The following is a 72089-nucleotide window of genomic DNA, read 5'->3' as shown; positions in this document are numbered from 1 at the left end:
AGGGAAGTGCTACTGTGTAGATCATGACTTGCATGTATTAGCTCCAAACATCTGGAAAATCTAATAAACTCCAAGTCTAGGGATTTTTACCTGCAAAACAGATAATAAAATCAACTTCCTGGGATTGCTAAGTGTTACACAGTGTAGCTATGAAAAGCTATCATTTAGTAAGTATTTTATAGATTTTAGCTGGTAGAAATTATAGAATCAACCAAATTCTTTAGAAAAATAGTTGGGTATTATTATTTGCACACTTGCTCCTTCCACAAGCAACATTTTAAGCAAGATGATTACTCTCATCTTACAATATTTCCCATGCTAGCCTGGAACTCCTGGGTTCAGGGGATATTCCTGCCTCAGCCTCCCCAGCTGCTAGAGCTAAGAATGAATTTCTAAATCTATAGTTTATTGGTGTAACGTGGGATCTAGGGAGTGAATTTGGAGTAGCAAATCACTGGAATAACCTGTGATCTTGCCTATAAGTGCAACATTAAAATCACAGAATTTCAGGATTTAATGAGATTTTGGATGCCTTTTCTGTCAACACTCAATCAGCCACTTTAGATAAAGGGAAAATGAGACCCAGTGATCTAAAAGGAATTCTCTAAGTTAGGCAATATTAAAAACAAGACTAAAAGCTAGATCAGGCCTCTTGGTTCACAGGTTGATAGCCTTTAATGGTAGACTTCATGATAAAGAGGGGAAGAGGAAGTAGAATGGAAGAGAAGAAGCAGGGAAAGAGTGACCCAGTACCACTGCTGAAGAAGAAATGCTGCATGTATGAAGTCTGTTCTACACCTCATTCTGACAAGGGCCACCTCAACCTCCCGCACAGGCACTCAAGCTTTGGATGTACCTCAGAATGCCACACTATTTACATGTAGTGTTTTTTTTTAATTTTAGTTCTTAGCTGACAGAGACATGTTTCTTCATGACACTTCTCAAACAAAACTTGCTTTTGCTGTTTCTCTGACTTCATTCTTCTCTATCCTCCTCCTTCTCTGTACGCCTTTCACCTCCGTGGCCATCTTTCCTTTTGATTGTCACATGGGATCTTTTTTCCCCCTTTCTCTCTACATCTCTTGCTCTCCTCTCATGGCCCCATATCTTGATTAATACTCTACTCCTAGTTTCACGAACTCAAGTCTCATGTATCCCAGGCTGGCCCAGAATTTGCTATACAGACAAGAACTGGCTTTACACTCCTAATCCTTCTGCCTTAGCCTCTCAAGTTCTGGAATTACATGTGTGTCCCACCCTGCATGGCTGTTGTTTTTTCATTAAATTCAGTAGCTTCACCTTAAGCAATTGCTGTCCTAATTGGCAGTTGCAACTCCGAAGCTACCAGTAGTGGCGCTGGCTGTAGCCAGGTGGAAATTCTATTCCCTCAGTCACTGGCTCTGTCATGGCTGCTAAAGGGAACTTTATCTAGATCTCTATCTCTCTATAGAACTCAGGATTCAAAGGTTGAGGTGAAATTCTTCTCACTCAGAGAGGCTGAATAGCAAATAGCTAACTTTCCCTCCTAGCTCGTGTCTGCCCCCCAAAACAGGGTGTCCTTCTGCTCAGCCCCCAATTAAGAACTCTAGTTACACATGGTTCCTCCCTACCACTTCCTGTCAGCTAGTTGCTGACTCGGCCTCCTGACCACAGATTAAGTTTATTTAATCAAACAAATGTAACATGTCTTTGTATCATTAAACAAATATTCCACAGCATAAATGAATGTAATACGTTTTATATTAATATTCCACAATATTTCCCCCTTTTTGTCTAAGTAAAAAGAAATGGTTTTAACTTAAACATAGTAAGACTATATATAATAAGAACAATTACCAAGTAAGGATTACATTCACAATGTCTAGTTCATTTGTGTGGCAAATTTAAATTTTATTTTAAAATTTATTATTATAGTACATAATCTATTCTATCTTAGTGAATCCAAAGTTTTTTTTTTTTACCTAATTCACTTTCTATCATAACTAAGAAAAACTGCAACTATAGCTATCTTGTCTTCAAAAACCTAGAAGGATATAATATTACCTGAGTAAACAGGAAGTGCATTGCAAGCACCTTCCAAGACTCTAGAAATGACAGAGGCACCTGACCGCCTGGACAGTCACCCAAAGTTCCTTTGCAACATTGGGGCATCCATCTTCAGCCTACAGGCCTAGAGTATCTGGCAGACTTTCCAGTGAAGCAGGAAATGTGAAGAACCGTTCTGCCTTGTATTGGCAAAGTTCATCAGTTACTTTCCTCTGTGTCCTGCAGAATGTCTGGCAGGCTCTTCCATGAAGCAGGAACCCTGAAGGACCACCCTACCTTGTTTTGGCAAAGTTCAGTAGTCACTTTCCTGTGGGTCTGCATGTCCACTTTATATAGCATATTGTCAAGCAGTCAAGACAAAAGCAGTTTCTTGCCCAAATGGCTAACATTGCCACAAGGAAAGCAAACTCCTATGTAGTTTCTTGGATGTCCATCATCCTTATATGAAGTATTTGAAGACCATTTATCTGTCTAAAATATATCTCTGTATAATCTTGAAAACATGCCTAACATATTTACAAATTTGATTGTTATTGATGACTAACTATTAACCTATGTTTTTTGATTATCCTAAATAGTTTATAATAATAGCTTTCAAAAACTAGAACTTTACCTTATATTTTTAAATGAATTGCATAAGTACAATATCTTAAGCAAGAGTAGAAACATATATACAGTGTAAAAAATAACCTTAAATTTGTATCAATATGGAAAAATCCTTTAAACAAGAGTAGAAACATATATCCAGTGTGTTATAACAAAAATGACCTTAAATTTGTATCAATATACAAAAGTCCTTTAAACAAGAGTAGAAACATATGCAATATGTTATAACAGAAATGACTTTAAATTTGTATCAATATACAAAAGTCCACATCAATACAAAATATTTGAGATTAATAGTTGTTTTTTAGTTTAAAGTAGATTCAATAATATACCCTTTTATTTAAAGTAGATTCAATAATTTACCCTTTAATCTTATTATTCCTATATCCCCCCTCTCTGTTTTTGAATTAGATCCCTGAATCTAATCTCCTTTGTATAGTTTCCTCCCTTACCAATACCAGTAACAATTAATAAACAACCCCCTCAAATGATGACAAACATCAGTAACCCACCAAATGACCAAATACCCTTCACTCTACCTCTTGGGAATGTGGGTGTCATGTTCTTAAAATTACTTCCTGCTGTCTGGGGCAATGATATCTATAGGAAATCTTAAGAAAATTCACTAAGGGCTCAGTAAGAACTAACTCTGTTGACACCTTGATCTTAGACTCCTAGCCTAAAGAACTGTGGGAAAATAATTTTCTGTTGTTTAAGCCATCCAGTTTGAGATATTTTGTTAAGGCAGCTCTTGCAAACTAATGTGCAAGGTATTTAATTTATTTTATGTATGGAACTGGACACTTATCTACACTTATTCTTTTTATTGATTAAAGCTATCCTGCCCCACTTGTGTCCTTCTTTTGTGAACATTATTATTATTCTAGTAGAACATTATTATTATTCTAGTAGTAGTAGTAGTAGTAGTAGTAGTAGTAGTAGTAGTAGTAGTAGTAGTAGCAGCAGCAGCAGCAGCAGCAGTAGCAGTAGTAGTAGTAGTAGTGAAGGAATAGGAGGAAAGGAAGAAGTTGGAAAGAGGAGTCAACAGAGGACTAATCCCTCCCCAGGAGATGAGATGAGCTAATTGTTCAACAAATGGAGAGGAAACATAAAGGCACATTATCACTATTGTGACTGAGATTTTTCTTGGGCTTACAGAAGCTTTGTTTTGCTCACAAAGATTTCAGTGCTGGACTACATGTTTCTCCCATGTTTAAGTATTTTCATCACCCTATCTTTATAACTGCTGAATTGAATTATGTGATGGCTATGCACTTTATGCTGACTTTGCAAATGGAAGGAAAAAACTGAGCATGTATTTGCAAAAAATCCAAATCAAATTTTGTACATAATAAATCCCATCAACTGCAGTATGGAAAGATGTTTTTTTTTCTGTAATCTATAATGATATGCCACATCTAATACTAAAACTTGTCACTTTTGTACACTCAGCTTCACCCTGCCATTGTGAAAGTGGACCACCATCTGACAGCTCCATTTTACTTCAAGCAGTCTTCACTTCAGATTTACCTCAAGAAGACTCATGTTTCAGAATCAAGTCAAGACAGGTCTAGTTTTTCAGATGTTGATGTCTATTTTAACTTATTTATTGCTTTGTTATTTCCCTTTTCCACAAAGACAATGTTGGAAAAAAAAAGGAAAGACTATGTACTCAACTAGGTACTTGCTGTTCGGCATGAAAATAATTTACAAATTGGATGCTCTTTTTTTATTGTCTGAGAATTTTCTACATGTATACCATGTGTTTTATCAAAATCCACCTCTACTCCTCCCCTATAACTCTTCCCATTACCCCAACCACCATTTCTCCTTCCCAATTTCATGTATTCTTTTTAAAATCCACTGAATGCATTTAGTGCTGCCAGAATGTACTTGGGTGTAGAACTGTCTACTGGGACATGGGAAGCCTACCAGGGGCTGTTTCCATGAAGAAAATGGACTCCCTGCCATTAGCCATCAGCTGCCAGTATATCCTCAACTATGAGTGGATTTTGTGAGCCTCCTCCCACATTCATGCTGCAAATGTGACTGTTTTGATCTTGTCCAGGTCTTGTGCATTCAGTTACTGTCCTTATGAGTTCTTAGGTGCAATGACAGCATATTTAGAACACCTTGCTTCATCTCATTCTTCCCAGACTTCTGACTACAACAATCTTCCTACTCCCTCTTTTGTGATAGTCCTTAAGCCTTACAGGAAGGGGTGTGATACAGGTTTCCCATTTAGGGCTGAGTACTCTACCGTCTCTTACTCTCTGCACTCAGCATTAGAATATCCTTTTTAAACATAAAGTATCTTCATGCAAACACACTTGAGTCTCTGAGGAAAAAAAAAACAATCTATAGATATTCATTCCTGTTTAACAGTATTCTGGAAAGTAATACTGGGGACCTGCAGGAGCAAGGTGGATTTACATGATGGTATGGATAATTGTATGTTTTTTAAGGTTTTAAATTAGCATTCACACTTTGTTGCCAAATCATTTCTTCATAACTGATAACTCTTCAAAGACTGATTATATAATTATGAAGTTTTTTTTTCTCTTCACATAGGAAAAAAATCTTCTGGGATAAGTCTCTTAAGGCCAAAATATTATATTTCTGGCTTTTTATTGGAGACCATTTAAATTAAATCACAGCTGAAAAAACAGTGTGTGAAATATCGTCTTGTGATTTCAAATACCCAGAGTTCATTAGAACAGCAAAACACTGGCTGATAATTTATCCGAAATTGAACAAGGTTGTACCTAATAGATGAAGAAAAGCAAATTTAATCTGCAGTTTAATTAAAGAGCAAAAGGTTATGATGATCATATGAATCATATATTTTCATGAGAAAAGGGTGCATAGAAATCTAGGGCTTAATATTTTTGCAATTTTAACTTTTGGAATTTTTAGGAGACAGTAAGGAGTTGCCATTTCTATGAGGCCTGAATGCCAGAAAATTCTGTGCTCCACACATTCTATGAGATGGTTTTAGTTTCTTTATACACTGGAAATCATCACAAATCTTTTTTTTCTCACATAAATATTAATAGGGTTTGGTTTAGCAAGTGTGTGTGGGTCCACAGAAGCTCCCTAGTAAGACCTTACTCAAGGTCAGAGAATCTGAGCTTGCTTTACCCAGCAGGGCTGCATAATGGGATGATTTGGCCAGGGGTGTGGTTACCAGGTGTTTTGAAGGGTCTACACTTGACTGTATGTTGTGCTTTGATCTTGAAAGGGGGAAGTCTTTTGCCTTTCCCCTTGGTAGTGTATAAAAATCCCACTAGAGTAAAGCTCTGGACAGTTGGGTATTGATCCAGGGCCCTCCTGAAGATATCCCGTATCTCTGTCTTTCTTGTCATCTCTGTATATATTTCTATCTAATATTTCCTCATTCCTCTCTCCTCCTCCCAAGAACCCTTTGACAGGTGGGAGCTGGACTCCCACACAAGTGGATTTACCAATAACAAACTTTAGTTATTTTGGGCTTTCTTTTTGACACACTGAAGACTGAACTGAGGGCCTTGCCCATGCCAAACAAGTGTCCTACCACTGAGTTACAGCTCGGGCCCAGCTTTCTAATATTAGACAAACATTTTAAAAACAGACACAATGATTGAAAATAAACAGCTGTGTGCAAACCTAATAAAGTGATCTTATCTCCACAGCTTCATTCTATTCTCTAGAATTTAGGGGCCTGTAATTAGGAGGCTGAAAAAAAAGTTCTGCTTCTTAGAACATTAATTCTATTTGCTCAAACAGAAATAATGCATACTATTTAGGAGTTAAAATTTTAAAAAATCTATACTTTTTCTTATCACAGGCTTAAAAGCCCACCAAATATCCCTAGGGTATATACAGGCCAGCACTGCAAAACAAATTCTTTATTTAATTATGGGCTGAGTGCATTCTGATGAGAGACAGACAATTTAATGGTACTGTCAATATTCCTTGTTATCAAGAAAAGCACAGTTTCGTTGATTTTAATAGAAGTTTTATCAAGATTTAATATCCAAGGATCTCTATTTGTAAATTCTCTGCTATCTCTTATAGATATACCATTTGGTTATTTAATGTGGCCACAATCTCCTCCAATGAAGAAGATAGGGGTATATTGATAGATGTTGACAGGTTGATAGCTGTAGAGCTGTATATATGACTCATGACAAATTGCTTTGTTCAGTTCGTGAATGTGTGCAGAGATATATGAAAATAAATCAATTCTCTCTGACAAAGAATTGTCAAAGGCTCAAGACAAAAATATTGTGCTTGTTATTTTGCAATCTTCATCTGACTTCTAGAGCTCCATGTAGCTTTCTTCTGTGTAATATACTCACAGTTCTTTACGAAGCCTTTGTGAGACTGTACCAATTAATTTTCACTATGTAACAAATGACTCAAAAATTAAGTTGGTAAAAAAAGTTAGATTAGGATTTTGTGGCTTGGAGATTCGGGGTGGAATCAGCTAAAGATGCTCTTCTGCTAGTCCTGGGTAGAATTACTCATGTATCTAAGGCAAGGATCAGTAAACTTGCTCTGTTCAGGGCCAGCTAGGGAATAGTCTAGGATTTTTGAGCTACACAGTCTCTGTTACAACTACTCAGATTTTTCTAACAGTTATAGATGGTACTAAACAAATGACCTTGTCTGTCTCTCAATAAAATTTTATTTACAAAAACAGGCAGCTGTCCAGAGAGCTACATCAATGCCTGGGTTATGGTCCAAAACAAACTTTCTTACAAAGAACACACACACACACACACACACACACACACACACACACACACACACACACACAAACTAACCATGAAGACCCCAGCCTTTGGTTATTTAACTTTGTTGGGTCATTTATTCTGCCACACAGCACAAATGGATATTCCACACATGATATCTTTATCAAAATGATAATTGAAATTTGATCATTGATATATTCTTTCATTTCTGAAAAATCCCAAATTTTAAAACATTTTGTATTTATTATCAATAAATCCCAGTGAGTCATGGATCAGAGGAAATACATTGATTAAAGAGTGCTATTGAGATAATTGATGAAATTAGTTTGCTTTGAGCATGAAGTGTGTAATTTTAGCTTGATTATGTAAGAGTAGGGACTCATCCGAATGAAAGGACATTATAATACCATCTACCTTCAAGTGGTTCAGTAATGAATATATATGTACACATATTTATATCAAGACAAAGTTAATGGAACAAAAATTAAAAATTGGGCAATCTATATGAGCAGCATTTGGACATTCTTTGTATTTTTCCTGAAGTTCTTTTGTACTCAGAAATTATTTAAAAATTTTAAGCTGTAAAAATATGGTTGGAATTACATTGAAATGTCTTTTTAAAGAGTTATATCACTTTGCCTCCCATTCTGTCTTTGGAATGATCTTTCTGGACAATTTTTTCTGCTAAAACAGAATTTAAGAAATGGTACCATGGCTCTTTCTTTTTCCTCGTCATCCCCCTAGAATGAGAACCTGACCTGACAGATGCAGTTCCCATTCCCAAGTCTTTGCCTTGTAACCAGGCAGTTATACACACACACACACACACACACACACACACACACACACACACACACACACACACACACACACAAGTATACAGCACCATAAACACCACACATCTGTTCTAAGTATGACATCTGGGGTGAGGAACCCTTGCCAGCTTCCACATGCACAGAGTCATCCGTAGGAATGGACATAGACTTAAGTTTCTTTCCTGCATTAAAACAAAAAACAAAAAGCAAAAATCCGTGATTGTGACACAACCTGTCACTCAAGGTACTGACAGAAAAGGGGGAAAGGTGGGTAGTAAAACATTTTTTACTCTTCTGTCAAGACTGTGTGACTGATAGAAAAACATTTTTTACTCTTCTGTCAAGACTGTGTGACTGATAGAGCATCAGGATATCACATTATAGAAAAAGAAGAAGTAGGACTTAAAATCCTGGTGCAGAAAGGGTTTTATAATGTGATGTGTTCTTCCCTGGCCCCCTTTTCATAGCCAGATTTAAAAAAAAAAAAAAAAACGATGTTCCACTTCATTAGTTCTTTCTTAAGTGAGTGAATAGCTTTCCCTGCAGACTGTCTCACATGGTGAATAGTTCCATCACACAATCTGGTGACACAATTGGACATTATAAACCAGGATCCCCACCTGAGCCAGACACAACGCAAATCCGAATGGCAAGGGTTGTTGTGTGTTTTTTGTGTGTTGATTTGTGATGTGGATTGCATGATCCCTCCCGAGAGGGGTCATTCAGCATTATCAAAACCTAGTTAGGGCAACCAAAGTGCCAGAACTTTTATTTGTGATGAGATGCCTCTAGATTTGTTTGTGAATGTGTTCTCCGGGCGTGACACAAAGGATTAAAAGATAGCTAGCTCCTTGAGGTCTAATCTACCTCCTTGATTCTGAGCACCAGGCACACTCAGACTCTTTGTTACAGTAGACCATTAGCACCATCTAAAGGCAGCATACCAAATGACTTGCAGGAGTGCATACTACTCAAAACAGTCTTCGCTGTGATTATAGGATTCTTTGGAGGAACAGGACTCTGAAAACTATTCCTTGCCTGAAATACAGCAGAAGGCTGCCGTGCTATGCTCTGTGCCTGAGATGGTTCTACTCCTGGCAAAAGTGAATGTTATCTGTAATGCTTTCCTGTAATGCTTGCTTTTTAAAAGAGGTCAAACAATGGACTTTGTATATCAATAGCTGTGCTGGCCTGATTTCTTGTGCAGGTGCCCTATTATTTTTCAGCTTGGGAAATTCACTCTGCCAGTGGGTCTAGCCAGAAACTGACCATTAATAGTGGGGCAGGCACCCAAAAGCCATTACCCCGGGTCTGAGAGTTTCGGGCTCCAGTTTGAACTGCTTTGCTGTGTGCTAGGTTTGTGACCGGAACCTCTCAGAGCTTTTCATCTGGAGTACAAGGTCATTTAGTGGAATGTCACTAGGGTCTCCTCCTGTTCTGACATCAGTGTGGTCTGGGAAGGTGATCTACCTCTTACTTCTAGTCCATGTCCTTGCAGAGAATGGCGTGAAACACTCCAGGCCAGTCTCTGTGAAATTCCTAAGCCTGGCCAAGTTTCACCCAAATCCTTTGGAGTCAAAGCCAAGGAAATTTTGACTTAAAATTTCCTTGGGAAGTTTACAGGGGCCCGAGTGGTTCTGTATGGTCCCTGAAGTTCTGGAATTTGGAGTGCTCCCAAGGACCATTTAGAAATAAGACTCATCTTATGAAAGACTTCAATGGTAGGAGATTTTAAAACAAATTGATCCTGACCCAAACCCTTCTCCCAGTGTAGACATCTATTGAAATGTACTCTGTTTGAGGGTCAAATCAGGGGAAACAGAAACGGAAGGTCATTGGAGCAGAAAAGAAAAATGAATATACAGAGAAAGATCTATGCCCAAAGCTGCCTTCTGCCCCTTACTAGTCCTTAGCCTCTGGACAAATTATGCCATTTCTCTTAAGCCCTGTATTCTGTGTCTGTATATGTGGTTAGCAAGAGAGTTATTGAGAAGATTAAATTCAATATCATTTCTACTGTATGTAGTACCATACTTGATGCAGAGTAAAAATGCTGTGAGTGAGGTCGTAGGCTTCTTACCTTAAAACCAGAGTCTCCTGCTTGAGATTAAAGGCTCTTATTTATGAGCACAGGGTGTCCAGATTGATTCCAAATCTCAGGCATAGACAACAGGATGGCCAGATTCCTCTGACAGGGAGACCAGGGTCTCACCTCTATCTTTCCAAATGTCCTCCCTACTCACTGCTTCCTGTCATGGACCCTGCAGGATCCTGACTTCATTTTCAGCACCTGGGGGGTTTTGCTATCAGGGTACTTGCAGTTTTCCTTTGATGCCCTACTGCTAAGTAACTCAATTATGGATGAGCACTCAACCTAAAAGCCTGTCTCTCTCTCTTTTTTTTCTTCCTCAAACACCGTGGCATGTTTCCAGGTCTTCAGTGGACAAAAACAAAGGGATGACTGCTCCACCTACTGCTGGGATGCCCCTAGCCCATGCTCCTCCCTTTCCTTGCTTGGGCCCTTTGAAAAGGAAAAGGGGAGGAAGACTAAAGTGGGAGGAGCAAAAAGACAAATGCGACACTTTTTCCGTTAAAAAAAAAAATACTGAAGGTGCTGAGGATGACGAAGACCCTAGTTCCCATCCTCAGCACTAAAAAATACTCTTTTCTCAGAATGAGTGATACATTCACTGTCAGGAATTCTACCCTACTAACATAATAAACTTAACGATGTTCTGACATTGGTTTAAGGCAATACTGATACATATAGGTACACTTTTGTAGTTTTGGTGGTTGAACCTCAGGCCTCATGCATAGCAGGCAAGTAGCTCACCACTAAGTTACATCCCAGGCCACTTTTTGCTTTTTGTTTTCAGACACAGTGTTACTAAGTTGTCCAGGCAGGTCTCGTACTTGATTGTCCTGTCTCAGTCTCCCAAACAGCTAGGATTTTAGGCCTGTGCCACTGGACCCTGCTTTAAAGTATTATTTTAATTAAATTACTAGATTACAATCATTTTTAAAAATCTTCTTTTGGGGTATAAATTAATTAAGACAGTGCCCAGTTATTGTGCTGGGGATGCAAGCAATGTTCACAGAGCTGGTGAAAAGCTGAAGAGCAGCTGGTGTTGCCTAGCAACTGCCACTTGCAGTCCCCCTGCCTCAGGAAGAAGGAATATATCAGGCTGGCATAATGATGTTTCAGGATAGGAACTTGATTACTCTCATTTTTAATCACGCATACAACACATCTTTCATGCAGCTCTTTACCTTATTTATTTAGTTTTGTTCTTTTCTGCAATGCTGGTGTGGGGGTCGGTTAATGCAGGCCCTCACACATCCTGAGTCTGTGCTTTCCCATTGAGCTACAGCCTGGTCCCATGCACAACACTTGGAATAAAAAAGACATTTGGAGAAGTTCAAACAGTAAAAAATATAATAATTTTAGTGGTGAAAATAAAACAGGAACAGAGTCTCTTTTTTTAAAGTACTATTAACTTGAGAACAGATATTAATGGAGGCATGTGTTGTGTGTGTGCACACGTGTGTGTGTGTGTGTGTGTGTGTGTGTGTGTGTGTGTGTGTGTGTGTGTGTGCGCGCGCAAGAAGATATCTTTGAAATCTGGTCTAAAGTAATTTTAATAGGAAGTCTAAGTGATTCACTTGGGATAACAGTTTTTTAGTGGTAGTGCCAGGTACAGTAGGTTTCTGACTGTGTGAAGACTCCTAGGCATTAACAATGATCTCTGAAATTCTAAAGAATTATTTTATTGGCAAGGGCTATGGCAAATTATGGTTCATCCATAATTTGCTGGCCTGTGCCTTTTGCTCTTGATCTTTATCTTGTCTACCTTACCTGCTCCTTTTCCCCCAATGATTTCAGTGTATCCATGAAATCTCACAAATGTAGCTAGTGACAGTTCCTATGCTCTGATTGTAAAATACATATCAGACTTCAGAGAGTTGGTATAAAAATATACAATGTTTCATTACTATGTTTCATATTGATTACAAATTGAACTGTTAATATTTGAGATGAACTATGTGTTAACATTAATATTAATTTTGCTTGCTTGTTTTTTGTTGTTTGTTTTTGCGCTTGGTTTTTGTTTGTTTGTTTGTTTTAGTTTTTGAGGCAGATCTTTTTTGTATAGCCCAAGATGGCCAGGAGCTCACTATGTATCCTAAGCTTCAGCCACCTCAGTGCTGAGATTGCAACACTGTATCATCACACCTTCCTTTGTTTTCACTTTATGTATCATATTTTTAAGAATTTCATACAATATACTTTGATCATATTTACCTTCCTCCAGCTCCTCTCACAACCACCCTTTCTCCCCTCCCCACCCAACTTCAAGTCTCCTTTCTCCTCCTCTTCTTTTTTGTTCCCATTGATTCCAGTTTATGTAGCCCAACTAGTCTTAGAAGTGAGGCCTTCCCTGGCATGTAGTCTACCTATCAGGGATCATGTCATTGAAGAAAATTGACTCTCTCTCTAGGCAGCTATCAAAAGCCAATAGCTCCCCAGCTAGTAATGAAATTTCATGCCCACTTTCTCCCCCCTAGGCTGAGAGTTTGTCTGGCTTAGGTTTGTGCATTTCTTGTGCATGCTGTCATAATCACTGTAAGTTCATTTGTGCAACTGCCTGGTTGTCTCTGGGAAACACTGTTTCCTTGATGCTATCGACCACCCTTGCTCTTACATTTATTCCATCCCTCCTCTTTCACAACGACCCCTGAGCCCTTTTAATCATGTCAGGTATGACTTCATCTCATGTAGCAGTCCTTAAATCCAATCAGAAAGTAGTTATTTATTCTCATGATATTCCTGCCATTATTGTATGAGATAGATCCCTCAACTCCAAATGAATCAAGGACCTCAACACACAAGACCTGATCTCCTGAATCTGACAGAAAAGAAAGTAAGGGAATGCCCTTGAACTTTATAGGCACAAGAAAGAACTTTCTGAACAGAACCCTGGTAGTACAAGTGTTAAGACCTTGTTTTTATTTATAAAAATAAGACAACTAAGAAAATTATATATGTAGCGCATTATATATTTCTAATAAGCAGCGGTGACTTATATAATATTAAAGTGTATTTTTTCTATTTTAATTTTATACTCAACAGTTTCTATAAATGGAAGACTTGCTGTAAAAGTTTCTAGCTTTGGAAAAATGACTAATGTTTGGGAGAAATGGGCATTAAGGAAACAGATACATGGCTAAGAGGTACTAATGCATGGCAATTTGTAATTGGGCTGTTTTTTAGAACATGCTTAAGTGATACCAATCAAAAGCTATACTATTTTGAAAAAAAAACTGACCAGAAATGAATAGAAAGGTCACATGTATAAATGTGTGGCATTTACTATAATCCTCCCTGCCTTGGAATGGAACACATCCTCTCTGACTTTCTGTAGTCTTAAACCTAAAATTGGTTCTAGGAGTGTGGTTCATGGATAGAACACCTTCCTAGGATGTGCAAGGAATGTGATGTGTATTCCATCCCCAGCACTTTGAAAAAAAAAACAGAATAAAATGAATTTTTCTTTTATGAAGTTCTGCCATTAAATCATTTGCAAAACAAACTTCTGAATAGGCTCACTAACTCCCATCTTTAAGAGAACTCATTAAGGGGTGAGGGCAACTTTGGAGAATAGTTGGATAATGGGAAGAAATTAAGGTCATGAACTTATTTAATAATAAGAACATTTCCCAGAAGAAGAATTGAGAAATTTGCATATTTCATTGTTTGAGTTGTGGTTCCGCATGCAGGTGGGCACATAAAATGATCTCGGACATTTTCTGTCATTGTATGACTGTAACTTGAAGATAGAGTACACAAGATAAAAATAGTCTATGAAAGAACAATCAGCTCTAATTTTTCCTTTCAGTTCAATAGAGTAAGAGAATAAGAAGTTTAAGAAATAATACAATAAAAAACTTAATATATAATAAATTTTTGCTGGAAAAATTCACTAATAATAACATTCAGCTTGACCAAAGCTGTAATTGAGAAACAATAGCTTATTAAAAATGTGAGTACATGAATAGTAATCATTGCTAATGTTTATTCAGGAGTGTTCACTGGGTGTCAAGTATGGTTTTAGGTCCTACAATGATGTATTGGCATCTTTAATCCTCAGAATAATGTCAGAAAACTTATTCATATTTTCTTCATCTCTGTCTTAAAGATGTGGAAGACAACACACACCAAGGACTAGGAACTTGCTCTAGGCCATGTGATTAACAGCAGATCAGAGGCAAGCTGGGCCTTTACACTCTTCATATTCAATGACGACCACTTTGAGCTGAGAGGTGAATGGACAAAGAAGCAGAGAAATTCATACTATATTGGTTCCCAAGACAGTAACATTCATTTAAGTGTTCATTTAATTGTCCATCTTGATTCTTGCAAAAGAATCGACAGCATAGTGATGTCAGCACATGTTAGAAGGTCAAAAGACAGAGGATCTAAAACCTTATAGAAATGAGCAGTGGACTATATGCTTTCTGTTTTTGCTCAAACTGGAGTCTATACTGGGGTCCTGCTTTTTCATAGTTTCTCCCAACAATGGCTGTCTAAAGAGTCATGAAGTGTAGTTGTAGATTCTAATAAGGGAAAGAGAAGGAAATGCCCCCAACAAAAAGGAGGGGAAATCGAATATAACAGGACTAAGGGGGAAGGGAGAACACATACTTAAAGTACATAAAATACTGAAGACAATACATCTCTAAAAAATTGGTTATTTGAAACCACAAATAGGGTTTGTGAGCTCTCATATGAGGATAGAACTTCTCACTTTAAATTTATTTTGAGAACACATATGCATGCACAGACACCTTATCTACACTTTGGGGTAATGATGAGCATATTATTTCTGGTGATCATTTTGAATAGAATGAACACTTCTGAGATTCAGTTCAGTTCCCAGCAGTCATATCTTGTGGCTCACAATCCCCTGTAACTACAGCTCCAGGGCATCTGATATCTTCTTCTGGTCCCTATGGGCAATTGCACCCACATTCGCAGACACATATGCATACATATAATTTTAAACTTTTTAAAGAATAGAAAGACTGTGACTTTCTTACCTCAATACCTCCAGCATTTAGAATTCTTGCTGACATAGGTATTGGCACACACTTTTAAATCTTGCATTTAAAGGATACCAGAAGACTGTGTTTTTTAGACAAGGTCTTGCTACGTAGCCCTGGCTAGCTTTGAACTTGTTATGTGGTTCATATTAGCCTCCAACTCAAAATCCTCCCACCTCAATCTTCCAAGTCCTGGGATTATGTGTGGGGCACAACACTCAGCTCAAAATACTGATTTGAATATTATGAGTCACCAAATGAGACTAGATCCAGGCCTTTGTTAGGTATTGGTTGTAAACTTATTCCTTTCCAAGAGCATACCCTTAGGTAAAGTGTCTCTGAAGATGAGGAAGCCCCTGAGAAGTTGACAAATGAGGTGACAAACCTTTCTTTGAAGGTTAACCTAGCTAGTGCATTTCCATGTTTACTATAGTTATTCAATTTCAAATGTTCTGTTTCCCACCTAGAAAGATGAAATTGATATTTGAGGATACAGAATGATCTTAGAAAGAAATTTCAAATCATATGTAGGCAGTTGCTCTCAAGTAAACACACTGAGGCTTATATTAATGATAAGTGCTCGACCAATAGCTCAGGCCTGTTACTAACTAGCTCTTACATTTTAAGTTTACCCATATTCCTTATTTACACTCTGCCATGTGGCAGTACCTTTATTAACATGGCATGTTCATCTCCTGCTCATTCTGCATCTGGCTGGCAGCTCCAGCTCTGCCCTTCTTCCTCCCAGTATTCTCCTAGTCTGGCTCTCTTCCCTAACCTTATTCTGTTCAGTTATTGGCCAGTCAGCTTCTTTATTAAACCAACCACAGTGACTATATTCACACAGTATAAAAGAATATTCCATGGCAATCATATTTGCCATGGGATAAAAGAAAATACCTGAGCTCTTGTATACTTACAATAGAGTAGACTAAACATTTTATTCATGTAATGTCACTTAGAGAAAGACAGGGGACTCTAACATAGACATTTTGTCATGTGATGTTATCTTTTTATGAAATGCCCTCTTTCACTAAGTATGGCTGGGTATCTGCTTGTAGTATGGACACAGGCATTATTAAACAAAAAGCTCTTCTTCAGGTGTTTCCATACGGTTGCATGCAAAATTCTTCCAAAGCCCAAGGCGCTCCACTGTTCTAATCCTAAAAGGAGCATGTGTGTCTGTCCACCAGGATGCATTTTACTCTGGAACCAGGAAGGGGACACCGGTGGCAGGATATGCTTCCTTCTCTGACCTAATTCTTCAGCATCTTCATGTCTTCTGGAGCCAACACACTTGGCCTTTTGTAGTAGGAAGTTCACATGCTCAAAGGTCATGTCTCAATGGGGAAGTAACCTGAGGAAGTAACCAAAAGCAAATTCACATTTTAATCCCTCCTAGATCATAGTGAAGAAATATACTTACTCTAACAGTCCCCTGGCCCAAATGCACACACAGCCTGCTCTATCTAACGATAAATAATGTACTGGGTGGATTAGTAAGCACTTGAGTTTAAGAGAACTTAAATGATCATTCATCAGAACAAAGAAAGGTTGGTTTGTCCTTCATTCTAAACTTCTGGAGAATGTTAAAGAGTTTACTCTACATATAAGACATAAGAAATAGGTCTGGGAAGCCAGGATGTGAGGAAAATCATGTAAGTTCATAAGGCCATTTCTTTTCCATTGTAGCAGCAGCTTATTATTAAGTGCTCATAAATGGTGAGAATTGGATCAATTTACAGGAATCCTTTCCTCCACTATTATTACTTAACATATAGATTTCAAAGATGTAAGCTGCAAAAATTGTAACACATTTTAATTTCCTTTTCTCATGCATAGTAAATGGAGAAGGGAAGCAAGCATTCCTTGGGCATTCCAGGAATAATGTTTCCAAGTCATCAAATGTTTTCATTTGGTTCTTTCTCCATCCTTAGGGGTAAACACTAAAACAGAGCTAAATATGTTTAATTTTTTTAAAGATTTAGTACAAATTCCATAGTAACTCAATATCCAATAACATCTTAATTCTCTGGGTTCCCAGGGCTATTTTAAAGTCTTTAGGGGAAAATATAATTCTTTTTTTTCCCTGTCTTTCTAAGCTTTGGCACGTTGCCATTAAACTTCACCCAGTCTCCCCATACTCTTCCAGATTCTCCATGCTCCTCAGCATACAAAATCCTAACAGGAGCAGGGCGCTGTTGCCTCTGAAGGGAAGGGAAGCACCTGTGGCTGTGGTGAGCATGAAGTGTGGTCTCCAGGTCCAAATCCAAGTCCCTGGACTTTGGCAACATCTTTTTGTCCATATAATTAAAGAGGATGCTGGCTTCTTATTAAAGGCCCTCAAATGCTCTAAGTTTCTGGTTATTATGCAGAAAGATTTAATGGTAGATCATGAAATGGGACATTAATTGGCCCTTTTCCATAGCATCTGGATGTTTTAGAAGATATGAATTATTTAAAACCTTCCTGCTACTGTCATACATACTTAAGAAGCAAATAAAGACTGGACTTTGAGGGTTTGTATTATAGACTCTCCAAGGCAAATGACATTTCAAAGCCAAGAAAAGACATTTTAAGGTTGGAAGTATCATTTCTACTTAAAAATTATTTATTTTATTTTTATTTGTCTGTCTGTGTGTTTGTGTATGCATGGATACCCATGGAAACGAGAAGGGGAATTGAATCCCTCGGACTTTGAGTTACAGACACTTGTAAGCCACCTGATGTGTGTACTGAGATCCAAAGGCTAGTCCTCGGAAAGAGCAGTAATCGCTGAGCCTTCTTTCCAGGCCTCTTTATACTTTGATTAGCAACATGAAAGAAATCCATAAGTCTGGCCAACAAGGAATCCTTTCATTATCTGGTAGAAATTATAACCATTTAGCTGGGTGTAGTGGTGAACCCTGGAGGCTGAGACAGGTTCAGAATTCCAGGCCAGCCTGGGAAACATATCAAGACCCTATCTCAAACAAAGGGGGGCGTTGTATAGCCACATACATATCAATGTTAAATTTAGTCCTTAATGTGACAGTTTTTCTCTTCATGTAATGGTCCAAATTGCCAATTTAAATTTGCTTTCAGGATGAGGACATCTTCCAATTCAGTGAACTGGCTGGCTCCATCACCACGAAGGTTAAAATCAAGTTCAAGGATTTTTTAAAAATTCTGTTTCAAAGCCATGAATACAAATTTAACACTGCTGGCTCTCGTAAAATTGTGTGGAAGTAGTACCAGAGAGAGTAGAAAACCATCATCTCTGCAGGAAAAATAATTCACGGGTTAGCTGTGTTAACAGTGGGGAGTGCTGTCATTTCTGGTTAGTCAGGACAGTGTGATATCAAGGTTGCCCTGGAAACTGAATTTTCATGTTGGAGTTCACCATTGAGGTTCCTGTAGTGTACATAATGCTATGCCAGTGTCACACTTCCTGCAGTGCTGAGGAAGATCACAGTAGTATCATTAGGGTTGGGGCGCAGACCGTCAATGGCACAGAAACGGTTGTTGTGAACTCTGTCCTGCTGGCTCTGTTGACCTGACTTATGGATACTTATTCTTTTCTGAGAAAAATGAAGAGATTAAAAGGGATGTGTCATCTCTATTTCACACCATAGTACCCAAGGAAGCCATAACACATCAGATTTTGCACTAAAATTTGAGACCAACAGCCAAGTCCACCCCCACAGTATATTGATTTTTTTTCTTAAGTTTCTATCACACATTCTGGAAATCAATTTCCTTTTGATTGTTTTTACTTCTTCATATCCTTGAAAATGTCCAAACAGTAGCTACATGGATCATATATACACATCACAGAAGAATATTAAAGAAGAGAGGAATAAGAGGAGGAGGAAGAAAAAAATAACAATACTTATACAGCCAAAATTTTGAAGGTACTCTATTTTTATTTCAAATGGGGAGAATTCAAAAATTTGAGCCTCAATGACCAAAAATATATTGGAACAAAATTTTCAGAGGATAAGCCAGGCCACCGCTATGGCAACAAGACTTACATAGATAGGTGGATATTAGAGAATGATGCTCAAGACGTGGCTGAAGCTGTTGCACCCCCACAAATAGATTTCTACTTGCTTGACTAATTCTCAGTTATAAGTATGGCACAGTTTCCATGCCACTAGTAATTTATGCCTTCTCCAGAGTCAGCAGAGTATCCATCTGTGTGTGTGTATGTGTGTGTATGTGTGTGTGTGTGTGTGTGTGTGTGTGTGTGTGTGTGTCTTTGAAAGCCTACTACTTCCTCATAAAAGTTTTGCTTCATTACCTGCAAAAGCCTTCAGTTTATAAATTCCTTATGCAATATTTATAACTTCAAGGTCATTTAATGAATGACTGACTATAGCTGTCAGGAGTTCCACAGTCACATCATAGAACCCGTGTGTTAGTTATTTTAGTATCAGCTAGCTGTGAGTAAACCTCACTAAACATATCCATGGACTTGGTGTCCGGAACTTGAAACCGGTAACCTTTCAAGGCAAATCTTAGACCAAAACAACAAAGTGAAACAACTGAGGATCTCCTAAGAAAAGTTGGGCAAATAAGAAAAGTTGGGCAAATTTTTCCCTAATATGCACCAAATAGGGACAGCCTGATCCACTCTTGCACAGGGCCCCACATTTTCCCACTAATAAAGAGTTGTCCGAAACCCAAACCACATTCGGAGCCAACAGGGGAAATGCCTGAATCTGAAAAGTAACCAAAAGAAATTCTTTCAGGGAAAGGAGACGGGAATGGAAAACGAGTTCCCAGAGTCACTTTCTGTTGAAAGCACTTTGAGTCTTTAGGACTAGAATATGCACAATCCTGTGGGACTCGCTCCATCTTTCTCTGCCTTAACTCTTTTCTTGCCAGTCCTTCTCTGGCTGGTTGAACTGCTCCTGTGCTTGTCCCAGCCAGAAAGCCACTCAGCAGCAAGCCTCAGGAGCTGCATTCCTCGCAGTGACAGGAGAGGATGTACCGGTAAGTGGCGGTGAGTCGCATGCCCCCTGAGCAGCGCAGACGCAAAGCCTTCAGCTTGGAGGTCTGAGGTCGACAGCAGTGACAGGATGAACGGAAAGGTTGCTTGAGGACAGTGCTGAAGGACACCAATGGCTCAGAGCGTGATGCCTGGCTGCAGTGCCCCTCACATCTGGCCAGGAGCACCATCTGGAAAAATAAGGGGAGGTGGTTACTCTGTGTAGTTGTCAAAACCTCAGGTTACCACAGAATCCTTTGAAAGACCCCAACACTCCTTGCCGATTCCTGCTGGGTCAGACCAGTGGCTGCAACTCTGGTTACACATCAGAATCTATTGGTAAACCTAAAATATGTGTTTAAGGCATTGTGGCTCAGCAGTAGAGGACTTGTTTAGCATGGACAAGGCTCTAGGTTAAATCCACAGTACCTGGAGATTGGTAGGAAGCCATTCAACACTACCTCATCTGAAACTATTTTGAATCAAACTCCTTTAACAGGGCCCCCAGGCTTTCATGATTTTTAAGATTCTTTAGGTGACTATGAAGTACAGTGAGGGCTTAGAATCAGTCAACAAGATGTACCACTATGGTATGAATAAAAAGATCCAGAAACAGACCTAGTGATAAACTTCAGGTGGTAGAGTGCTTGCCTAGTGCAACCACATGTCTGGGTTCATTCTCTAGGACTATATAAACTGTGATGGTGACACACCCCTATAATCTCAGCACTTAGTAGAGGCAGAAGGATCCAGAGTTTAAGGTCATCCTCACCTACATAGTGTGTTCAAAACTAGCTTGGGTTACCACCTCGCCTTCAAAACCAAAACAAAATAAACATCTGCGTACAAAATGAGTTGCTCCTGATGGATGGAGGTCTACCCAAATGTATTGCAATTTTACCAACAACAAGCTGAAAGTCACCTCAGATTGAAATCTAGGAGCAAGCAGAGATTGATGGGATAGGGGTCCAGTGGGAAATAGCTAAAGAGAAGAAATATGGGCTCTGTAGAAGAAAAAGGAATAAACTAAGTGTTGCTTTGGAAGAAATATTCTAGGTGCAACTTAGAAGAAAGTGAAATAGAGACGGGTACATTCGCAGGCCTGAGAGTATACACCTGGGCTTATTATACCTTAAAGAGGTACCAGTCATTTACACAATTTACGTCAGCATCTTCAGAGTTATTTAGAGCAAATTCACCCTGACTCTCTCCATTTCCAAAGGTTTGGGCTTCTGTGTCAGAGCTTTCGTGTTCTTTATAGCAATACTCTATTACGCCTCTAATTAAGGGGCTGGAGAGATGATTCTGTGGTTAAGACCACTTGCTGGTCTTAAAGAGGACCTGGATTTGTTCCCAGAACCTACATCACATGGTTCACAACAGCTTGTAACTCCAGTTCCAGGGAGGTCCAACACCTGGTCTTCTTAGACACCTGCATCTATCTATGTGGTACACATATAGATAAACAGGCACACACATACACATAAAATAAAAATAGATTAATCTAAAAATGAAAGAATCTGCTAAAAAGTATTAAAATTATCCTCAGAAAACATACATACCAAACATTTTGCATACAGCTTAAGGAGATGGGCAAAAAGCTCCTTTGATTATTATTTTTTTAAGACTAGAGGTAAGGAACTCAGGGGGATATTTCCAAAGTAATACCTTTCCCCTAAAAAGGAAGCCTGGAGGTTCCCTATGGGAGCCTATGTGTATTCACACTGGAAAGCACTTTAGGTGTGGGCATATTCCTAAACACACTGAGCATAAGGAAGAGATTCCCAAACATGTCAGTTTAAGATCATAGTTCAAGAAGGAAAGATGCTGAACACATCCCTTGGCATGCCCAGGTCAAAGCCATCAATTGCATGTTCAAGGAGATAAAGTGATGAGCAAGAACTCTTCTGGCCATGGTTAGTTTGAATTATAACAGTGGGCAGGTGGACTCACTTGCTCTGTTTTCCCAAAAAGTTTGAGCTAAGCCCAAAGAAAAGATATTTTGAATGTATGTTAAGACAGGAGTTAGCTCCACAAAGATAAAGGGCAGCTCACATCATTCAAAGATCCTGGAATCCTAGGGGTGGAAGGCATGAGTGAGGTGGGGCAAGGCAGCTTGATTCCTGGTGACATATAACCTTATAATATTTTGCTAATTAGCATTTAATATTAAATACTCACTAGAGATGATCTCTGACATCATCCTATGGGGCAAAATTAAACATCCGAGGATAAAGGGATAATGGCTGGCACATCTTTCCAAAATCAGGCAAAGATAACTCCTGATAGTTAAAGATTACTAACATCATTAGTTAGTCAGCACCTACCATGGCTGTCCCAGATGTCAAATACTTTCAGTCTTTTAAGTGTTCTCATCATCCACTCTTGCTCCAGTCAAAGTCATGCTTAACTATTTAAGAGTCCATGGAACTGCCCTCAGTTCTTCTGCCTCCTGCCTCTGTGCATGTTTTTACTCTCCCAGGAAAGTCATTTTCACTTGGTTCTGTCTAATGAAATCCTTCCTATATCTTGTCTGTGTGCCTCCTCCTCCAAATGCTGAGACAATTAAGATTTTGATGTTCTCAGTACACACACACCAGAGAGAGAGAGAGAGAGAGAGAGAGAGAGAGAGAGAGAGAGAGAGAGAGAGAGAGAGAGAGAGGAGAGAGCAAATCCACCTTTATAATGAGAACTTAACATGCCTGGAAACATTCCTTTCTACTATTTTAACCTTCTAAATAATGTTTTATGACTTTGAGATGGGTATGTCTTTCTTCCAGATGACCTCAGTATATATACCAGGAACAAGACCCATCCACACCTTCTCTCACCAGCAAGATCAAGACGTGACTGTTCAGCTCATTTCTAGGAACCCAGGTCAATATTCAAAGGGTCTGTGCCAGGCTGAGGTCAACAACAAAATGACACCCAGGGGAACAAAGTAGCATAGGGGTGGTGAGATTTGCTGTCTGTTACTGTCACACAAGCCATAAATCAAACAGATATGAAGAGGCATTTGCATGCAGAACATTTCCTTTTCCTATATCCTGTTGAAGCATTATGAGGTGAGGGGTAAAAATTTCTTTGTCTTCTTCCCATTTTATTTTTGTCTCTAGCAACTTTCAGGATGTCTACACATACTAGGCATCAATAAAAAATTTGTTCTTATTTTAAAAATCAAGCCACATCTCTCAAGTGATCAATTGTGTTATAAACTCTATATCTTAACTCCCACATTTTTTCCTATGAGCTTCTTGGGCAGCAACAGAAGATGACTTGGGGATTCTAACAGTTCTTTCCCAATCCTGCAGCTTGGTCCTTGACACAGGAAACCTTCTCTCTGGGAATTTTTACAGCCTTTGTCTCCTTCTTTCCTCATAACCTACTGTCTCATCTTGCCCATAGTAGCTGCCCTTCACCCCACCCTTAGAAGCCGATTCTACTCCCTTACCTTGGACCACCATCTCCTACTTCTCAACAACTTGGACTTCGAATATCCATGGAGCCGGTTCGTGTTGCCAAGCCAGGTTCCTGAAAACCCAAGCCTGGTCAGGAGTCAGAACTCATCCCTGCACCTCCTCCACTCACCTGAGTCTGCTCCTGTTTTAGCCTCGCTCTTAGCACCCAACACAGAGGCTTAGGTTTACTTTGCTCTTCTGCTCTTCCCCACCCCTCCCATGTCCAGCAGAGCCATAGGGAGGTTCACTTTCCTAATCCTTTAAGGCTGCAGGGATCCCAGCAGTTACTGAAGTCTTAGTAGTGACTGAAATAGAAAAGTGGCTTGACACACCTGTCTAGCTTACAACTTCATCATCAGGATCATAACAGCATTTATTAAATGTCTGTTATATGGCAAGCACTATGCTAGCTGATTTACAAATGTGGCCATACATGTCCATGCCCTTGGCCAAACAACTCCTTTTGCAGAGGAGGAAACGGAGGCACAAAACAATAATTTGGCTTTCCTGAAATCACCCATTTGGAAAGCTGTGAATAGAGAACTGGAAACCAGATCTCTGCTGCCTTGAGACCTGGGGTGCCTTAGTGTCCTTCAACATTTTCCAGACAGCCCATTGCCTCCAGCTGCAGACCTTCAGCTTGTTTGCTTTACGGGCCTTTATGAAGAATTTTAGGGAAATGTGATTTCTTGGGAAGAGGGAAAATGAACCTGACACTCCCAGGGCCTTTTGGACCCATCACTAACAAAGTCACCAGGTATAATCTAAACAGTGACCACTCTGCCTTTCTTGGCAGGTCAGTCTTTTCTGTCTGAGTCTATCTTAGTTCTTCCCTGAATTGCTAGAAGAGTGACAGGAACCTAAAACTGGCCAAATACAAGTTGAGGGCCATAGTGAACAAAGCATCCCACTAAAGGTGTCCAGAAAAGAAAGCTTTATCTACTATTTCTTATTTTTCTAGGAAAAATTGCAAGATATGAATCATTAATATATATATATATATATATATATATATATATATATATATATATATATATATAGAGAGAGAGAGAGAGAGAGAGAGAGAGAGAGAGAGAGAGAAGTGACTGACACAGGTTAGGTGTTCAAGCCAGTGCCTTCCCTTCCTTGGGCCACATGTAGATTCTGTAGGCCAGACACACTGTATCTATCTAAGTCAAGAGCATTATCTGGTAGGCAAAGAGTGGTCATATGTCCAGAAAATAGTGGCCTTAAAAATATTTGTAGAGATATAAAATCTGCCCCAGTCCCTTCTTTCCAGACATAGGCTAAATGTTTTTATGCCAAGTCTCTGAAGGAAAAAGCTTCATCAGATGAGATTCATTAGAGGGAATATCAGTCTGAGTTTGTAAAAGTTAAGAACTATAGAATATTTCCAAATGAAAATCATTTTCTTCCTCAATGCATAAAGAAAATTTAATCCAGAAATGGTCTGGTAGCTGAAACTCTGCCAGGCGTATTTTTGTGGCCAAGGAAGGAAGGTTAATAATTACAAGCAGCATTTACATAAAACCATTGCTGTATTTGGGGTCATTTGGGATGTTTGAAAACAGATTGTTCCCATGAAATGACAAACATTTCTTCTATTACCACAGTTTTACACTGCTGTTCACTGTGGCATTCTGGAAGAAGCCAAGGGGAACACTCAGCTAAAAGCTGCTTCTCAGAGTCCTGCTCAAATCCTGTGAGTTTGAGTTAACGGCATTTCTTCCTTGACTCTTGCCCTCTTAGGTTACCATGCTAAGACAGTCTTCCATTATTTTGTCTAGTCTTTCTAGATTATCTTCAATTTTTCTTTTGGTTTTGGAGATGGAACCAAGGGCCCCACACATGCTAGGCAAGTGCTCTACCGTTGAATTCCACCCCAGCCCACTTTCAATTTTTTATAGATGCTATTATTTTCTATAATCCTTCCTTTCACCACAATGACACTTTCTTAAATTTGAATTATTTTTCTCTCTCTCTTTTTTAAAGAAACATGATTATAAAGGACAGCTCAACAAAGGAAGAAATCATCCATGAACTAACAAACACGAAATATCAGTGCTGTCTCTTCTGAAGCAATTTCTGAGCAATTGTGGCTATAAAAATGTTTCTCATCTCTTTTCCTCACAGTTTTTTTAAGTTATCGTTGCTGTTTTTTGTGCCTCTATGGTGCTGAAATGACCTCTAAGTAAGTGTGTCCCCTCAACCCCAACCTGCTCCATCAGCTCCCACTCTCTCTCAGTTTTCAAGAAGAAATCTTAGCAAACTGTATGCTCGCCACCTAATTGTTTCTCTTCAGTTTTGTTCCTCAAGTATAAACAAGATCCAGGATATTTTCTCAAGTGGAAAAAAAAATCTCTATTTCTTTTGCTACAGTCCGAGGTCTTATTAATATAATGGTGAAATTGATTTAACTCAAATTTTGATCCCCTCAAACTGAAATAAGGAATCTTCCTTGGGCTACAACTACATAAGTTATGGAAAATGTAAAAGCAGACATGCTTTGAAATGGAGGGTGGAGAGATTGATTTCTATGACCTTAATTCTAGTGGTTTATATTATTTTGAAAATTCTTAATTATACGGGTAATTTTAAAAATACTTAACATATGAGAATGTTTAAATGGGTTTTGTTGTTGTTGTTTTAGTCTCAGGACTAAAGTGAAATTCCTTTGAGGTTGAGCTAAACAAAGTCTTATTTACTAAGTGTGGACACATTTAGTGCATGTGACTGGAGCAATGATAGTCATGAGAACTTTCATTTGGAATCCATTCCATCCTACACTGTGCCTCCCTTCTGGGTGGTCTATGTGGCAGCCACTCTTGGTGGTCTTTCAGTGTGGTATGACTTTGCACACCTCTTCTCAGCACTGAGACATAGATGACCTGTGTAAGAAGCACTCCACCCACCGCAATAAGAAAAAACTGCTAAGCAAACGAAAAATGATAAACAATCGAATTGTCGTCCTCAGTTCTGGAGTCATTTTAACATAAATGTGGCACATGGAGGAAGGTTTAGACCACACAACTGGTTCTTGGGTAGTTCAGAAAACTGTCTGAAGAGCCTCCAAGAATGTGTTCCGCTGTTAAATTATATTCAACTTCTTCCCCTTCTTTTTGTTGTTGATGCAGGTAGAAGGAATTATGGTAACTTGGAGGCTCCATTTTTCTTGCTTCTTTTTGCACATGTGTGTGAGATGTGTGATGAGTGTGTGCATGTTTCTGCACATGTGTGTATGTGTACGGAGGTGATTATGGTGGTCAGAGATTGATGGATGGTTTGGTCTTCAGTTGCTCCCTTACTTTTAAAGACACAATCTCTCATTGAACCTGGAGCTCATTTGCTGGACTAGCCAGCCTGCCCCATTGGTTCTCCTGTCTTTGCTTCCTCAGCCTTGGGATTAGAGATGTGTACCCCCATGCCAGGCTCTTCTACATGGGTGCTGGGGATCCTAACTGAGGGCCTCACTTTACCCACTGAGCCCCATTCCCAGCCCCTGTTTTTCTTTATTGAAAATGAATATTTTTGCTCATAAATTTCCCAGTCAGGGACACAAGAAACCCCAACAACAGGATAAGCATGCACATGTTCCATAGACAGACATAGAAATGCAAAGCATACTGGGAAAACCCGTCACAGAGCTACAGTTTGGGCTCTGGCTCCATCACCTGACAAGAAAATACAGCTTCTCTTCTGAAAATGAGGGGAGGGATATCCTCTTAATGACTTTGGAGTGACCTTGACCTTACCTTTGAGCTACACTTGTACAATGGGTGACTGATAGAATCGACATAATGGTGTCTCATGCAGCGTTGAGAGTCCATCAGGAAGGAGCTGTCTGTTTTGGTGTCTGTATCTCCCATTATGGCCAGCAGGGAGAGCATAGAAATGGATGCAGCTAGTACATGACTTCTCATTGTTGTAAGGGGAAACTTCTCCAGAAGAACAGCAGAGGGAGACAGAGGACAACAGATTGGAAATGCTGTCACCACCTAGGATCCAGTTCCTTTCGAGGCCAGGGCAGGATGGGGCTGTCGCTTTCTGGTTGTCATTGTCCTTTGTATGCTGGAGTTCTGTGTTGCTCCTTTCACTTGTAACCAATTGCCACAGTATCTGCCGCACAGCTGGAATGAGAGCAGAAATTATTTTCCCCAGAAATATTTCCCCAGAAATATGGATGCAACACAAGAGATATGAAGTCAAACATTTCCATGTCATTTGGGGTGAAGAGTATTGGTTTCTGGAGCCTCATTAGTTAATGCTGTCATCCATTTCATACCCCCTGACCTTAGTGTTTCTGCTACATATTTATGACCATTTGGAAATGGACATGACGGTTGAGTGGAAGCATATGTTGACTTTAATTGATAGAGTCTATGTGCCTAAGAGCAAGAATAGTTTGAGCCCATGATATAGATTAAAAATACATGGTTCTGACCACAGCATAACTAAATTGGGTGGTCTCATCTTTGTCCTTGGCTGGCAGGGCAGGAGGGTTTATTCAGATTCTCTCAAAGCTTTGGTATCAACATCAGCTTACAGGGCTAGGGAGGAGGAAGGTCAGTGCTAATGAACACAGGCCATGGCCCGAGGGAGTACATTTTCCATTCTATACCCACCCACCTAATTTTCCATTGCTGTACTCTGGGCTCATCCTGTTTTTGTTTTAAGTCCTTGCCACCCAGCATCAGTGGCCAACTGCATCTGAAACCCACATTATGATCACTGGTCTCCAGCGTGGCTAAGGCAATACATGTGTATTTCCCAATGGAGTCACACATTTCTGCACAACCTTTGTAGCTTAAGCCCACAGCGTAATTTGAAAAATGGTCATTGGAGCAGAGACTTACCATTAAAGTGAGACTATGTTGGACTGATTTTCCTAAAATTTGCTTTGTTCTTTTAGCCATACCTCCTGGTAAGGGACTGGAGTTCAGCAATCTACTAAAATTACCTCACTGATGCTTTTCATTATACAAGAAGACACAGAATATCAAAAATATTTTCAAACATTTGAGGAAATTGAGAGAACCTGACTGTACATACCAAACCAAAGGAATGGAGTAATTAAAGCTTCAGAAAAACTTTCAAAGATATTTTAGATCAAAGTTTGATTGTTTGTTCAGAGTGCAAGCATGTTCTTCATGAACAGTCTGAATAAGCAGTGTAAAGTGTTGATGTGATCAAGATAAGAAGTTCAAGGTGCTATGAGTCAATTCATTTGATGCAATAGAGTGTGGGCTCAGACCCACTTAACTGCAATTAGACAACTTGCAAGTGTGAGGTGGGGCATTCTGAGTGGAAAGGGGTGTGGCAACAGGACCATCTCAGAGCAGGGCAAAGGCTAAGAGCCTGTGTCTCTAGGAAGTTTAATAAATTGCAGGAAGGACATGGACCAATGAGAGGAACCACCTGGAGTAAGTCATGGCCCAACCATTAATCAGCTGTGGCATCTTGCACAGCTCACTTAAATTCTTCCAGTCCGTTTCCTCACCTATAGGATAGAAGTATCAAGAGCAACAGCGTATACGTGGTTCCCTCCTTCTCTAAAATGCCAGCATTGAATAGCAATGGATTTGGCTACCACCATTTCAATATGCCAAGGATAATCCTAAAGATGGGAAGAGCCTGCGGATAGCTTTGCACCGCTTTCCATTTTGTGCATGTTCATGGGGACCTCTCTTTAAAATGGATCAAACCTATGCTCAAATATTTCAAGGGGCCAAGGCTGCAGAAAAATGTTTTTTTCTTACTGAAAATAGATTTTTTTCATACAACATATTCTGATTGCAATCTCCCCTCCCCCAACTCCTCCCAGATCTTGGCCACCTTCTCACCCACCCCAAACCACACCCTTTCTTGTTCTCATTAGAAAACAAACAAGCACCTAAAAAATAATGATGAAATAAAAACAAACAAAGCAGAATAGAACAAAACAAACAAATGAGGGGAAAGAGCCAAAGAAAATGCACAAGAACGCAGACATACACATTTGCATACACAGAGATCTCATTAAAAACACAAACCTGGAAATCTAATGGAAAAAAAAGCTCAAAGCATTGTGAGACAAAACAAACTTCAAAAAATGCCATTGAGTTCATTTTGTGCTGGCCATCTACTGCTGGGGCCTGCAATTAAGTGTGGTTTGTATACCCAGTGAGACTCCTTTGGAGAAAATGCATTCTTTATTTGAGGAGGTTATCAATTGTAGATAGCTTCTGGGTTAGAGATGTGGGCTGTGTCTATGTGCCAGTGCTGAGCACCAGGGAACCACCTGTGCTGGGGACAGATAGGAACTTTCATATGAGTGCTGGGGGTCTATACTCACTGGGGTGCTCACGTTTGAGCAGCAGATACTCTACTGACTGAAGCATATATCCTCAGCCCTGAGAACTGGTTTGTTTTCTTGAAGTGATGAACTGAACCCAAAAGTAGTTAAAAAGGACAAAAGAGGACTGGAGAGATGGCTCAGCAGTTAGAAACACTGACTACTCTTCCCAAGGACCCAGGTTCCACTTTGGGCACCCATGGGGTGGGGGGGTTCACAACCTTCTGTAACTCCAGTCTCAGTGAATCTGATGCTCTCTTCTGCCCTCCTTGGGCACCAGGCACACAAGTGATGCACAGACACACAATCAGGCAAAACACCCAGACACATAAAATAAAAAAATAGAAAAATTAAAAATGATAGAAAAATAACAAAGGAAATGTGGCTTTACCTCTAGTAGGAAGATTTTTGCTTTCAGTGCATTCATAATAGTCATGGCATTTTTTGTTTAGTTTTTCTATTAACACTGAACTAATGTTACAAGCAATGATAATAAACAGAATTCATCAAACCTTCAAAATGCAAGGGTAAGATCTTTACAGTGGAACACTGATATTTGGTTTATTATTATTATTATTATTATTATTATTATTATTATTATTATTGGTAGAAGTCTTTTAGATTTATTTATTTTTAGTTTATTTTATGTATATGAATATTTTGCCTACATGCACATACGTACATTAAGTGCATGCCCCATGCATGAGAAGATCAGAAGACATCATCAAATGCTTTAGAACTGAAGTTATTTATTAGGGAGAGCCATGATGTGGGTGCTGGGATTGGAATCCAGGTCCTCTGCAAGAACAAGTGTTCTTAATAACTGAATCATCTCTCCAGCTCTACAATTTGTTTTTTTTTTGTTTGTTTGTTTGTTTTGATACAGACTCTCACTGTGTAGACCTCTTGAGATCTCAAGGTATCCTGAAATTGCAGGCCTGTACCACAATACAGGCTGAGATTCCTGTTGCATTTTGTTTTGCTTTAACTGTGCAAATGAGCCAGCACTGCTGTGCTGAAGAAGAGTTTATGAAAATAAAGCTCAAAAACTAAGAACCACTGAGTCAAGACCTGGTGTACACAGACCAGGATCTTCAGTGTGAGCAGGGACTTTCAAAGAGGAACATGGGGAATTAAGAAAATTTGTACCACCACAAGATTCCTTTTCTGCCAGACTAGGATATCTCGGCTTTAAGGGAGCTTCTCAAATTTTCTTGAAACTAAATTAATTCATTTGTCCCTTTTATTTTAAACTATATGTAACAAACTCAAATGGTGATTATCAGGATTTAGGACCTCAGCCAGCCAAGCCATGATGAGTAGAACAACAGAACTACAGTAGTCCCGTGTCTTCTTCGTGTTACGTGCTTTGGTGCAGTCTCTGAGACCTGACTTTGGCCAGAGGACAGATTTGGCCCGTGTTCTCCTGACTGCAGTGCAGAGCCTTTGCAGCAGGAGAAGCACGTAGGCCAGCACGGCTGCCTTCGGAGCTACCTTCCCAAAGCTCCCAGTGGAAAAGAACAACTGGTGCCCAGATTCCCACCTGTCAGCCTCGTTGAAATAGCAGAGCAGCCTCTGGGTGAGAGATGGTGCTGTGCCACGGAGCAGCTCACTCTTGGGGTGACCTTCCGCCTGGCAGAGAGCAAAGCACTGCCTTTGCACAAGTGACTCCAGCCGCAGGCTAAGACAAAGGTCATGTGCCAAGAGCAGCCTTGGTTTTGCCCTACTTCTGAGGCAAAGGAGGGCAGTGTTTCCATATCTATGTTCCTCCTGAGCTGCTTTCAGTACCAAAATAGGCAGGTGTTCTTTTCCTGGTTTCTTTCAACAAACATTTATTTATTCAACATACATATTCATTCACTGAGCACCTACCATGGGCCTCCTTTTACTCTAGAAGATAAAATGGAAGGGTTAGGGGGTCAAGGGTGTGGCTCACAAGCCAAGTCCCAGGGTTAAATTCCCAGCACCAAAAGCATGTAAAAAAAGATAAAGATCGGAGAAAAAAATAGGTGCACTGCATTTATAAGTAAAGAAATGTTTTCTTTTATGAGTTGTTTTGTAAGTAAAGAGCTGTTGTTTTCCTGTTTACTTTTGGGGTCCCCTTGATATATCCCATTTACTAACTAATTGACATCCAGCATGCACAGCATCATCTCTGAGAAGATTTAGTGAAGCAAATAAAATATAATGACTTGGAAATGGACTCAGTGTATCACACAGAAATATTTATTATTTATTGTATTTTTTTTTTTTGAGACCAGGTCTCTATATGTAGCCCTGGCTGTCCTGGAACTCTCTCTGTAGACCAAGCTGGCCTTGAGCTCACAAAGATCCACCTGCATCGGCTTCCAGGGCACTGGGGTTAAAAGTGTGAAACACCACTCCCAGTTATTTGTTGTAATTAAAAAAAATCTTCTGAGTCAGGAATAAGGTAAAGACTGCAATACAGGGAAGCATAGAAATTATTTTTAAAAAGGAGAATTAAAACTGTAAAGATGGAAGAAAGCTTGCTACTAGATAATACTTCATACAAGGATTGGAAAAACAAATTCTGAGTCTTATTCAAGGTGCAAAGTGCTAAGGAGCCACTTCCCAGGAACCCAAAGAACTCCAATAGGATCTAGCCAATGAGATGCCCTGGAGAATAATTCAGTCACTTCTTCCCAAGACCCTTCATTTATAAAGTGTAAACGGCATGTTTATAAATGGCTTAAGATTATTTCTATCTGGCTGCACAGGAGAAGCAGCCAAAAAGCCAAGCCTGGGCTGACCCTGAAGCAGTGGTACTTGATGGAAAAGATGCAAAGTCCCCGGGAATCTCTAAGGATGTAGCCATAAGGTCAATGGGGAAAGAGTGTGGCTCTTGCTCCCTTCATCTCAGCGTGTCTGTTCTATAGTAGGAGGCAGTGGCCACCTCCATAGTGCTACCTTAGATGAAAGAAGGTAATATTATTGCAGTTCAGTAATAGTCCTCCATTCTATTATAGGACATTGTGTTCTTCCCACAGTGTGACTAGCCATCTGTGACAGAGCTCTACAACAGCAGGTAAGTAAGGGGAGGAAGTGATGGAAGAAGAGGACAGGGAAAGCAACAGTAGAGGAGGAATAGAGCTAGGGGAAGAAGCAATACATCATAACCCCTGTAGCTAAGGGTGCTCAGACAAAGACCTGAGAATAGATATAACTTGGTGGGGGACAGCAATGAGTCAACTGTCAAATGGACCCCACCTGCTCATGTGTGTATGCGTGCATGAATGCGTGTGCGCTTGCATGCTTCCATTCGTGCCTCTCTCTCTCTCTCTCTCTCTCTCTCTCTCTCTCTCTCTCTCTCTCTCTCTCTCTCTCTCTCTCTCTCTCTGATTTGAATAGTTTCACTGCCTATGGAGGAATTGCAGTGGGAGGACTTGACCTTGTGCTTGACTGTAACTAAAACTCTTGACCTTTGAGACATTTGTGAGGAAAGAAAGCTTTCATTGTTATCCAGTCTCCCACTTACCTGAAACATCATGTTTCCTTCCCCAGGCCTTTGCTAACCTACGTTATTAGTGTTCTGTATCTCCGGATTATACATTCACTTGTCCGAAATACTGAGTAACCATTTCATTGCATTCTGAAACCTACAGAACACTTTGCTGTTTTCTGACCTAGTAGAAGGCAGGCTGATCTGAAGATTCTCAAGTTGCATCATGCCTTCCCATGACTGACTATGAGAGCTTTATCAAGTCATTTGTTTTCTCTAGGACTCAGTTTCCTTATATATAAAATAACTGAACTGGTTGTACTAGTTCACAGCTTTGTCCATTTTCAGTCATGTCTGTCTCTTCCCAAGCTTCTCAGACTATATAGCACTGCTCTGGGACTAGATACTCCCCCAAGAAATCTTACAGTAAGACTTCTTTTCTTCTTCAAGGAGTTAATGATCACTCAAGATTCCAAGAACATTCTAATGATGTGCCTGAGCCAAGAGGAGGCCAAGCTATTAGGATGTTCTCTTCCATGAGGCCATTTGGGTGGCCTGAAATAAAAATAGCCTCCAATATCCAATTGATTTGGTGATTGTGATTTACTAAGTGTAGTTCATAAATTATTAATATCCTGGTTTTATTTGTTTTTGTTTTGTTTTTTTTTTTTAGACAGTGTCTTGCTATATAACCCCAGACAGCCAGAATGAAATTCACTATGTAGACTAAGCTGACATTGAATTCTTGGGTAGGACTCCTTACCCAGCTCCCAGAATTCTAAGATTATAGGTATGTATCACCACACCAAGCCCATGCCTTGTTAAGAACAAGAAGCACTTGATGAATGTAGTTAACCAGTTTCTATTTTTCTTAAAATTCCCTTAAAATCTGTGCTATTTTGTTCCAGTGTCACCCAACACATCTATGAGAAGAGAACAGTTAAAGACAGTCACCCACTCTAGAGTTAAACTTCTTCCATTTGAGGACGGTGATGATACAGGCTGAATTCTACCTGCCAGTTACTTTCTAAGAATGTCCCACATTGGGCTGCAGGTTGGGCTACTAATGGCCATGTGCAGGGCTCTGGCCCAGGAGAGGAAAGGAGAGAAGGTTGAGTCTGCAAAGTCATCTTGAAGACGTGAATTAATAAGGTCTTGGGAGATCAAGAATAGGTCCCTCTGTTTGGTAAGGTACCTACAGAACCTCTATCCTAAGGAAGGGACAATCCTGAAGTCCTGGGCTGAGATTTGAGTTTAAAAGAATTGACCATAGAGTATGGCTGTGGGATCCTCTACTAGGCATTTGTAAACTTTTATAGTTTCCATGAAAAGACTAATTCTGAGTTCTTAACAGTTGATGTAACTAATTGACTTCTAGACTATAAATTCCCCACAAATTGGAAATTATTACCAGAGTATTGGGAAGCACATTTATGTTGAAATCTTTTTCTCTGGGGGTTTGGATTATTTCTGCAAATCTAGACACTAGACTATGAACTGTGACTGATATGGTGATGAGCTGTCAAAAAATGCTCAACGGTAGTCTTTCTATGGTGTCACAAATCACCAGTGGCTCTGAACTCCGAGCTCTGTTCTATTCTTTCATCCACACAGAATAAAAATAAGAAGAGTGGGGTTGGTCTGGGTATGTAGCTCAATTGGTAGTGTATATAAAGCCCTGGGGACAATATAAACTGGGCATGGTGGTGCATGTCTAGGATCCCAGCACTCAGGAGGCAGGGGCAAGAGGATGAGAAGTTAAAATTATCCTCAGCTACATAGTGAGTTCAAGACCATTCTGGGCTATATCCTGCTTTAAAAAGAAACAACAAAAAGCAGCATAGACTCCTCAGCAGTAACAGAAGAACAGGAGAAATGATTCTGGATGCCCCAAATCTGCCACAGCTCTTTCAATTTTTTCAAGAAGGGAAGGTTTCACTTTATTTTACCTACTCCCTCCTAAAGAAGTGAGATCCAAGCCAGAATAAAAGTGAGTAGTGAGATACAAGCTACTACTCACCTTGCTAAGATTCAGAGTTTTGAGAAACCCAACCCAGAGGACATAGTCTTGCTAATGATACATATCTCTTCCTGTAGAAAAGATAAGGTGTTTTGGGACCCATGTGCAATACTTGCCATTCCCTGACTGCTGTGGCATGGCCTTAGGAGAAAGGCGATGACCAGTCCTAAGTCAGTCGCAGCTCCTTTTCACCCTGAAGTCAAATGAGTGTCTTGGCTTTTCTTCAAAGTGTCTAGTAAAGTGTTTCAAAAGCTGCATTGCAATCTCCTCACACAGAAAGCACATTATGGAATGGTGGAGAGTGATCTCACCTAACAGTTGGAGGGTCCTCAGTAAGGAATGGCTCCCAAACGATAAGAGCCCCTCTGTCTTTTCATTGCTCATGCAATTTGCCTTTCCTGCTCCATGATGTAATTGAATACAAAATTCAAATCAGAACACTCCTGGATGCAGGCCTGCATGAAAAGGGATGAGGCTACCTAGCGCAAGCATCTTGTGAAAACCATGGATCCCTGTGCTGCTAACCATCCTGTAGTTGTCGGGCTGTGGGTTTTCTCATTGTCTTCTGTTTGGATTCAGCACTGCCAGTTCTCCTGTCAAAATTCATCTCTTCCGTCTTTGGACTCCAAATCTCAAAAGAAACATTCAAGTTTTGAAAAGGAGCTCATTTTCAGAATTGCGGCAGAGGAAGGGGATCACAGAAAGGTATCAATTCCTAATGTATCCCCTTGAGTTTTAAAGATAAGTTGGAAATTGATTAAAAATTGGGTTTCTTTGATTCATCACGTCAGTGTCAGGACTGTGTGTACCCACATTTTTACGTAAAGTTAAAGTTGACAATGGTTTTTACCTGGGAGTTTGACTATTTTTCAAGTAAGGAAGGAAGGCAATTTCAAACCTATTTCTGGGAGAGTGGGAGAAATGAAACTTTCCCTTTCTGAAACTGAGCTATTTGAAAGAACTGAATGGACAGTGGCCAAGTTTAACATCAAAAATAATCTTTTCCACTTTCTTTTGTTACTTCTTATTTTTATTCCCTATGAATGGAAGGATGAAAGGAGACTCCAGGTTCTGGCCTATTGTAGCTTTACTGTGCTAAAGAAAGATCACTCCTTAGCGTTTTCTGACAGTTGGTCCACTGTTGGTCTTAACTTGTTGCCCTCTCATTTTTAAAGGATACTACAATCGGTTGGATCATGGCTTAAAAGAAAAAGTTGGGATAAAGCCAGACCTTGGAAGAGAGCAAATTGTCTGAATAAGTCTTAGCTTTTGGGGAAAAAAGAAAATCTTATACCACACTACCAGTCAGCATTCATGTCCAGATTTTGACACGAGGATGAAATGGACCTCAATTGGATGAAATCCTGATTATAAGTACTCAGGATGTCTTGCCAACTGAACTAGCCCATTCTTTGAATCTTCTGAGTCAGCACTCTTTCTAACAGGAAAGTCATTGTTCCAGATTGTCAACTTCTTCTAGGCTGCTAGGTTCTAACAGCTAAAAATTGTCTAGGGAGTGGGACACTTAGTAATATATACCTAAGTACTAGGCTCATAGAAACTGATGAAGGAGATAGGGTGAATAGCCCCAAGCAAAATGTTGCCAGAGACATGAGAAGGCAGCTTTGCAAATGTGAGGGAACACAATGGCACCTGCACAATGGCAGTCTTCCTCCAAGACTGAAAATGCATGTGTGGAGGGGGAAGATTTTCACCAGACAATCTGTACAGCCTCGACAGCATGTACTCAGTCTAGTCCCAGCTTCTCCTGCATGTTGCCCACACATGGGAGTTGCTAAAGAATTCCACAGACTTTGCTTTCTCCTGGAATCAGAAAAGTTCCTGCTTGTTGACCTGATGGGTGAGGAGTGGGTACTACCAGCTGGAATGCTGCCACTGGCAGGGGCAGACAGGAAAACAGAAATGCTCTTAATGTCCTCCCAAAGAAAACCTTTGATGGGACAAAAGAGTGCTTGTATTTTTACCCTCTCTCTTCATGCTGCCAGGCTTCTTTAAATAGATCCTCCAGCCTAGGGACTTGTATGGAATAATTCATATTAAAACCCAAGAACTGACAGTGAAGGGTAGATGGGTCTCTGGTTCTCTCTCTGTCTCTGTCTCTCTGTCTCTGTCTCTGTCTCTCTCTGTCTCTCTCTGTCTTTCTCTCTCCTTGTCAAGCTAACAGGAAACAGCTCATTTTAATTCAGCTATGTTAGTTTTTTTTTTTCCTTTTGAGTCTTTTAATGAATTTTTAGTTAATTGGGAAAAGATACATGAAGCTTCCAGGGAATAAAAAAGAATAGGAAACTGCCTTGTGGTTCTCTTTAATACCTCTTGCTCCCACGTACATTAGCAGCATCTTTTTGGTATGTTGCACAATGAAGGTCTTAAATGGGAATCTCTAACTGAAAAGTCCAATTCCTTACACTTGAAACTCATGAATCAAACTGCTCTTCTGAGGTAAAGAGAAAGGAGGGGGGGGGGGGTTGTGAGAGAAAGTGAAAAAAGGGAGCGAGGAAGGAAGGAAGAAAGGAAAGAAGGAAGGAAAGAAGGAAGAGCTCCTTTCTCACCTCAAGCCCCACACATTTTCAGTGCACTCAACTCAGGAGGGATTTCTCAGTTCTCCCTTTCAGCAATGGGTTTAACGAGGCATCAAGCCTATGCTGGCCAAATTGAAAGTCCTGTTTCTCCTTCTTTCTGTCTGGGGAGGGGAGACAGGAGAGAAACTTGAGGAACCCGGAAGCAGGGCAGGGCCCAAAAGATCTAGGGATCTTTGTTCCAAGTCACTTGTCTCTCAGTCTGAAACAGAATAACCACATTTCTCTTAATGTGGGCCGAAGTGCATCCAGGCATTCCCATAGCACTCCCACCCCCAGGCCTTCGCCAGAGATGTCCGGGTCACTGTGATGGTATGCTTGTCTCTGCCAACCCGGGTCACTCCAGCCCCACTCTTGGCGAGCCACGTGGCTGCTCCTCTCTGTGAGTGGGTTCAGGCTCAGGGCTACAAAAAGCCCCCATATCCTATCGGCCCAGCAGAACCTGTGCCAAGAATGACATCCTGGGAATACTATGGAGATGAGGAGACCTCATGGGCTGTTCTCCCCAGATGGAACAGGACCCAGGCTGTCTGGAAAACAGACGGAGCAAACAGCAGCTCACAATGGAAGATCAGGCATAGGGAAAGGGGGCAGGCTGAGAGCAGCGGTGAACAAAAGAAAAGAAGCCACTTGCCACCCAGGAAGATTCCATGGTGTACAGGAGGAGGTGGTGGAGGAAGTACTTGCAGGAAACAAGTACCCAGACATGGCACTGCCAGTCTAACAGGATTCTTTTCTGTATTAGATTATGGGAAAGAAAGAGGGGAAATATATAGCCAGCCAGCTGTTCAATGGCTTACAACCTTGCTTTTATTGTCCGGGTAAGTTGGTGAGGTGGGGCATCAGAGGAATTCCAAACATACCATCCCAGAGAAATTTTAATATGCCCTACAGTGTCATACACGAAGAGGAAATGACAGCTGATGACAGCCAGGGCAGACCACAGCAATTTTGGGGCCCGGAGCTCACCCACCCTCCCATGACCCTTCTTCCCTCTCATTGTTCAGTGTTCACACTTCTTAGTCCTTCCACCTGCCTCTCCATGCCCTCTGTTCCTGCTGGCCGGGCAGGAGAGTGTTATTAAGTGACAGTCGGGGGAAAAAAGATGAACATGGGCACAAAGGCCAATGGCCAAGAATATGTAGCTTTCCTGGGATGAGTCAGGCACGGCAGAGGGTCAGAGGTCATCCAACCACCATACATTTTCGGCTAATAAGCACCAAAATCAAGGACACTGTAGATGCTGTCTTCAGGATTCCACCCCCCACCCCCAGGAACCTAACATGTGATGAAACACTAGACTAGCTTATTTGAAAGCAACACTGTGTGTGGCTCAGACAGAGACCTAGGTTTGGGGAACAACTTATCCCAGGGCCCTCTTAAATTTTGGCCAAGCCCAGTGGTCACTCACTCATTTCCTCAGTCTAGGGAATGGGACAAGTAACTGATGGGAGTGAGTGATCGCATCTTCCTCTGTGCATGTTTCCAATACAGTGATTCATCAAGTAGCCCTGCTGTCAGCTGCTGGGGAGGTGACTCACAGCCATCTCCTGATAGAAGTAGCTTACAGTTCCCTTCCTGAGGATACTCAGGAGAACTGAGGAAGGCTATGGTACTCTTTTTCTAGACTGCTTCTATCCCCACCCTGAGAAAAATCCAGACCGTATTAGCTGTGCAAGTGTGATACACTCAGGATCTGGTGCAAACAGCCAAAAGGGAGGAGAAGCCTTGATTAGAAATAGAAAACTTGTTGATAAGTATGTCAAGTAATCAAGAACACTAGCAGCTATTTGACATGATTCCTAAGAAGCAGAAAGTTCTTGTCCAATTACCCATTGGGAGAAGAACATACAGATCAAAAATAAAAGTGTGAGACAATGTCCCATTCACCTTTGTATCCATCAGGATAAGGACAGTGCAAATGCTTAATAAATATGTATTAAAAAGATGATGGAATGAATTATTACCCAGGAAGAACAATGGTACTGAAATTGTGAGTTCTCAAGACAACAACAGTCTCTGGCCACCATTGATGGTTATAATTCTGAGAAAGTCATTTTTCAAGGGCCCAGGAAAATAAATGAGTTGGAAATTGTTAAATGTATTGAAAAATGATTTATTTTTCCCTTGACAGTATCACTGGGACTCAAATTAAGACTGAGAACTCCACGGGCATATTTCCATCTGTGAGTGTCAGCTGCTTGATACACAGTGATAATAAGAAGGCCTCAGCCAGTTCTCCCATTACCTGAACCAAGTGTATTTTAAAAGAAATGATGCACAGCATTGTATTTGTGTTAAAAAACTCTCATATAATGGTCTGAATAACGGTTTAAGAAAATTGTTTTCAGCCACTTAAATGCTTTGCTAACAGCAGTAGTTTTTTTTTAAATTGTCATAAAATATTACAGCAATCCAATCCATATTATTTTTTTACAGCCTTTCTTGATTAGTGAACCAATTGTGAATTCACTTCTTTAAATGTCTTATTTTTATTCAACAATGCTCCTTAGGCTAGTTATTTGTGAAAAATCTCCATAAATTGTGTCCCCTGTTCCACAATGAAAGCTGGCCAACAGAACCCTGAAGTTCACTTTCAGGAGTAAAATTAATGAAAAGAAAGTGAGCAGATATTTGCATGAAGTCTAAATGCCATTTTGAGACAGTCTACAGGTCCTGATGTAGTTAGCTGACACCCACAGTCAACAGTACATTTGCAGCATCTCTGTGTTTCCACATGTACCTGGTAGCTAATGTTGTGTTGAAGCAATTTGTCATGTTGTATTTCTTAATTAAAACACACTAATATTAGAAATGTAGAGAAGCATGCTTTGCAACAACCATATCTGCTAGGAATGACAGTTACAAAGTATAAGGAATTCTCATCTTGCCAAATGATTGCTCTTCCCACCTGAATCTCAGCGGGTGGGGCAGGGGAGGAGCGAGAGAGAGAGAGAGAGAGAGAGAGAGAGAGAGAGAGAGAGAGAGAGAGAGAGAGAGAGAGAGAGAGAGAGAGAGAGAGAGAGAGAAAGGGAGGGAGGAGGGGGTGCTCTTTCACAGAGGCTTATCTGGGCTTGTCCATTACAATGAGCCTCAGTTACTGTGCTTTCTGAGTCATTAACATTCTGTACACAATCAAACTTCCCGTCCCTCAAGAGAGTTATGCCCGGGCCTCCTACAGCTCAATTGTTCATTTAATGAGAGAACTTGCATTCAGGAATTGGAAAGAACCCTCTGAATATTCCTCAGGTGTCTGTGGGAGTCATTCCTCCAGGTCCTGGTCCCTGTGCTGTCAGGAGCATCCTTTCTTGGTCACTTCTTGGACACATTGGATCGTTGGTCATGCTGCAGGGACAAACCGACTACTAAAAATAACCCCTTGCAATAAGGCCAAGGCAAACAGCATGCATTTCCTCAGACTTTTTGCCCAATCAAAATCGTACAGCAAACCCATCCTCATCTCTCCCGATACTTTTGAATGTATCCATGGAAGCAAAATCCCAACGCGGGATGGGAGAAGAGTGCAAAGGAGCAGTGTGACACTGAAAGCTAGGCATAAATGTTGCCTATTGTTTGAAGTCATTCTGAGCACTCCGGCACAGCCCTGGCAGGAGATCAGCCGCATACATAAGGAGTAATAAAAGTAAACAGTGCACGTTTAACCTCGCAGACTCGCCTGCGTTAATAGTGCCCCCATTGTAAGTGGGATGAAGGCGGTGGGGAAGATACGGGACTCCACAAATTCAAGTCAGCAACTGCTGTTCTCTATCCCCCTTCATGTTGTCACATAGAAGAATCATTTCAAAGTTACATCTAACTACGCAGAGTTTGAAAAGAAATCAATCTCAAAGATATTTTCGAGCTTCTCTGGGACGCTTCCTGCTCTGTCACAGACTCCAAACACCCGTTCATTTAAAACAAACAAACAAACAAAAAACCCACAAAGCTAACATGCTACAGATTAATGCAAATTAAAGTGATGCAAATTTAAGTGGCATTTAAAGGTTGTCTCTTTGTCTGCAAGAAGGATGAAAGGCTGAGTTTGGAAAGAAGTAACTTCCTAGGCAAGCCGGCAGCGCTTGTTTTCCTGCTTACCTTGGGGGAAACGCAGGGCTCCTTTCTTCTCAGACTTTTCTGAGAGCTAGAAAGAGGTCCTGTTACTTCCAAATGCTTTTGTTCTTCTGTCCCTCTGTCACATGGCTTGCCTTTTATATTTGCAACACACAAAAGTTAGGACTGTTGTTTAAGCGACCCAGGGAGAGAGAGGGAGAGAGAGAGAGGGAGAGAGAGAGGGAGAGAGAGAGGGAGAGGGAGAGAGAGAGGGAGAGTGTCAAATGGAAAAGTGCCATTGCAGGCATATATCAATCAGGCGTGTGGCCGCAACAGCACACTAGCAAATGGGAATACCACGGAAATGTTAGGCGCTCGTTATCGGGGACTCACAGCCTCTGCCCACTCACTGCTCGGCTCCTTTCCATGGAGCATCTTACGATGAGAACAACAGCATAGAACACGGAAGTTTTCTTTTCCCCTCTCCCCATTTTGTTTTTGTATTTGTACAATAGTAAGAGGCTAAATGAATATTTTGAGTTTAATTCTTTTGCAAGCATGTGGCTGCCATAAAGATGTGCAGTTGGCAATAGAGACACATGGTTTTGGAACTACAAAGACAGGGCGGCATTCTGCTTAACGATTCAGCAGCTGGCCAGGACGAAGCTGAAATGCTAAGGGAGGGAAAGATGGACATCAGCAATCTTTCTCAGGCTAAGCAGGAAAGCAAGTGCAAAAACGCTACCCTGTTTTAGCGTGATGTGCGTGGGTGGTGAGAGTTCTTTTTTTCCAAGTTGTTCATCCATTAAAGGATTTTTAGCAACACAAATGCAATTCAGCTCCCAGTGGCACTTTAATAAGTGCCTTCACTGACATCATTTGGAACAAAACTTTGTAATAGATTTTGAAACAAAGGGCAAAGCGTTTGGTCCGTGACTCCCTGAGACATGTGACGGTGTGACTAACAGGTAAGGCCAACCCACCACGTCACATTTAGTAGAAAAGGAACAAAGGTAAAGGATGTGTGGGGGTTAAGCACCTGTTGCTGAATAATACCCTGTTATGAGCTTTGGGACCAAACCCGGAAACATTTCATAAATCTTGCCCTTAAAATGCTTAAAGACAAAATTGTCAGCAATTTTGGAAAACTGAGGACAATACAAAGAACCATTTATAATTGTTTTTATGTCAGGTAGATTCAGACATAATAATTTATTTTATTAAATGATTTATAATAATAATAATAATTTATTTTACTAATACTGATGAAAACTTAAACCAAGGAAATAAAATGAACTCTAAGGTATTTTATTAAAATGTAACTATATCATAAACCTTAAGAAAAAATTTCTCTTGAGAGGTGTAGCCACCCAGCTGCTGATGCCCAAACCATCATATTATGCTACATATGATCATTTATTTTTCATCAATAAGTTGATAACCAAATTGTGATTTTTTTTCCTCCACAGAACCACTACTTCAAACAGCCATTGGTGTTTTATGACAGGCATGTAAATTTGTTCAGCTTTGCTTCAATCTTTTAATAAGAATTACTTTTCTTTTTGCTCTACCAGGAAAGCCCTGTTTACCTTGGACCAGTCACAGAATTTACTTCCAAGGGTTAAGGATAAATGACAAGTTCAAAGCCTTGAAGGAAAGGGATTTGGCTGAATGTTTTGAAAGCAGAAGCTCAACAAGCAAATGGGAAATGGACCTTAAACATGGGAATAGTTTTCAAGGGGATATGACTTGTCCCCGAGGAAGAGGCATGGAAATAGTCGTGAATGCATTGTCTGGCTTAGTTGGCGTGGAGCAGATTCAAAGGGGGATAAAGTCTTGAATCGCCACCATTTTCAAGTGTCAGTTTGACAGCCACTCACCTCTTCATCTTCCTAAGAAACCGTTAGTGGCTTTTGCAGGAGGTTCTTACTGCTCCGTCTTGCCATCTTTTGCCTGGGGGTTCTCAGGGTTGCCCTATCTGCTCTGAAGCCACATGAAACAGTGTGCTTCTTCCTGGACTGCTTCGCCAGCCTTCTACAATGTGCCCTTCTGAAAGAGCACCACAGAAAGTGTAAAGACTGCAAACACATTGACTGCTTGGCCTCAGAAGACAGGCACTTTCCCAGATGGAGCCCCACGGCTTCCTCCTGCTTTCCCCTGTCAGGGATGGCAAAGACTACCATCTGCTGCTCCTTTCAAAAGGGAGGCTTTGCCTCTGCCCATCAGGCTCCGGGGGACCTGTTTCTAAGCCTGCCAATAGGTATCTGGCAACAGAAACTGTTTTCAGCACATCACCGTGCTTTTTATAAATGTCAGTATGCCAGGCAGTTAATTTTCTAGCCATGATAAACGTTGTTGAGAAAGAAGGGTTTTCTTTAAATTTCCATCTATGCAAAAGAATGGAGGTTCTTTTTCTGCTATTTCATATGTATTTGGAGTGTGAAACATCTATAGAAGACGATATCTCTCAGCTGCACAGGGGATAATCTTCAAAGGCATCCCTACTCCAGTGCTGGGGATGGAGCAGAGGGACTCACACATGCTAGGAAAGCATTCTGCTGCTGAACTACACCTCAGCTCCAAGGGACCATTTCTGAGTCTTTTGTTTCTGTTCCTCATCTCTATTTGTTTCTAAGAGTTTTAGTGGACAGTGAGAAGAGTTGCCCATCATCTGAACACTGCAAATGGATGACTAAGCCCAAGACAAATGGGAGACAGAACCTACCTCCTCACTGCAGACCTAAAAGGTCAGGCTATTCCTCTCTCTTCATCAGAGCAGATGAAGGAACCCAGTGTGATCATGTCTGGTTCAGTAGACAGGATAAGGAAGAATGAACAGTACATACAGACATTCAGAAATTATTCTCTGTGATCACACTGGAATGGAAAACCCGGAGGCTGCAGCAGCCCAGTGTTAGGGAAAACAGAGCCCATTAATGTGACAGTGGGTGGCCTTGGGGACACAAAGCCCATGGGTATGGGTGGGTGATCTTAGCAATTTGATCTTTTTTTTTTTAACTGTATCTGTGTTCACCACAATTTATGAACCTGAAAATTGGAGAGCTTTCCTGAAGACTCCATGAACTACAACCCAACCCTGGCCTTTCCATGATCTTGCCAATAAATTCCTTTCTGATTTAATTAGCTAGAATCAGTTTTGGAGGTTGGTAAACAGAAGTCCTGTCCTTAATGTTATTTTTCCAAATGTACAGAAACTACAATCATTAATATACACATAGAAATGTGTATATACCACATCTTCCTAGTTAATTTTCAGAAACAAAAAATAGATTCAGACTCATTGACAGCTCTGTTATAGTTTCTGCTATGATATTGTAGATACAATTTTTTTTTTAATATGGATATATAACAAGGTGCATGGTGTGGCTATATTCCTATGTGCATGCATGTGTGTGTGTGTGTGTGTGTGTGTGTGTGTGTGTGTGTGTGATTTCAATCCACCAACACAATGTATTAGGCACAGTTTCTATTTATCTGTGAGAGTGCTAATCTTTCTTGCCCTCCTGGACATAATTTTCATTCGTTGATTTTTTTCAAAATCTGTTAATAACAATAGCAACTATCTAATGGGTGCTGACTCTCTGCTAATCTATGTGCCAAATGTTCCATAAGTATTCTTTCTTTCTGAATGATACTCAACTCTATATACACTATTGCTGTCTCCATTTTACTAATGAAGAAAACAAGGCTCTAAGAGGTTAGGTGATTTTCCTGTAGTTGGCACAGCAAGCAGATGGCAGGAATAATAATTCCTAGCTTTCCTGTTTTCAAAGGCTGATGCACAGTCACTCACTATGCCATGTTGCTCCCATGCAACAGGTGTTCCCTGAGCAGCCTTGCTATTAGTGGAAGAAAGAAATAAAGGGAAGATGTGGATCCAGTACTTAAGGTGTTTATGAAACGATATGGAAAAGAGAAATGCTTGATTATGAAGATACTGCCTGGTATAATGTGATCAGGGCCATGAGAAAAGCAAAAGAGGTGGTACATCCAGCAGCTGTGCATCCTCCATTGGGTCTGAGGTTTTAAGGCACATAGTGGGAAGCAGAGGAGCAAGATATGCTTGTGGAATAATACACAGTCATTTTTGCTTGACCTAAATTTATGCCACAGTGAGCCAGGAAAATGTGATAAACAACATAGAGCCAAGCTAAGAAGCTTAGGCTAGTTGGAGTTCAACAGGAGAACAGAACAGCTTCAGTAAAGCTAGGTACCAGAGTTCTTGCTGTCCACGTACAAGGTCTGGTTATCAATTTCCAATGCTACGAAACAAACAAACAGAAAAGCAAACAAAACAAAATGAAAAGAGAAGGTAGATTGAAAAGCCAATCTGAGACAAAGAAGAGATGATATAAATAAGAGAAGTGAGGCAGAGGAATGACGATTAAGCAGCCAACAGGGGTGCAGATAGGTGCGTTCATTCATTCCTGCATTCACTCAATACCGTTGTTTGTGGCGAGGCGGGGAGGTTTGTCTGGTATAGAGGATAAAGTTCATGACTTTATTAGCTCAGCAAGCCCTTTACCAGTATGTTTTCAGTCTTTTACTTTCTTCTTATTTTGAAACAGAGTCTCCCTATACAGTTCAGTCTCCCCTGAATCCTGCCTCAACATTCTGAGTAGCTAGGATTACAGGGCTACACACCTAACCTAAATTCAACTATTCTTTTATGAAGAGAACTGATTTCCAAAAAACATGATCCCTGTCCCAAACAATACCTAGTAAGTGGAAATAAACTTTGAAATCTAGAGAATAATTCTCTTAGTGCCTCCTAGATACCTGTGTCCTCACCCCAGGGTTTCATGGTTGGCAAAGATAAAGTACCCATGGTCATGGTGGAACAGTATGTTCAGAAGGAAATATTAAAGGTAAATGACAAACATGTCAAGTATTCATGGATTAAAATATAAGGACATTTTTGATGCTTATCTTAGGGTTGCTATTGCTGTGATGAAACATGACCAAAAGCAACTTGAGGAGGAAAGGGTTTATTTGGCTTATGCTTCCACATGAAGGAACCTAGAGGTAAAAGCTTTTGCAGAGGCCGTGGAGGGGGTGCTTCTTACTGGCTTGCTGTACATGGCTTGCTCAGCCTGCTTCTGTATAGAACCCAGGACCACCAGCCCAGGGATGGTACTACCCACACTGGGCTGGGCACTGTTCCATTAATCACTAATTAAGAAAATGCTCTACAGGCCTGCCCACAGTCAGATCTTATAGAGGCGTATTCTCAATTGAGGTTCCCTCTTCTCACGTGACTATATTGTGTGTCAAGTTAACCTAAAACTATCCAGCAGAATGCTTTATCAGGAAGCGTGCAGTTTTATTGAGGTTAAAAGGCTCCTAAAAAACCCAGGATCTTCGCTTTCCCATCATAATATTGGTGACTTCTGTTTTCCCTTGGCAGGTCAATTCATGGGTACAAGATGACTGCTAGAACTCTAGAAATCAAGTTGAAATGTAGATGTCAAGGGGGAAACACAACAGTTTGTTCTTTGCATGCTTTAAGAAGGAGAACTTTCCAGAAGCATCAGTCTTTCTTTTGCATCCCTTTGACCTGGACTTGACCCAGTCTACCAACAATTTCTGCAAAGGTAAACACAGTTGTCATCACTGGCCTGATCCCATCACAGTCCATGGCTTGGGGGTATGTAGTCAGATTCTTAGCCATGAGATAGAATAAATGACAGCTGGGCAGATAACCAGTAGCATCTGCCACAGTGGGCATGACAATATGTGCACAGAGTGACTTCAGATTGTGGCAAATGCTAATTAAAAAAATGAAGCAGTAATGAGATAGAGACTAACAGGGGTGAGTTAATAGGATGATCTGAGTGGGTCTCTGTGTGGAAGTGACATCTGTATTTCAATGCTAAAAGCAAGCTGGGTTAGCAGAAATGCCAGCGCAGTTGAACAGAATGAAGGGAGCAATTGATTGGACAATGTCAGAGATGAAGGCAGGAGCTATATATAATGGAACTTCAGTAAACACAGGATAGCAAAATCAATTGGTGCTAACTAAAATCCCTTACATAAAATGACATAGTATTAGCACAGAAGCCATGCGTGTCCTCTTATATACTTTAAATAATCTCTACATTATTTGTAATACCCCATAAAGTGTAATGTTATATAAATAACTGTTATACTACATTGTTTTGGAAATAAATGTAAGATAAAAATAGACTACACATATTCAATATGGATGCTAAGTTTATTTTTTCAAATGTCTTCGATCCAGGGTTAATTGAATGCATGGATGTGGAAGCTGTTCATAGGTAGACCAATATAAAGCAGCACAAGACAAAATAGGCAGTTTAGGGTTTTCTCATGGGCTGTGCTTTCCCACAAGAAGACATGCTGAAGTCTTACCCTGCCACCTCAGAGTGTGACCTTACTTGAAAATAGAGAATTTATAAAGGTAATCAAATTAAAATGAAGTATTGGTACTTTATGGCTAATGTCTTTATTATATGAAAAAGAAGAAAACATTAGATCAAGAGACAGAAATGCACAGGGGGAGATTACATGAAGAAACACAGGGACTGAATGGTCATGTAAGTGGGGTGATGTATCCACAAGCCAAGGATTACCAAAGATTGCCAGCAACCATCAGAAACGGGAATGGACTAGGGAGGATCTCCCACAGAATTGCCAAAGTCAACATGGCTCTGCTGGCACAGTGACTTCAGACTGCAAGACATTCCACTTATATTGATTGAAACCTACACATTTGGGGATACTTTGATAAAGAAGTCCTAAGAAATGGATATATTTTTGTTTGTTTGCAATTGGAGGCATATTCTTTTGTGGGCTGAAAACAATGATTTCTATCTCCAGAAGCTCAATATAGCTCCTGGGTGGAGATGAATCATGGGCAGATAGAATGGTAGGGAGGGAGAAGGAGTGACAGGGGCAAGGCCATTGAAGTCTCCCAGTAAAAAGAAGGTAGTAGCTCTCATTAAAGCTGAAGGATTGAAGACAGAGTGAAGTGGTCAGATTTCAGATATGTTTTGGGAGTAGAGTGTGGAAAGCTAGTTTCTGATTTGGATCTTTGAGTGATTTTTTTTTAAAAAAAGAAACCTCAAGGGTGATTCATGCCTCATAGTGTAGTGAAAGAAGTACAGAGTTAGTGAGTATAGAATTGAAATCATTATTCAGTTCAGAAAAGGCTCAGGCTGACAATTTTCAAGGACATGGAAATTAAAATGTAGAGAGGATGGTTTGATATTCAAGACTGATTTTTCAGAAACTACTTCAGAGCTGGAGCTATGCATTCACAGCCTATAAACCTAGAAAAGACATTTAAAACAATGTGACTGATAGAGGTCACCTTGATAAGGAAAAGGATCCCATCAAGGGAAGGGTGGGGATCTGGATAGGGTGCTGGAGCACCATTGAGACTGAAAGGAAGACATCAAAGAGATATAAGGAGAATGAAGGGGATAAGTCTTCCCCAGAAAAGTGAGTTTTGGGGTGTGTGTGTGTGTGTGTGTGTGTGTGTGTGTGTGTGTGTGTGTGTAACTGAGTACAGATGTGGAGTCTAGAAAAGGATGTCAGATGACCTACAGCCAGAGTTACAGGTGGCTTTAAGCTGTCGCAAGTGTATGCTTGGAATCGAATTCAAGTCCTCTGCAAGAGCAGCATGCACTCTTAACTGCTGAGCCACCTCTCCAGGGCTGAGTTTTTTTTTTTCCAAGACAGTGTTTCTCTGTGTAGCTTTGCGCCTTTCCTGGAACTCACTTGGTAGCCCAGGCTGGCCTCGAACTCACAGAGATCCGCCTGCCTCTGCCTCCCGAGTGCTGGGATTAAAGGCGCGCGCCACCACCGCCCGGCCTGAGTTTATTTTTTAATCTTAAAATGCTGTTGCCTAAAACTAGCCAGAAGATTCTGTGAATTTAGATCTGTGCTTCATTACTTTAGAGTTGAATAGAGAGAGTTGACAACACTGATGTTCAGACTTCATCCAGCATAATTAAAACAATTTGTAGAGGGTAGAACTGGGTATATTATTCTTTCTTTCTCTTTCCTTCTTTCTTTCTTTCTTTCTTTCTTTCTTTCTTTCTTTCTTTCTTTCTTTCTTTCTTTCTTTCTCTCTCTCTCTCTTTCTTTGTTTTTAATTATATTTTTAGCTAGCTTATAAATGAGTGAGTTTCTATATAGGTTTTTCATATATCCTTATACTTGGTTAACATTAACACTCCCCCTTCTTTGAGACAGAGTCATGTACATAACATAGGCTGGCCTTTAACTCATGACAAACCTCCATAGCATTGAGATTACAGGCATATACAACAGTGCCAGCAGTATGTTTTTTTAAACTCCTCTCATAATACTAATAGCATGACTCATTAATAAGTTGGACTTCATTAAAATTGAAAAGCTCTGCTCAAAGAAAGACTATGTTAAGAGAATTGAGAAGAAAAGCCATACACTGGGAAGAAATATTTGTAAGAGACACATCTGATATATGTATGTATAGCACTTAAATTAAGCAACAAAAATTAGCAATAACTTGGTATTAGAAATTAGCTAATTACCTGAATAGATGTTACAGCAAAGCACATACATAGATGGCAGATAATAATAGAACATGATCTACATCCTATGTTGTTAGAGAATTCCCAATGATAATGGCAATGAGAGGGCTAGAGAATACAGCTCAGTGGTGGAACAGTTGCCTGGTAAGCCAAAAGTTCCAAGTTATATACCTGTCACCACATAGAAAGGAAGAAAAAGAAAAAGACAAAAAGAAAGACACAGCAATAATAAGATACCACAATACACATTACTAAATGACCAAAAATATAAGTCATTGACAGCAATGCAACCCCCAAAACTAAAGCAGATGTGGAGCAACATGGGCTCTCATTCATTGGTACAGGTCTTTTTAAGACAGTCTCGTAATTTCATACAAAACTAAACATAGTTTTACTGAGTGGCCCAACAGTCATACTCCTTGATTGATATTCTTAAAATGAATTAAAAACTTAGGACACAAAACCTGTTCACAGATGTTCACAACACCTTTATTTGTAATTGTCAAAAAGAATGCAATCAAATATTCTACAGTGGTTAAATGGATAATCTATAGTATATTCATATGCTATTTGTCAGCACTAAAAGGAAATAAGCAATTGTTGTAAGGTGTATTTTCCCATGTTGTGATTGTAGCAAATCTAAGTAAGTTGGTACTTTAATCAGAACTAATATGACTCTTCTTTAATAGCACTCCATTCTAAGTTTTCCTTTGTGAAACAAGTTGTAACCTAGTCAAGTGGCTGGCTGAGAGTCACCTTGACAGTTAGCTGACAACCTACTGAGAACTTTGTACCAATGTGAAAATGAGATTGCTGGTAGCAAAACTGACATCTAGAAGCTTGGATAATATACTTTCTGGGAATACAAATCCCAGTGTCTTTTGAATACTTCTCACTTGTCTGAGTATTGGCACTGATTGTTGTTGGCCACTAGAGCCTCTGTGGGAATGAAGAAGTCCTTTAGTTAGCTGGTGTTATCAATTATCATACATCATAGTGTTGCCTTGACCTGGACCATGGACCTGCTTCCATGCCTTCATGGTACTTGATTCATCAACTAGTACTCCCTATGTGTGTGCACGCTTTTCATGTATATGCTTTTGCCTGTATATTCATGTTTATCTTTTGGTTGTTTGTTCTCATGTCTTACAGCAAACCAATTAATCCAGGAACTATTTTTGTTTCACTCCACTTTTTAATCATAGAATAAAACATTTTTTAGCCTCCTCTGGGGAAATACAATGTTTGAGGTTAAAACTGTCGCTAGGTATCAGGAACAGGATCACACATGGTAGTTCACCATGATAGCTATCAAACCTTGAAAGACATGCAAAACCTTGAATGCATCTTACTACATGAAAGGTATCTGGAAAGCTACACAGTGTGTACTTCTAGTCCCATGCCATTCTAGAAAAGACAAAACTCTGGAGACAATAAAAAGAACTGTGGCTTCCATGGGTTGTAGGGAGGGAGGGGTGAAGAGATGGAGTGCCGAGGAGATTCAGATTAGGGAACCTACTCTTTGTGATACTATACAGATAGATATCCATCATTAAACACCTTAGTGCAATAGTGAGCATATTTGTCTAGCCCAGCAGGATGAACAATGTCAAGAACAAATCCCAATGTAAACTGTGGACTCTGGGTGGTGATATATCACTGTTGCGTCATCATTTGTAACTAATGTGTCACAATAGTACTGATTGTGGGTAGCATATGAGAATTCTCTTTATTTGCCACTTTAGATTCTGTAAATCTAAAACTATTTTTAAAAATCCCTATGAAAAACAATAACAATAGCCCAAAAGCATGCACATCTCCCATCTCTCCTAAGGTTACTTGACTATGGAGTCTGTCTTAAGAAAACAAAACAGCAATTCAGATTGTTCCAAAGAGCAGGCATTAGCCATATAAATGTACTCAGTCCATCAATTCTGTAAACAACTTCAGAGCACTCATTTGAGCTAAGAAATTACTAGGTATGCATGAATTTTAATGAATAATCTATCTTGGCATCTTCTCTACTGTTTTATGAGCTCCTTCAAAGCCCCGAGAAGACATTTTTTCTTTCAACATACTGCACATCTCATCAAAGACATAAATCAGTATTTTGATAAAAAAGATACTGAAAGGAAACCGACTCTGGGCTCTAAATTTACGCACCTTTTGGCCTTTGTAGAAATTGCTAAAGAGCAATGTTGTTGGCATAATAGAAAAAGCAAGATTTTTATCTGGTCTTTCTTTTTCTAAACAGATTCACTGAGAAATATTACCAAAAGATAATAAATAACTTTATATAGAGAACTAAAATGCGAGGATTCAAGGCAGTCCAAAGAACATTTGAGGGGAAAAAAGACATATTTTAGAAGGAAGCAGGTCCTCCAACACTCTATTACAATTGGTCTATTACAATTCTAAAATTAGTCCTGATTTATTTACATGAGAAATAATGGCACAGCACAGTATTCTGCTCTACTGCTGAGGAGTTCCATGTGAGCATCTAAAACTGCTGTGTCCATTTTATTTCAATGGTGCTATTCCTCAACCTATGAAATTTCTCAATAATATCTGGCTTGCATGAGCTAGTCTAGAAAATTCTTTCTTCTCTTAGTCAGCATGTCCTTATAAGGATCCATTCTGATCCTGGAATCTCATTTTTTCAGCACCTTAGTTCTCTTTACTAATATTCAAATTAGCGATTTTTCTAGTTCGTGTTTCAAATATTAGTCTACTCAATGGAAGTTCATAACAATAATTTTTACTTATTCTCAAGAAATCTCCATTTATATGTCCTATTGGCACCTTTCACTGGTGTATCAAGTTGAACTGATTATCTGCTTCTCTTACAGGGCTCCAGATATTGCATCCTTAATTCAGCCACACCAAAATTGCTCCAGATTAAGAATGCCAATGGCGCCCTAGAATTTTGGAAAAGATAACTTATTCCAGAATGTTTCACGGATACAAAAAATTAATTTAAGAAGTTGATATGCAGGTTACTTGAGACACGGAGCTGCCACAGCTTTAGATCTCATGTGGTATTGCTTAGTGCTTAACTCATGGGCTCTGATGCCCATAAGGCTGGGGAAGAATGGTATTCTCCATAGAACAAGACAGACAAAGTTATTACACTCAAATTTGAAGTTTTACCTCATATCATTCTTTTTTTCTTTTTTTTCTTTTTGCTTCTTTGTTTTTGGGGGCAGGGTTTTGTGTGGCTCAGGTTGACCTCACACTGACTATATAGCCAAGTCTTTGCTCTTCTGATTCTCCTGCCCCTGTTTCTTAAGTGCTGTATTTCTTAAGTGCCCACCTAGCCTGTTTGTTTAAAATAATAGAGTCCACTTTCAAGCCTTAATTCTCAAAATATTAAGGACTATTCACTTCTTTTAACATAAAATGTGACATTCAATTAAAAACATATTTTAATTAACTTTTGTATCTCAAGAACACTACAATACTAGAAACTCAGCAAATTCATAAGGTCAGTATGACCCATCTCACATAGACAAATTATTCTTAGGGTTTATCCTGACAGCTTATAATTAAAATACACTTTTGAAATGATGACTAGTCATTGACTATTCAAATAAACATTTTATTTCTTGACCTTCCCTCAGCAAAAGAATAAAAAGATAACATTCTTCTTATTTGACACTTCTTTACTTTTCCTAAAGAAAATTTTCATATATTGAAGTTTCTCTGCCCCAAACATTATTTTTCAATTAAAAATCTTTTAAACATTGGTCACTTTAGTAAAGAAAAGCACTAGGTATAAAGACATTCTGTAGTTCATCGATGCGGTGCAGAAAGGCAGTTTTAATTTACCCATACATTTATCAATTCAATTAGAATCATTAAGAATCTACTAATTATTGAATTAATGGATAGTTATATTTTACTATTTGCTCCTGATTTTTCCTGGTATCTGAGGAATGCCTTTCCAATCTTTTTTTTTTAACATTTTTTATTCAGTTTTTCAAGAAATAAATTTTGGGCAGTGTCAAGCTCTGTTTTAGACCTTAGATGTGATAGAGTTACAAGTAAGACAAACAAGGCACCTGCTTTCATGACACTCACATCCTGCTAGAGGGACATATCACATGCCCACAAACATTATTTCCTGTGCTTCCACATGACAATAAGTGCAAGGAAAGAAAAATAAAAAAGGCCAAGAGTATACAAAGCAAAGCAGAGTGTTATTTCAGGTGAAATGGTCAGTATATGCACTTGGCTAGAAGGAAGCAGTATTTGAATGAAGACATGGGTGACACAAAAGAGGTCTTGGAGACCATTCCAGAGAGAGGGCGCTATCTTAGAAGGCCAGGAAGCTTACAGGATTCAAGATCAAGAGTGCAGACTACCGCAGATAAAGCAAAGTGAACAAAAGCAAGAGAAAAAAAGCGTCCAGGGGCAGATAAGCCTATGGTCATTTGGGTAATTAGAGTATATTGTCGTGTGAGTGGAAACCCTTGGGGATAAGCAAACTAGAGGATGACATGATTCATATCGACAATCACCTTAGGCCCGTTGTGTAATTAGGCACTATGCTTTGAAGGCCAATGCAATGAAATGTGGTAGAATTCTGGCTACATTTTGAAAGTGGGATCCTTGTAGAAATTTCTGGTAGATTGAATTAACAGTTTGGAAGAAGAGATAGAGGAGATGGCAGTTAGCTTTTTAATATGAACTAGTAGTATTTCCATTTAATCAAAATAGGAAAATTAGAATATGAGTACAATGAATTTAATGTAGTAGGCAAAGCCAAGAGGTCTGATTTAGACATAATAGAACATCTATTATACAATGAAGACAGATTTTCAGAAGGCTAATAGATAGTATCTGCTGAGACGGTGTTCACAGCATCCATAAGTTCTCCATTGTTCCTCACACCTGGAGGAAGCTTTACACATCAGATGCCAGATGTGAAAGAGGATTGAAAATTTGGTGATATGGGGCTTTTGTGCTGAATACCATTAGGGGAAACCCAGGGATCTTTCTTGATACGATAAGGGGCCAGGATGTTATAAGATTTTGACTCAGAGAGCAAGGAGTATAACTCAGTGGCAGAATGTCTGCACAGCATACTCTGAGGTACTAGGTTCCATTTCCAGAATTAGAGGAAAAAATAAGAAATATGATTCAGTGATACCAGACTCCATTCCTATTTTGACAATCTCTCCTCTGGTTTAATTAGGGAGTTGAATATAATAACGCTATTATATATCAGAATCTTATATGACATATCAGAACCGCAAGACAACAGAGGAGAGGAGCTGACAGCAGGATTTACCACATCAGTGATTACCACTGGAGAAGCACCAACCCCTATCCCAGCTGCTGTGCTTGGAAGGCTGGGATCCAAGCCTCAGGGTTGACCAAGATTGATTGCCTTAAGTACTGGCCTGGGCCAGTTTCTATGGAGATTAGCAGGAGGCCAATTCCGTCTCTGCATGGGATAATTCATGGACAAATTAACACTTACCTCTTAGTGAAAACTTGGATTAGGTTAGTAGTGGTGGAGTGGTGAAATGTTGTTGGATTCTGGAAAGACTCTGAATGAAGATTTCCTGAAGAACTTGCAAATGGGTTAGCTTTGTGATATATGAGGAGTAAAGGGGTAATCAAGAATTTAGAAGTTTTTATCCTAAACAGCCAACTGAATCACATTTTTATCTAGAGAAATAAGAAAAAGTAAAGACGTTTGTCATAGGAGTAGAGCTGAAATCAAGAATTGTGTTAGGACAGGCGTTGTAGTGTATACCTGTAATTCCAACAATTGGGAGGTGGAGGCAGGAGAATTACAAATTCACAGCCAACCTGGTCTGTGCAGCATGGGTAGTAACTTCAAGACCAGCATAGACTACATAGAAGACCTAACTCAAACAGAAAATGTCAACCACATACTCAAGTAGAGGAGTGGCTGGAACTCAAGGGTTCAGGGGAAAGATTAGGCTGCCAATCTGTGTAGGCGCTATGAAAGGAGATCATTTCAAGAGCAATTGTAAAAGAGAAAGGGGACACAAGTTGGCTTCCACCCAGATAGTGTCAGTTAATATTTAAAAGTCTTGAGCAGCCCTAGGGTGTACATCCATTCCAGGCAGAAAACAAGAAACATGAAAGCACAATGTAACCTCACAATAATGCCAATGATTTACTGAATGAGGCAAGCCTACAAAAGAATAAAGGGTCGTGTACCAAGGCAATGGTGGAATATTTCTACTCTCTCATATATCAGTGATAATGAGTACATAAATATTAAAAGCACAAATTTTCTCCCCCCTCCACCAAGGAGAATGGTATGCCTTCTCAACAAGACATTGACAGAAGTCCATACTTTGCTTACTGTTTAGACATTCCGAATAAAATTATGTAATCATTCCAAAGCTTTTTTGAGTGAACTTCCTTATTTAATGTAGCCTTTTATCTTATCTTTCAGAGAGCTATCTTTTACTCTCTAAAGCCAAAGAACTCTTAAATTATTGAGAACTTCCCATTATGTGCTCTATTTTCGGCTTCAAATCAAAGTTTCTCTGACTAGTACTTCAGTGAGAGAGCAAAGACTGTGAGAGGAGACACCTTAAGGACATTTGAAAACACCATTAGTTTGGGGGTATAGCTCTAGGAATTGATTATAGTCTAAGCTAAATGAAGCAAATATTAAATAATGATTCATGATACTTTATCAAGAACTACGAATTATTGATCAATAGGAATCAGACACAACAAATAAAAACTTCTAACTGTATAAAATAGAAACTTGGGCCTTGGAGGAACAGCTCAGTGGTAGGGTTCATTCTTTATTTTTAATTTATTCATTTATTTTACATCCTGACTACAGTTTCCCCTCCCTCTTCTCCTCCTACTCCTGCTCCCCACTTCCCCTCTGCCCCCTCATCTGCTCCTCCTGTTTCTGTTCAGAAAGGGGCAGGCCTCCCACGGATATCAACAAAGCATGGCATATCAAGTTGCAGTAGGACTAAGCTCCTCCCCTTGCGTTAAGGCTGGGCAAAGCAATCCAGTATAAGGAAGAGGTTCCCAAAATCCAGCCAAAGCACTATGGACAGGCCCTGCTCCCACTGTTAGGAGTCCTGCAAGCAGACCAAGCTCCACAAGTGTCACTCATATGCAGAGGGTCTAGTTTGGTTCCATGCACGCTCCCTAACTGTTGGTCCAGACTCTGTGAGCTCCTGTGAGCCCAGGTTAGTTGTTTCTGTGGGTTTTCTTGTGATGTCCTTGACCTCTCTGGCTCCTACAATCATTCTTCTCTCTCTTCAGTAGGATTCCCTGAGTGGTAGAGCTCATTCTTACTATGTGCAAGGCCCAGGCTCGAAATAAATAGAGAAAGTAAATAATTTAATCAAGTAGGGAACCATTTAGGTCCCTCCATGTTTTACCTTATTTCCTGCCCCTGCACCAATGAAAAACACTCTGAGTTTGTTTTGATTTGATTTTAGAGATAAGGCCTCATGTATCTCAGGTTGACTGAACTCCTTCTGTAGATGATGATGACGTTGAACTCCTCATCCTCCTGCCTCCATTTCTCAAGTGCCAAGTTTACAGGAATGCACCACCATGGCCATCTGAAACTCCCGTCTTTTTAAAATAAAAATTAAAAACCCTAAAATTCAATATATCAGATCCTAAAATCTGTCAGGAGCAATATATGGATGAGAATATCTAGGAAATTTCTGGAAAAATGATTAATGCTGCTCACTAAGTATCTATATGCTCTTCTGTGTTGCTCAGTCACTTCATTATTAATGAGACAATATAACTAATTCTTATCATTGGGCAGAAAAGGTGTCAGTTCCAGATGAAATTGTGTAAGATCCCAAGCACAAACGCTCTAGCTGTCTCTTACCATACTTGGGTAATTTGGAGGCCATATATGAGGACTGTGCCATCACAACGTGGAAGTAGCCTAAATCATTGAATCTCTATGTGGAATATAATTATCTGGAGAGATGAGTGACGTACAGTGGAGTTAGTGTGTATGTGAAATAAGTCCTTGTTGGATAAAGCAATAGAGACTTGGGATTTTCTTTTTTTACTATATGCTGGCCCTGTATCACAGTATCGGAGTACTTAACAATGGAGGTATATCGTGGGAACTGTTTCATTAGGTGATTTTCTCTTTGTGCAACATGTAATTACAACAAACTATGATGGATACAGTGTCATGATGTGATATTATTTTATGGAACAACTGTCATATATTTGGTCCATCTTTGGTTATCTTGGAGGTGCAAGTATTCATTACTCAATAGATACTGTTGAACAGATTGATGAAATATAAATGGGTTCATGTATAGACCTGTGCATATTTGAAAGTCTAGTGTATGACAATCATGTCTTAAATCAATAAGGAATGATGGATTACTAGTGCATGTTTCAGAATGTTAACCACTAACCTAGTGTTCAAAATGAAAACAATAATTTAGTGTATCTTGTGGATTCTGTGGGTCAGGAACTCACAGAGAGCACACTATAAACAGGTCGTATCCATACAATGATACCTAGGTTTCATCTAGGACAGAACAAAGGCTGGAGGCTGGAATTCTCTGAAGGTTTGTCCACTCACATATCAGCTAGGGAGCCCTTCCATGGAACATCAAGTGGAATATACCTATGTGGCTTTTACACATTCTTGACACCCTCACAACATGGTGGCTAAGTTTTAGTATGAATACAATAAAAGAGAGAGTTCTAGGGAGCCAGTTGTGACCTTAGAGGTCACACAGTAACACTTAAAGCATATTCTATCAATTAAGACAGTTACAAAAGTCCACCTAGGTTTAAGAGAAGGAAACAGATGCTGCCTCTCAATGGAGAACTGTCAACATCATACTGCAGGAAAATCATGAAGGTTGAACATGTTGCCTTATGTCTATATTCCTAATACTTGGGAGGTGAGGGCAAGAGGTTTAAAGAAAATCAAATTCATCCTCAGCTACATAGCATTTAAGGCCACCATGGCTTACATGAGACCTTGTCTTCAAGAGGGTGGGGCGATATATGAAGTCATCTTTGAAAATTTCAATCTGCTACATTATAAATGGATAATTTGCTTCTTAAGGTTATGATACTATGTTTGGATAAGACAAATGAATGCTCCCTTACTATGGAGATGATAATACAAAATACTTTAGAATATCTGTATATTATGTTTTGAACATATTACTGAAACTGTAGTTAAAATTGAATGAATCAGGAAGCATTAATTAGCTTTGTGTAACATGAATCTTAAAAGTTCTTATTAATAAAGAACAAACTTGAGCCAGGTATTGGGGTGAAATGCTGGATGGTCAGAGAGACAGAACAAGCCACAGCTAACCTCACCGGGCCAACTTCTCAGCTGGTCTTGTTTCCTCAGACTGGAAGCCTCTGGGTCCTCATATCCAAATGGCTCTCAGCTGAACTGTGCTGCTAGAAACCTGAAAGCTTAACCAGCCAAATGCTGCTATTTTCTGGTCCTCACGCCTTATATACCTTTCTGCTTTCTACCACCACTCCTGGGATTAAAGGCTCGCTTTCTGGGATTAAAGGTGTGTGTCACCATGCCTGGCTGTTTCCAATGTGGCCTTGAACTCACAGAGATCCAGGGGGATTTCTACCTTTGGAGTGCTAGGATTAAAGGTGTGAGTGCCACCATTTTCTAGCCTTTGTATCTAGTGGCTGTTCTGTCTCTGACCCCAGATAAGTTTATTAGGGTGCACAATATTTTGGGGAACACAATACCACCACAGCTTTGTTAGAATTAAAGCCTTGTTTTGGGAAGCTTTCCTTAAATTACATTTTAGTATATAGATAATTTCCACATATATCATTTTATTACATTATCTGTTACTGTTGGAGATAACTTACTTTGGGTCCTTTAGTGAGTTAGTTTTAGTGATCAAAACCTTGTAGACTCCTAGGCAAAGGGTATTCAGAATCTGTTATGTAAAGAAAAATTTCAGGTTTTCAATTCTCTGGTGTGTTTATACAATGTGAATGAAAAATAATATTCAGAGAAACAATCTTACCCATCATTTTCCCAGGCTTCAACTCAAAGCAGAGATGGTATGGCTGTTTGTATCCAGGCATGCACCTTGCTAGGTGGCTTCTTGCTTTTCAAAAAAGGATGCCAACCCTATCTCTAGGTCACTGATCTTCTACCAAAGCATTCCAGCATAGATGAACTAATTGCTATAGGTCATCAGAGAGAGTAATTTTGAAAATTTTGGAACCCTGGTTTGTTTGTTTTTCTTTTTAATTTGGTGTCTTCCCAAAATAAACACCATTAGAGAAGATGACTTAACAGTTAGAGAGTCCACATTGAGTACTATCATTGCTCTGCTCAGAAACCCTTAGATCTCCTTTATCAGCATGAACCTACCGCAACTTCTGCAGCTGTTTTATGGAGAGCTGACTAAAGGCCATAAGAGTCACTTTGCTCATAGGTATTGAAACAGGAAATACTAGGGGGTTAAGCTCATCTCTACCACACAACTAGACTTTACAGTTTTTAGACAACAGTGGATGGGTACAGGACAATAAAACACAGTTCCTCGCCCCAAGTCAGGAGAAACCCCAAGGTGTAATTTATCCTTCTTAAAAGACAAAGCTACAACAAATTTAGGTATTGAGTGCAATTCATAAATCCAGACAGCTTCCAATTCTACAAAATAACATAGAAACTCTCACTGGGTAATAATACAGCGGTGGGTTTTTCTTTTTTCATTTAAATTTTTTATTCATTTTACATACCAACCACAGATCCCCATCTCATCCTCCCCCTCCTCCTCCTACCCCCACCTAGCCTCATCCCCTCCTCCAAAAAGATAAGTCCTCCCATAGGGAGGTACATTTAGTTAAGGCAGAACCAAGCCCCTCCCCCTGCGGCAAGGGTGAGCAAGGTGTCTGAGCATAGGTAACGGGATCCAGAACTGGAACAATATGGGAAACAAAAAGTATATCAAGGTTCTTTGGAAAAGGCCAAAGAAGAGGGAATTTCCTTATCATCCTGCTAAAACAAATTCATTTGAGAGCTTTGCCACCCTTGTAGAAGCACTTGCTGTGCAAGCCTGAACACCTGAGGTAGATCCCTGGAATCCATTGTATAAACCAGGATTCTCTAAAGAAACAGAACTTATAGAATGAATACAAATATTAAAAGAGTATTTGTTAGATTGGTTTATAGGATACGGTGTTGGTACTTCATGTCTGCCTTATACGGAAGAGGCAAAACATCCTATAGTTATAAAGTCCACCAGGATGAATATCTCGGCAGTCCCATTCTGACCCTGAAGATCTGGAGGATTCCTGGAGAGCTGATGAATTCAGTCTGCACTGGAACCCTAGAGAAGCTGGTTCTGATATCAGTGAAGGAATGCAGCAACAACAGGATACATGAACTTGCCAGTAAAACTGAATGCAAGCAGGCAAAAAGATATTTAGGGTAGATCTTTGTACTTCAAATAATCTGATCATGAAAGTTTCTAAGATACAGCAGTTAAGAGCATGTATCATTCATGCAGAGTATCTAAATTCAGTTTCCAAAACGCATGTTGGCTTACAACTACCTAAAACTCCAGCTCCAAAGAGGGTATGATGCCTCTGACCTCTGCAGGTACCTGCACTTAGTGTGCACAGGCTCACACACACAATTAAATTTCAAAATTCCAGATGTGGTCAGGTACTCAGGAGATGGAGGCAGGTAGATTTCTGTGAGTTCAGGGTCAGCTCAGTCTACTTAAGAAGTTCCAGTCTAATCCATGCTACATAGTGAAACCCTGTCTGAAACAAAGAAAGTCTTTCATGAGAAGGCTCAGCACATTGCGTTTTTAGTTGATTCTAGAACCAGTTAAGTTGACAACCAAGATTAGCTACCACACCATGTAAAAGTGGAAGTAGACTAATGGTTCCAAAAACTTGTCCTTTGACCTTCATGTGTGCACAATGTTTACACACACACACACACACACACACACACACACACACACACACACACACACGCTTTTAAACTATAAGCCAGGTTCAGAAAGACAATTACTCTTACACATGGAAGCTGGAAAATACAAACATCAAAGTGGAAGGGAGGATTACTGGGGAAAAAGAAGAAGAGGATGGAGGGTGTGGAATACGGAATGCTAACAAGGGGTGAAAATGATCAAAATATTTTATATGCATGCATATAACTATCACAATGAATCACATTATTTTATACAATTAATATGCACTCATAATAAAGCAATTATTATTTAATTCACAAAATGAACAAAAAATACCATATTTACCAGTGATCTTAAGAAAAGAGCAATAATGCACAAAAAACTTTGTAGACATAGAAATTTCTTGGTACAAAAAAACTATGATTATTAATTCTTTATTAAATATTAATGCTTTATAAATGTAGCATATTTCTAATCTAATCTAATCCCAAATGAATACTATTCAACTTGTTAAAATGCTTTTAAATTTTATCAAAAAGAATAAACATACAGGTAGAAACAAATTTTTAGAAAGAAAAATGAGAAGGGGCTTGAAACTAAGTGCTAAAATATATCATAAAGCCATAATAATATGAGCAATACAGAACTAGATAAACAAATCATTAAAAAGTTAAAAGTTCAGAACAGACTTTCTAGTGACAAGGATGTTTAAGAATTTACTGCATTATAGTCATGGCATTTAAAACCCTACTTACGTTTTTTTTTTATTTTTGAGATTTTCATACATGTATGCAATGAAATATGATCATATTTACCTCTCACCTCTCTCCAACTTCTTCTTCCATATCCTCTCTAATACACTTCCCTCACAATTTCACATCTTTCTTTATTTCTTTTTTTTGTGTGTGTGTATATGTGTGTGTGTGTGTGTGTGTGTGTGTGTGTGTGTGTGTGTGTGTGAGACAACCTGTTAAATCTAGCTAGTTAGTGCTACCTATAAGTACATGGGGTGTGGGGCCATCCACTGGAGAATGGGAAATGTACCCATGGTTATAGCAGTCAAGCATCTTCTAAATATTTATATTTATAGCCTCAGACCTGAGTTTCTCTTAGCCTTGGTCAGAGAAGCTTCTTTATGCAGTGGGAAACACTCAATGGAGAGATTCATAACTAGTCAAAGGGCTCAGTCCAAACAGGGCATCTACATCAACCACCAGCACCACCACCAAGACTAAGGGAACATCACAGAAAAGGAGGTAGGAATGAGGTAAGAGCCAGAGAATGGAAAGGTTTACTACATACATATCCTACAGCAGCTGTGGTTACCTGCACAACATCTGTTTAAGAGCAAACCAGAAAATAGCTCAGCATAGGTAGGGAGGGTGATTTCAGGCCCCACTCTTCAATGAAGAAAACATATTTATTATATAATATGGCTAAAAGATTGTGGAGAAGTCAAGTTGACACCATTATACTCAGAATAAATTCCAACTGCTCAAAAGTATCCTAGAGACCCTGCTCTAAATAACACAGACTTTTGACATCATTTTTGTTGGTCCACAAGAACCTGATGGTAAGACCCTATTGCTGAAGTCACCATACATTTTGGTCACAGAACATGGAGAATTCAAGCTGGTACTGATCAGGAGTCTACTTCCCTACTGGCTATTTTCATAGAACTGGAAGGTGCTATGCAGGCTCCTGAGGGGGGCAGTCATCAACAGCCTTATAGAGTTGTGAACCCTGGGAACTACAATAATGACCAGGGTAGCAGGATATGCCCATGAGTAGTGGCACAAATGTTATAAGGGTAATCAACTATTTTCAGATTAGGTTTAATGCCTGCTCCATAGAATGAAATACATGCTTAGTACTATAAATCTGGCCAAGATTTATTTATATGGTTGGGGAGCTCATAAGTCTCTGAAATGAATTTACTATTATTATTTTGATGAATGTACACAGCATAAAGTGCCCTCTAAATTTTTATCTCTATACCTATAGATTACTGCAGCTCTCATTCCATTTTTTTAGTACATGTGCTGCTGAAGTGAGCACAGATTACTACAGCTCTCAGATATACCTGAGAAGTTTTTTGGTTTTTTTTTTTATTGTTGTTTTTGCTCTTCTTGTTGTTTCGAGTAGTAGATGGTAGTTAACACAGAAATTTACAGCTGACTAAGCTGCAAAGTATAAATGTGAAGTGCTCAACTTCAAAATGGGACATCTATGTTGCACTTCCTCCCTGTAAGGCTCAGGAATCTTCACAGAAGATGGTGCAGAAAGATTCTAAGATTCAGACATCTGATATAATCAGTGGGAAATAGTATCTATTAGATACCACAAGACCACTATGCTGGTGAACTCATAGCAAGTTTGGTTGCCTGGCAAGATCTGCACAAGATCAAGTCAGTTAACATTCTAGCATGGAAGGGGAAAGTGCTCATGACTATCGGGCCCTAGCTGAGGAGCTATTGGCACTTTAGGGTTTCTGGAGGAGTGAAAAACCGGGTGTGGCCCCTGCAAGGTCTACCATCCTCCAGTGGATGGCCCCACACGCATGAATATGAGCAGCACAAATTGGAATCAGCTAACTGTATTACAAAAACAGAGGACATGAAGGTGGGAGGGTATGGGAGGTGTATCTGGGAGGAGTTAGGGGACGAGTGGGTAGCGAATACAATAAAAATGCATAATATATTGTTCATGTAGATCTCATCCATTTCTCTGTCATTGGACGGTCCCTGTGTCTTTCTTGGGGTCCTGTTTTCTAGGTAGCCTCCCTGGAGTTGTGAGTTGCAGTCTAGTCATCTTTGTTTTACATCTAGTATCCTCCTATGAGTGAGTACATACCATGTTTGTCTTTCTGAGCCTGGGTTACGTCACTCAGGATGATTTTTTTCTAGATCCATCCATTTGCCTGCAAACCTCATGATGTCATTGTTTTTCTCTGCTGAGTAGTATCCCACTGTGTATATGTACCACATTTTATTTATCCATTCTTCAGTTGAAGGGCATCCAGGTTGTTTCCAGGGTCTGGCTATTACAAACAATGCTGATATGAACATAGCTGAGGAGCCCCCAACTGGATCAGGCCCTCTGAATAAGTGAGACAGTTGATTAGCTTGATCTGTTTGGGAGGCATCCAGGCAGTGGGACCGGGTCCTGTACTCAGTGCATGAGTTGGCTGTTTGAAATCTCGGGCTTATACAGGGACACTTGGCTCAGCCTTGGGAGGAGGGGACTGGACCTGCCTGGACTGAATCTACCAGGTTGAACTCAATCCTCAGGGAAATCTTTGCCCTGGAGGAGATGGGAATGAGGGGTGGGCTGGGGGGAAGGCGGGGGGGGGGGGGGAGAACAAGGGAATCCGTGGCTGATATGTAAAATTAAATTATAAAATAAAAAAATCTAAAAAATAAAATAAATACATAATATAGATGTATGAAATTCTCAAAAATTAATAAAAATATTATATTAAACATATATAACAAAATGAAAACTAGCAAAAGCCATCAAAAGATACTTTATAAAATTGTGATATTTACAGTTTTTAATATAGTTTAACTTCGTTAGTAATAATAGATGAAAATGAGGATGAAGTGTCTTCCACCTTTTGTGTATCAAACTGACAAGAATTGAATGAGGTTGTCCAAGTGTTGGTAAATGTGCAAGCACATAGGACTATTAAATGCAGTTGGCTAGAGTATAGATTTTGTATGAAAAATTAGTAACCTGTATTAAAAAAAAACCTTCAAATTTTAAGTTGTTTCCTTCCTTCCTACCTCTTTTCCTCCACCATCTTCTCCTTCAGCACTGGAGATGGTCTCACACAGACAGAGGCATCACTCACATCCCCTGCTCTGTTCCATTTTGAAACCCCGTCATCTTGTATTTTTTATGTTCCTATAAGTCAACTTGTCTTTCTTTGGAAGGTTGTAAATGTGTGAAGTATATGGATTTAAAGATATATGTGCAAAGTAATATGTATTTCCACAATTATTATTTTGCTAAATGAAAGTAATATAAACCATTCTCTTTGTACCTATTTATTGGTGCAGCTCTCAGCCCTATTGGAGAAGTTTCTTTGAGCAGCAGATGGTGGTTAATGCAGAAACTCACAACACACTTTGACCAGTTGTGAGTTAAATGTGAGAATAAGTGTGGAAGAATAAGAATTTCTCAGCATGCAAGAACCACAAAAGAAGGTCTGTTCTGGATCACTTGGAAAGAATCAATTCTTTCATCTCACTAACAATTGTTAAGAAGTTATTATATGCCAGACACTATAGTAGGTGCTGAGCTGGGCAGTGAGGAAACAACACAATTCCTTATGTCCCCTTTTCAAATTTGTATGTTGGCATTCTAAACCTCAGAATGTCGGAATGTTCCTTTATTTAGAGACAGGGTCTTTATATGGATAATAATTAGCTTATAATGAGAAAATGAGGATAGGCCCTGATCCTATATGATTGGTGTCTTTATTAAAAGGAGAAATTTTGACCTGGAAACAGGTTCTCAGAGACAATATGAAGATGCAGGAAGAAGTTGGACTTTTACAAGCCAAGAAGACAAGCCTAGGAAGGAACCAACCCTCATATTTTGCTCTCCACCTTCTAGCTTTCAGAACTGTGAGCAAATAAATTATCTGTGGTATTTTGTTGCAGTGGCCAGAGCATGTTAATGGACTTGTCGTTAATGGAATAAAGAGCAAATAAGCAAACAAACAAATATAAAATTATAAACTGTTAACTTTCCAATTGGTGACTTTAGGAAATGTTTCTGGGCATGGAAGACAGTTTAAGTTGAAACCTGAAGGATGAGTTGGAACAGCATAAAAAAAAATCAATATAGGTCCTTCACTTGCTTGGTTAGTGTTACCCCAAGGTATTTTATGTCATTTGTGGCTATAGTAAAGGGTGATGTATCTCTGATTTCCTTCTCCACTTCTTTGTCCATTGTATATAGGAGGGCTACTGATTTTTTTGAGTTGATCTTGTATCCTGCTATGTTGCTGAAGGTGTTTATAAGCTGTATCAGTTCCTTGGTGGAATCTTTGGGGTCGCTCAAGTATACTATCATGTCATCTGCAAATAGGGAAAGCTTGACTTCTTCCTTTCCAATTTGTATCCCCTTAATCTCCTTATGTTGTCTTATTGCTCTGGCTAGAACTTCAAGTACTATATTGAATAAGTATGGGGAGAGTGGACAGCCTTGCCTCGTTCCTGATTTTAGTGGAATTGCTTTGAGTTTCTCTCCATTTAATTTGATGTTGGCTTTTGGCTTGCTGTAAATTGCCTTTATTATGTTTAGGTATGTTCCCTGTATTCCTGATCGCTCTAATACCTTTATCATGAAGGGGTGTTGGATTTTGTCAAAGCACAGGGACAAATAGCCAAATGAATGGAAACACATGAACTATGAACCAATGGCTAAGGGGTCCACACTGGATCAGGCCCTCTGAATGGGTGAGACAGTTGATTGGCTTGATCTGTTTGGGAGGCATCCAGGCAGTGGGACCAGATCTTGTGCTCATTGCATGAGTTGGCTGTTTGAAACCTGGGGCCTATGCAGGATTGTTTGGCTTGGCCTGGGAGGAGGGGACTAGACCTACCTGGACTGAGTCTACCAGGTTGACCTCAGTCTGTGGGGAAGGCTTTGCCCTGGAGGAGATGGGAATTGGGGGGGGGGGGCGTTGGGGGGAAGGTGAGGGGGACGGGAGGGGGGGAGAACAAGGGAATCCGTGACCGATATGTAGAACTGAATTGTATTGCAAAATAAATTAAAAAAAAAAAAGAAAAAAATTGTTAAACACATCTTCTTATATGATACAATAATTCCATTCTTGGTATTTTTCCAAAGTGAAATTAAGATGGAAAAAACATGAGTGCTCAAAATAAAAAATTAAAAAAAAAATCAATAATCAGAGACTTGGAAATCCAGGGTTAAGAAGAATCCAGCTAGTTCTATAAACCAAGAGTCAAATGAACCTAAGGGGTACCTCTGAAGATGCTCTGGGGTCCTCTGAAGTTGTCACATTGATGATACATGTCCAAACCCATTCTGAATCTTCTGTAAATTATGCTAGAGCAGCTGAGTTAATGGTACTCAGTCCTTAGTATAGCATGTAGGCTCAGTCACTCAGCATCAACTTGATTGATTTCTTCCTCCCATTACATATATATATATATATATATATATATATATATCTTCAGTCACAGGTACATGAACCCAGAGTCAGAATTGGCCATCTTTTAAAAAGATTTATTTTTTATTGTTTTTAATTGTGTGTGTATTTGTGTAAATGCATTTGTACATGAATGAAAGTGCCCTTATAATCCAGAAGGTGGCATTGGATGCCCTAGAGCTGAAGTTACAGGTGGTTGCAAGATGGATCATGGGAACTGAACTTGGGTCCTCTGAAAGAGCAGTACATGCACTTAAACACCAAACCACCTCTCCAGCCCATGTACACAGTCCATCCGTTAACAAAGTATCTGTTAGGTTCATTTGCCCATTTATTGATTGGAATATTTATTTTTTATTTACAGCTCAATAATAGAGCCAGACATGAATGAAATTCTATGTTCAACTCCAGAGGGGAGCGGGGGAGAACCCGTTCTTAATTTTAGTAAGATATGTTTCCTAGCACCCATTCTCTGGATTTTCCTTTTTTCCCTTCATAAGAGCTCCCACTTTAAGGAGTTTTTAAAAAGTCCTGTTATTACCTGGTCCTGTTGAATGTGTTAAGGCATGGGTGTTACCAGAGCAGCTCTCGGCCTAAGGAAAGCAAGCAGAAAGACTGCGATGACCCCATGATTGTACATGAATGGAAGTTTGTACCTGGAAGCTTCTCTGAAAAACAAATAGCCATTCTTTGAAGCCAGTCATGTAGTGAAAGAGCCATTGTCTATCCTGTACAAAGCCCTGGGTCAGGCCCTCAGCATAATAAATAACTAGAAAGATAAATAAATAAATATGATCCATTAATCAACAGGCCTGAGTTCACACACTTCACTATTCATGCTACCTCTTTCTGTCATTGAGGATTCTCTACCTTATTTTAATTTGGGTTCTCTTTTTATTATCCTACAAAACTGTTATCCAACTCTGAGCTGGGCAGGCACTTAGCTCAACTGTGACAGCAACCTATTACTCACAGAAAAGAAGTTGTATCCCTCTCATCAAGTCCCTGAAATGCTTGTTTGTGAACAGCAAATGTCCACCATACAGTGACTTCAAAATAGACTTCATTTATGAGTCTCTTACCTGTCAAATTGATCACTCAGCAAGTAAAGTAAATTAGATTTTTCTCTTTAAAGCTATAGGTTCTTATAATACAAGATTTTGAGCATATTTCTATATTTGCTTTTTATGTAGTACAAAGATGAGCATTAAATGGCTTGGTGACACTCAGTTTAGTTAAACTAAATCTCATTTTTAAAATAACCAATCTCAGTTCTTTTTCTTTTCAAATAAGTGAGAACATAATTCTTTAAACAGAAAAAAAAACTGACCTAAAATATTACGAGTGTGCAGAGAGCGCAAGTCATAGAGAAGTTATTCATCCTGTGACAGCCAGGAGGCAAAGAGCAAGAGGGGAGGATGGGGGAACTAGGTTCCAACTCCCAAAGTTTCCAATAGTTCATTATTGAATTTCGGAATCTAGGTAGTTAGGAATTCATCAGTGGATTAACCTGTAGACTTGGTTAATCACCTGTGAACCCTGCACTGGACTCAAACCTTTAATATATGCCTTTAGGGAACATTCAAGATCAAACTATACTGCTGGAGTGGTTTAAATGAGAATGCCCCCATAGGCTCAAATATTTGAACACTTGGTCTCCAACTGGGGGACTGTTTGGGATGCTTTAGGGGGTGAGGCCTGTTGAAGGAAGTATGTCACTGAGAGAGGGCTTTGAGAGGTAAAACCTCGTGCCACTTTCATTTCTCTTTCCCCGCTTCCTGCTAGCATTTGAAGATGTGAGCCCTCAGTTTCCTGCTTCTGACACTGGGCCGATGGCTTGGTGCCATGCTCCCTTCCATGATGCTTCCTATCTCTTTGGAACCTTAAGCCCAAATAAACTATTTTTTAAAATATAATTTGCCTCAGTCATAGTGTTTTCTAGCAGCAATAGGAATGTAATTAACACAAACACAAATATGTGCAACCTTTCCAAGAAACACAATATTTTTTCTCAATTGATATTTACTTTTTACTCCCCCCAAAAGAAAAACATGTCTCTCTCTCTCTCTCTCTCTCTCTCTCTCTCTCTCTCTCTCTCTCTCTCTCTCTCTCTCTCTCTGTGTGTGTGTGTGTGTGTGTGTGTGTGTGTGCATGAGAGTGCAGGTGTGTCCGGAAACTGGAGCAGAATGTTGTGTATCTTGTCAGTTATTCTGTGCTTTATTCCATTAAGACAGGATTGCTCACTACCCACTAGAGCTTGCTGTTTATTGGCTAGGCATCAGACAGCAAAACTGAGAGATTATATTGTCCGCACACTCTACGGCTCTGGGGTTACAGATACATGCATGGTCATTCCCAGCTTTTCACAGGGACCCAAACTTATGTCCTCGTACTTGTGCAGCAAGTGCTCATACCCACTTAGTCATCTCTCTAGCCCTGATTCCCTCTTGTTTTTATTAGAGTTGAACACATTCTCCCCCAAATCTCTTTCTCCTCAGCTGCTGCAGCAGTGTGCTACTACAGCCATTAATTAAAAATACAACCATCCTCTCCATGGTTATATCTTGCATATCCTTACATGGTTCAATGTGGAATTCAAATTTTTCCCCACCAATTTACATGATGTAAGGCAATCAATGCAATTTCCTCTAAAAGTCCTGAAACCATCCCATATTGATTTTATTTGCCAATGATTGCACAGTATTTCCACCATGTTATCCAACAGGGAACTACTGCTCCCTGACATATTTTATAATGTAGGATTATATTTTAGATAATTCTTACATTCTTTTTCAGAGAAGGGAAACAGTGAAAAATGTCTCATGCGTGTTTGAAATATCCAGGCAAAAAGACCAAAAAGGAACCCAGGGAGCTCTGTGCACTTCCACATTACAAAAGAAGCAAGCCCAGGTTGTTCCAAGCACAAGAACAGCAAAGAGAACAATACTTGAGAAATCTGAGTTTAGATAGGGATGTTACAACAGAATGCTGAGAAAAGACCATGGCTCAGAGACCAGATAAAAATATCCGGGCAGATACCAATCACTCCAAGTCAGTGGGAGCGGGTCCATAATGGCTCCCTTGCTGATGCTGTTTCCTAAAACTTGCTTTGTAATAACTCCACAAGAACATGGCTATCACTCCAGAGAAAGGATGGAAAGCCTTTGAAATAACTATGAAAGCCTTGTGTTGGCTAAAGTTATCGAAGCTAAC

At 39.7% G+C, this 72089-nt stretch overlaps 1 protein-coding gene across 2 annotated transcripts; it reads right to left on the bottom strand.

Annotated features, from left to right (window-relative positions):
* Window positions 1-14253: 14253 nt before the first annotated feature.
* Window positions 14254-42551, bottom strand: Ndp (norrin cystine knot growth factor NDP). 2 transcript variants are annotated; one of them, XM_052736517.1, is made up of 4 exons: window positions 42238-42551; window positions 27487-27861; window positions 20280-20467; window positions 14254-16661 (listed from the first exon to the last, which is right to left on the bottom strand). In XM_052736517.1, exons 2-4 carry the CDS (start codon window positions 27652-27654, stop codon window positions 16646-16648), a joined length of 372 nt encoding a protein of 123 aa, XP_052592477.1. In that variant the 5' UTR covers window positions 27655-27861; window positions 42238-42551; the 3' UTR covers window positions 14254-16645. The 2 variants fall into 2 exon arrangements, with proteins under 2 accessions (XP_052592477.1, XP_052592406.1); XM_052736446.1 differs by lacking the exon at window positions 14254-16661 and having other exon boundaries at window positions 19188-20467; window positions 42238-42545.
* Between the last annotated feature and the right edge of the window lie 29538 nt (window positions 42552-72089).

This window comes from Peromyscus californicus, unplaced genomic scaffold, assembly GCF_007827085.1.
Source record: "Peromyscus californicus insignis strain IS unplaced genomic scaffold, ASM782708v3 Scaffold_10__1_contigs__length_136768540, whole genome shotgun sequence".
Taxonomy (NCBI): Eukaryota; Metazoa; Chordata; class Mammalia; order Rodentia; family Cricetidae; genus Peromyscus; species Peromyscus californicus.
This window is presented reverse-complemented; position numbering and strand designations above follow the sequence as displayed.

Excerpts from the sequence above, each read along its gene's own strand:
- Ndp (XM_052736446.1), bottom strand. The coding sequence starts at position 27,654 with ATGAGAAGTCATGTACTAGCTGCATCCATTTCTATGCTCTCCCTGCTG. Across the intron at positions 20,468-27,486 it reads TGTACAAGTGTAGCTCAAAG|ATGGTGCTCCTGGCCAGATG; the intron begins GTAAGGTCAAGG and ends TTATTTTTCCAG.